The sequence below is a fragment of the Camellia sinensis genome, chromosome 9 (genome assembly GCF_055761805.1).
Source record: "Camellia sinensis isolate YWXY chromosome 9, ASM5576180v1, whole genome shotgun sequence".
NCBI lineage: Eukaryota > Viridiplantae > Streptophyta > Magnoliopsida > Ericales > Theaceae > Camellia > Camellia sinensis.
Genome location: NC_138969.1, coordinates 127,026,636 through 127,098,724, shown reverse-complemented (window position 1 = coordinate 127,098,724; position 72,089 = coordinate 127,026,636). Strand labels below are relative to the sequence as shown.

The window sequence follows — 72,089 nt, the reverse complement described above, 5'->3', positions numbered from 1 at the left end:
AAAAATACATATTTCAGTACACAGTTACAATGTCAATTTCTATTTAGGGCCAAAAGGAGTTATCAAAGTTCATCAATATGCTTCCACACATCGGTATATTAATAGACACCATCCATATAAAGAGAGAAAGAGAAAGATTTACTAACCAAGAAAAAAGCTATCTCTTTGATAACCTTTGAATTGGCTATTACATAGATATCTTTAGCTTCACAATGTGAGAAGCTACAATCTAAAAAATCAGCTATCTCTTTGATAACCTTCCACCAACAAACAACAATTTATCCAACTAAAATTAAAAATATAAAACTTGAAGCATATTTCAGTACACAGTTACAATGTCAATTTCTATTTAGGGCCAAAAGGAGTTATCAAAGTTCATCAATGTGGCTTCCACCCAAGAAACTATGATATATCACAAAAATATTAACAAACACATGCATATAAAGAGAGAAAGAGAAAGATTTACTAATCAAGAAAATAGCTATCTCTTTGATAACCTTTGAATTGGCTATAACATGGACATCTTCAGCTTCACAATGTGAGGAGCTGCAATTTAAAAAATCAACTATCTCTTTGATAACCTTCTACCAGCAAACAACAATTTATCCAACTAAAATTAAAAATAAAAAACTTGAAGCATATTTCAGTACACAGTTACAATGCCAATTTATATTTAGTGCCAAAAAGAGTTATCAAAGTTCATCAATGTGGCTTCCATCTAAGAAACTATGATATATCACAAAAATATTAACTGACACATCCATATAAAGAGAGAAAGAGAAAGATTTACTAACCAAGAAAAAAGCTATCTCTTTGATAACCTTTGAACTGGCTATAACATGGATATCTTCAACTTTACAATGTGAGGAGCTGCAATTTAAAAAATCAGCTATCTCTTTGATAACCTTCCACCAACAATCAACAATTTATCCAACTAAAGTTAAAAAAAAAAAAAAACTTGAAATAGACGGTGGCGTCGATGTAGTGGTGGTGGTGAAGTTGGTGGTAAGGAACAGAAGAACCAACTCGGTGAGTTCGACAGTTGCTTCTTCTCTTTTGCTCAATCGGAAACCCTAGCCAACTCCAAGATTGATCACCCCTGCGATTTCGTTGCTTCTTCTCTCTTGCTCTCCCTCTCTCTTGCTCTCCCATGCGATTGTTCTCTATTGCTTCTTCTTCTTCGACCCAGATCAGATTTTAACTGATCAAGAAGAAGAACAGAGAGGGAGAGAGAGATAAAGAGAGAAGATGTAGAGGAGACGTGGGTAGGTGGGAAGGTGAGGAGAATTGTTTGGGCGGGAATCATCTATTAATTTGAACCATTTATGTTTATTAGAATTGATCTAAACCTTTGAAATTAAATATATCTCTAATACATTTTATACATTTTCAAAAACCTTTCTGCCTTATTATATAGATTAGTTTCAACCAAACTAATAAAATTGTTGAAAATGACTTCTTGACCTCCACCTTCTCTTGAATATTCTTTTTTAATTTATTAACGAAATTTATTTGTTGCCGAACAAAAAAAAAATAATCAAAAAAATAAATATTGCAAATGAAAGATAGAAAAAAGGTAAGTGTGTGCAGAATACCTCAAACTCCGAGCCTAACAATCGATTAAAGGGTTTTTTTGGGCAAAAGAGATTACCCAGAAGCACCACATAAATCAAACCCATCAATATAAAATGAAAAGAAATCATTTACCCCAATCAATTAGATATAGAGATATAAATCAAACCCAACAGTATAAAATGAAAAGAAATCATCTATCCCAATCAATCAAATACAGAGATAGAAAAAAGTTCACAGAAGATGTTTGATTAGCAAGCCAAAAAATTAGATGTATAAACAATCAAACCTAAATAAACCCAGATAAACAGTCAAACCTAACCTCAGGTTACAAAGACGACAGGAAGATCAAAAATGCTAGGGAAACAGAAAGAGAAGGGGAGTAAGCGAAGAAAAAAATTAGACGTATAGACACAAATAATATGCAAAAAAACTGATTGCCTGACAAAATCAATTTGTGTACAATCAAATCCATTTTAAACATAGTTAAACAATCAAACCCAGATAAATAGGTTATGAACCCAGATAAACCCAGATAAGGAAGATAAAAAATGCTAGGGAAACAGAGAGAGAAGGGGAGCGAGCGAAGATGGAGGGTAGGAAAGAAGAATAGAGATGGAGAGATAGTAAAAATCTTACCTTGCGAGCCGAGACTGGAGAGCAGCGTCGAGAGGGACTGAGGAAGGAGGGTATGGAAGAAGAAAAAGAGAGTGGGAGAGAGAGAGAGAGAGAGATAAAGAGGGAATGAGGAGGAAACGTGGGTGAGAACACACACACACACACACACACACACAGATAAAGATAGAATGGAGAGGAGACGTGGGTAGGTGGAAGCCTAAATATTTTGGCGGGAACTACATAGATTCGAGCCATTGATATATATACTCAGAATTGATATAGACCATTGATTTAAAATGTATCTCTGATACATTTTGTACATTTTCAAAAACCCTTCTATCTTATTATATAGATATATATAACTTCTCAATATCAATAATCATATGATATAAAAGATTAAGTAAAATTCCAACAATAATCAAATAAAATTCCTTTTTTTTGTCAAATACAAGTTTTACCTCACTCAATCTTTGAATCAAATCTTATATTTACAATCATACTATATAAACATCTTCAAACCAAAGAGACACTAAGTTAAAAGTAATCCTACCTTAAGCAAAGAGAAAGTAAGCCAAGCTTCTAGGAGAATTCTTCACAAAGACAAAATCTAATCAGTAAGAAGGATGATCTTCACGTGTACTTCACTCCTTGCAAGTGATTTGGGCTTACGTCTTAGAGAAATGAGAGATATTTGGGGTAAGAAATCTAGGATTTTCAGAAGGGGAGAGAAAAGAAAAGAAGAGAAAAAGAAAAGGGTGAAGAAATGATCTGAAATGTGCCGTTTTAAAATGCTAATTTCACACAAACCGCTCAAGCGGTCTTTTTATCGCTCGAGCGGTCCACTCCCACCTACAAAACTACTGGATGTTCTCCATCTTCGCTCGAGTGGTACTTTCACCGCACGAGCGGTCACCTGGAACAAAATGTCAGATGTTGGACCTATTTACTACCTGTGCTCTTCGGCTTTGTTCATAGAATCTTGGAGTTGGATACAGTTTGGTTGTGTAATCATATTTTAACACACAAAATATATATACTAGAGAGTGTGTGCCTACCCAATAGAAGTATTTAAATATGTACAATATGCATCTTAATTTTGAGTTAAAAACATGAAGTGAGTGTTACCCAAATGATAACGTTGTTGATTATCAAACCAATAGTTTTAAGTTCAAGTCTTGTTCATCTCATTATATAATTTATTTATTTTTTTCAATAAAAAAAAAATCACTTGACAAAATGAGTGAAAAAGTTTCAAAATATCAAGTGAGTTGTTCACTTTACAGATAGATAGATATAATATTTCTACAATCTAATGGGTTAAGTTGGGAAAAGTAGACTCATTGATATGATTTGTGAAAGCAAATTAATGCAGTTAACTTTGATATGATTTTGGTTTATCCAGGTTAACTTGTAGACAATCTAAGCCAATTCATATTTGTTGTACAACTATTCTCAATTTAAGAAGTATTTGTGTGAAATTTGACTACTCATTTAGTTGTCTTCGTAAGCATTGTGAGGAAGCAATGAAGTTGGACTTATAACCGATTGTCAAATGAACATAGTAAACACATATAACACTTTCAATGAAAAAAGAAAAGAAAAGAAAAAAAAAAGAAAAGAAAAAAAAAGGGGTTGAATTATAGCTGTAGTCTCTAAAGCTTGACTCATGTTTTATTTTAGTCTTTATAGTTTTAATTGTATCCATTAAGTCTTTCAAAATTCAATTCTAAATTAATTTAGTCCTTGAAGGAAATATAGAAATAAACTATAAACTCAAAACTTCTATTAATTACTATAAGGTCAAAAAAAAAAAAAAAAAAATTCAAAATCAATTTTGTGATCTAATTTTAAGCCTATTTATATATGGAGAAAATGATTTTTCTGTAAAGTGAATTTTTTTATTTTTATTTTTAAAAACATATGGCTTAATATATTACACATTTGACAATAGGTTGTCTAACAAAGTACATTGGAGTACAAAATATACTTCAAAAGGGATAAAGAGAATCTCAACGCAATGAGGATATCAGTCTCCACATAGGGAGAAAGATAAACCTCTACGTAGGGAAGAGAAAATCTCCATGAAAGGAGGAAACCTCTGTATAGAGAGCTATTACTGTAATACAAAAACAAAACAAAACGATCACCACTAAGCAAACAATATCAATCACCATCATGGTTGTTCATCGTCACAATAGGTAGCTCTAGTACCTTAATACCTGCATCTACATTACAAAATGAAATATTATGGATTTGAGGTGGTCACCTAGTGTATAGCAATTTGTTTAACGGTATTGGATCTTGGTTATGAATCAAATCTGATATTAGATCTGAAAGCTTTCTAGGTGGCAAACCAATAACGGAAAAAAGACAAGTAGTAGTGGCTATTATGGTGATCGAAATAGTAGGAGAAGAAATGGAAGGGAGAGGAAGGTTAAAAACATTGTCCTCTCCCTCCTAAGGAGAAGAGAAAGAGAGAGTGACTAGGGTTTCTTAGAGAGAGGTAAAATGAGGAAGTTAACAATTTTTTTTGTGTCTATTGGAGGATAATATGTCATGACCCGCTCCCCGTACCCAAGGGTTAAGCATCGTGATGGCCAGTAACTGAGGTTACCTACGGCCAATTCTTAAACAAATCAATAAATGCGAGCGGAAGTAATATTTAAATGAGGGTACCAAAATAATCATTGGAATTTCTATTTTTATTACAAAATTGTTTTGACCAAAAAGGTCGATATTTACAAAGAAAAATATCATAAAAATGCTGTGTGTGTGTCTATTCCGCAGCCCCGCATCTAAGACTTTGTAAAAGCTATTTCTGAATTGCATGTTTCTTGAAAATTGGTAAATAACTATCAGCACATGGCAGAGTGAGAAATATTATACCAATAGTATAAGGGACACGAAATAACCATGGATAATTATGTAGCCAAAACATTTGCACAACTCAGTTTGGTACATAAATCATTAGTAACCAAATCATTTAAGTAGCAGAACTGAAATACAGAAATTATGTAAGTAAATAACCATAACCACGGTACTGAACAGAAGAGAGGTCACAAGAGTGACAATCAGAACAGAGGTACGGATTCAAGCGGTGGCTCGTACGGATTCAAGAGGTGGCTCGTACGGATTCTAGAGGTGGCTCCCACAATAGTGTAACACTTACCTTCGCACAGCACTTTGGTCCGCACAGAACAGAGATACAAATTCAAGATGTGGCTCGTACGGATTCTAGAGGTGGCTCCCACAATAGTGTAGCACTTAGCTCCGCACAGTACTTTGGTCCGCACAGAATAGAGGTCAATGGATCTATGACAGACAGAGAGTCGCAAAGTAACCAAACAGAGACCAATAATTATTTAAGTCCCCCAAGGCGTGTGACTCCCGTGGCGGTACTTACAAAACATAATTGTCTATAAGGTCATAGCCAAATGTTCTTTAAAAGTAAAACAAACATATTCATGAGTTTCCTTTTAAGCAAATAGGGTTAAGAAATAAAACCATGTAACTGAAATATTTATAAAACAGAACTTTTATTAATATACTAATAAAACATAACTTGTATAAAACAAATTTTGGTAAGTCAAAACATACGTAAAATGTATTTTGATGACTCAAGATATAATATAACTAACCTTAACTATAATACCTTACTCTTTCTTTCTACTACCAAAGATCCATTCAGCTTCTACTATTTTTTCCTTTCTTTCCTTTCTTTCTATCCGTTCCTTTCTTCTTTCTTTCCTTTTCTTTCTTCATTCTTTCTTTTCTTTCCTTTCTTTTTCTTTCTTCAGGATAAACGCCTTCTCCCTTTTATAGGGAGGAGAGACGCGTACATGGCCTCCACGTGGTTAGACGTGGCTTTCGCTCAGATTTAATTTATAATTATATAGATTCATTCTTATTTTTAATAGATATTTAAGATAATTACTCTTTGACTCAATATTTTAATATAATTATATAAATTAATTAATTTTTAATTAAATTACATTTTATCATATATCAATAGAAAATTAATTATTTATTTTAATACCACACCCATTATTATTATTATTTATATTTTGACCCCTAAACTTTTAATAATTATATTATTTTACAAAATTAGACATAATAATATATAATAAATTATATATTTTCCGAATTGAGATTAAATAATATTAGTATAAATTTTACATAATAATTAAAAATCTGAATTGTTACATAATAGAGATCTTATAAGATAAAATATATATCACAAACGAACCCATTGTTTTGATATATACATGCTCGATAATTTTACATGATTTAATTACGTTTATGTAAATTCAGGGCTAGGTTTCTCTCCAAGAGGAGAGAACCAACTAAACCATCTAGTTTGCTTAATGGGGTCGATTATGGGCCTCACTTCGATAATCTAAATGGTTTATTTTGTAGAGTTTTATGAGTAGATCATTTGTGTCAAAAATTAGATAGATTAGACATTTATAGCCATTTGATTAGACGTTATTGGTTAGGGGGCAAAAAATAGACTGTTTACTTTTAAATTCATATTCTTTATTAATTATTTTTCAAACAAATTTGATCCAATCAAGTTGATTCTGAAATTTGATAAATTTCATTTTTTTAAATAAATAATTCACTTAATAAATCTTATAAAATGAACGACTTATATTATTAAACTGAGCCCGAAATGAATCTACTATGAATGAGACTAATAAACCATTCAATTGTGATAATCAATTAGAAGGTGTCCACTCTTGGAGTGCTCGCAGATCGGTTTTTTACAGTTTGGTTTGCGGTTTGGATCCACTCGCATGTCTGCGGTTTGAGAAAAATTGAATCCGCAATCATCCGCAGTGTGGTTTGCGGTTTGTGTAGATAGGGTTCGCGAATGTGCAGGCGATTTGCAGATTGAGTTTTTTTCTTTAAAAATTTATTTTTGGGCTTGTTTTTCTCTATTTTTTAAATATTCATGATTGTGGGATATTCAGCACTATCCTCCAGTAAAATTGGATTACAAAAAATTAGAATGAAAATTAAATAAAAACTAACATATAAAAAAAATCACATAACTAGATTTGCAAAGAATTGGAGAAATTCCAATTGAATAATAAGTATTTTAAACAAAGCGTGTGTGATATTATTGTAATGTTATAATGTTATTATAATGATGTGAAAAAAAGTGGTTGACTAGTGGTGAAGCAAAACTTACATGAAAATTTGATGGTCCAGATTTTAAAAAAAGAAAAAAAAAAATGTATACAGATGCGAACGGGTGAATGCGAGTGTAGGTAAAACTCGTGACCCGCCCGTAACTCGCAAAACAGAAAAATCCTAACCTGTATCTAACTCTAATAATTCTACAAAACTGTCCAAATAAATGTAAACAATTCGAATTAAATGATATTCGAAGGTCAGATAGATAATGCTCATTTCTAGTCCACTCCCATAAATTTAATCATCTAAAAAACTATGGATCAATAACTAGTTATTCAACTCATCTAGGTTGTCCTTTGACCAGTGGCCTTAAAAGTAGGTGGTATTATTGTTTCGTCAATTTTGTATCAAAGGGCACATATTCTTTACTTACTTCAATGGTTGAATACATTATTAGAAATCAAGTGGTTTGCTTATTTTATTGAGTTATTTTATTATACTACTAATTTAGAATGGTCAACTTTTCAAGGGCACTATTTATATTCGAACTTGCATCAGGGCCTTTGGAAAGAGAGTAAAAAATCAATTTTTAATTTTTTTTTATCTATTTTTGATCACAATATTTTTTATATTTTTTACTCAAAAAAAATTAAAAAAATTAAAAAGCGAACTTTTTCAAACACTCCGCAACAATTTTGAAATGATCAGTTTTGGTTGTCCAACTTGCTGGTTGTCATATCACAAAATAGCAAGTTCCCACTCAAAATAGACCATGGTAGTGAATGAAAGATACAATTAACTCGATTTGGTTTTAATTTTTTCAATTTAATTTTTTAAAATTCAAATTTTCAATTTTTTTTATTTTTATTAAATATTTTTAAAATTTTAAGTATTTTTTTTTACTTTTTTAAATGTACTTTACATAGAGATATATCTAAAAATTAAAATATTTGTAAAAAATATTTTAAAAATTAATAAATACACAAGAATATGAAAATGTACTGAATTCTTGTATTTTTTTGTTATATTTTTAGTATTTAGTAAATTTTTTAAATATGTTTTTCACAAATATTATATCTTTTTTAAGTGTATTTATGTTAAGTGTATCTAAAAATTAATAAAATTACTTAAAATATCAAAAAAATTCAGTGAAAATAAAAAAAAAAAAATACAAGGAACCAAAAATTTCAATTTTCTAAAAAGTGAATCCTGCAAAGTGAAATTATACAATTGTTTGGTTTGTTTCACTTTTCAAGATTCACTTAAAATTTAAAATTTAAATGAACATAATTAAAAATTTTAAATAAATAAAAAATTTAAAATTTAAATTAACATAATTAAAAATATAATATTTATTTTATACCAAAATCAAACTATTGAGTTTTTTTATTTTTTATTTTTAATTGTCCAACATTCTACCTGCAATGTTTCAAAATTCGGCTATTTTAATTGACATTTTAGCTATTTGGATATTTTAACTTGAGTAAAAAGTTACATTTAGAATGATAGCTGATTTTTTTGTAATTGATTTGATAATTATAAGAGAAAAAATTAAATAATTATAATTTAAATGTAATATTTATCTTATTATCTATTTTAATCTATTTTATTTTTATTATTTATTTCACCAGGAAAAAAAAAAGAACAAAATTCAATTCCCGAACATGGCCGGTAAATGTAGCCGGCCAACTTCACTTATTGAAATGACATTCTCGTAATTAACAGGACCTTTAGGGGCCTCTGTATATTCTCCGATATGAGAGAGAGTAGAGAGAGAGAGAGAGAGAGAGAGAGAGAAGAACAAAAAGGAGCTGTAATCACATGGAGTTTGTTTGGCTGATGGGTCCTCCCTCGTTCCGCCCGACAATTATGAGCTGAAACTCTTTTTGTCCAAAAAGAAAATATTCTTCTTCCTTTCCTCTTCTTCCTTCATCTCCATCTTTCGCCTGAAAAATTATGGCCGACGACAAGGTAAGATCTCTACATTTTCCCGGAAAATTTACCATGACTCTCATATCTGAATTGCTGTGTGTGCGCTTTCCGTTTGTTTCCCTGGAAAATTTGCTAAACTGGCCCCTATTTTACATACCCTTTTGCTTAAATAGTAGAATTCCATGTGGGTTTTTGTTTCTTCTTGTTCTGTTTTCTGGGCAACTAAACTGAGGGTTGCTTAGGGTTTATTTGATGAGCTGGGTTGTTTCCTTCACTTGCATTTCTGGTGATTGCTTTGATGGTAGGGTTTGAAGTTGGGAATCTTTTTGTCCTGTCTCCCTTCTATGTTGATTTTTGACTGATTTGGGTCCTTTTTTTTTTTTTTGACATATGGTCTGAATCTTAGCTGAACTATCTTTTAGATCATAGTGATTTTGTGTAATTTTGGTTTTATTTTATGTTTCTGTGATTTTCATTTGCTCATTGTCATTTTAAATATTTCTCTGGTTTAGTTTAGTATAATTGCTCAGTGGAATGCCATTAGTATTGTTCTTGATCAGGGTATTTGCTTCATGTGATTGGTGGGTCATATTCTACTATCTCGTTTCGTCAGTGATTTGTTGATCTATGAGATTTCTAATTTCTGATTTGTCCAAGCTCATGTATATTTTCTAAATACCAGTTGTTTGTCATAGGTAAATGATCTGTGAATTGTTTGTGTGCCATCTTGATCTGATATGTCTTGCAGGAGATCTCTGCCCCAGTTGTCGACTCAAACGATACAGTCACTGGTCACATTATTTCCACGACCATAGGTGGCAAAAATGGAGAACCCAAACAGGTAATACTACCTTCTTGAATACCCTTTTGACTTGCTCTGAACAAGTTGTGTTATTGATTCATGCATACATACATATAATTTTGTGCACGGTGCACACATTTAATAAAATTAAAATTTTCACTAGAATGACACAAAAGCATGGCTTCTCATTTGATCGGGTCTTCAAATCAACTGGAATTCAGTCCATACATATTTGCATTTCTTTTTTCTTTTCTATATATATAAATTTTGTGACATGTATATGTGAATTGTTAATCATAACACAATCATTAACTATTCAATAAGATGTAAATGTTTTAAATGCTTACCTGTTAATGTCCCTCATGTTTTGGGTTGAGGGTAGGGGTATTTGCATTTTGGTTGCAGATTTTATTTCTTTATTTTTAAATTTTTTTTAACACACTATTATTGTTATTGCAGACGATCAGTTACATGGCAGAGCGTGTTGTTGGGACTGGATCGTTTGGAATTGTTTTTCAGGTGTGCAGACGATTATTGATGCTCTTTTGATGTAGAAGAATTTTTTTTTTTTTTTTTTTTTTTTTTCCCTCATTTGATGCACTAATGCTGCTCTTCTCATAGGCCAAATGCTTGGAAACTGGAGAGACAGTAGCAATAAAGAAGGTTTTACAAGACAGAAGATACAAGAACCGTGAATTGCAATTAATGCGCACAATGGATCATCCAAATGTGGTTTCTCTGAAACATTGCTTCTTTTCCACTACGAGTAAAGATGAGCTTTTTCTCAACTTAGTGATGGAGTATGTCCCAGAGACCATATATCGGGTTTTGAAGCATTACAGCAATTTGAACCAGAGAATGCCTCTCATCTATGTGAAACTTTACACTTACCAAGTATGCATGGTGCTTCCCAAGGTTCCATTATTTTCTTATCTCTTCCAATGGTATTAATTAGGGTCGTATTTACCAGATTTTCAGGGGGCTGGCATATATGCACAATGTTCCTGGAGTTTGTCACAGGGATTTGAAGCCTCAAAATGTTCTGGTATGAATTTCTTTGATTGTTAATTTGAGATAACTCTGCATGGCTGTTTTCTGAGCTCGTTGTTGGCTTTATACAGGTTGATCCTCTTTCTCACCAGGTCAAGATTTGTGATTTTGGAAGTGCAAAAATGCTAGTATGTGCATCTATTTGTTTCAGCTTTCCTAATCTCTCTCTCTCTCTCTCTCTCTCTCTCTCTCATCTGATGGCTATCTAGTATCTTTTTAGATGACGAGTAGAATTTTTTCGAAGTTTCTATTGACCCTTATGCCAATGCGGTGTGAAATGATCATCATTAGGCATAATACTTGAAAGATTGTGATCAACTCTGGTGTTCACTTATCACATGCTCAAGAGACAAGTCACATCTACGCATATTATACTTTTTGGGCATTAGCCACTTCATGAGCTTCAAACTTTAAGAGAATTGCCCCAAATTTTGGTCTGTCGCTGCAGCTATGTTCTATATTAAATGTAAACTCACCTTTGCATATTGTTAATGGAATTCCACATTCCATTTTTCCTCAATACTTTCTAGTTTGTGTGGCGATATTGATTCTTATAGGATGTATATAAGAATCATCCCAATCGTGTGTCAAATCTGATGAAATAATCCCTTAGCTTCTCATAGCGAGTCCCCTAGGAAATGATCCCTAGTAAGGATCCAAGCTGGAGTGTAATTGACCAATTGTCTCCATTCATGTGGATATCATGATACTAAAATTACATTTATATGTATATTTCATGATTGAAGCTGCTGCCTCTTGGTAACACATTCATGCTGGTGAATATCATTGAACTTCATGTTTGTGGGGCTTTTTACTTCATGTTTTCACTGTGATTCCAATTGTCATTAGGTGAAGGGTGAAGCAAACATAGCATACATATGCTCACGTTTCTATCGGGCTCCAGAACTCATATTTGGTGCCACGGAATATACAACTTCAATTGATATCTGGTCAGCTGGTTGTGTCCTCGCTGAGCTTCTTTTAGGCCAGGTGAGCAGCGTTTTCGTGTTCTACACCTTATGCTTATGGAAATGTCCTCGTACTTTTGATTTTGGTCATACCATGTTTAGCTGACTTTTCATTATGTTTGCTTTTGTAGCCATTGTTCCCTGGAGAAAATGCAGTAGAACAGCTTGTGGAGATTATCAAGGTGCAGTTCATAATTTGTATCAGAAGTCATGCAATTCATTACCAATGTGATAGTTTCTTACATTCTTTATTCCAGGTTCTTGGTACACCGACTCGGGAAGAAATTCGTTGTATGAACCCAGGTTATACTGATTTTAGATTTCCACAAATAAAGGCACACCCTTGGCACAAGGTATGCTTTTCATTCTACCATGAAGTTGTGCTGAATCATTTTGCTTTTTATAACAGCCTTTATCACTCTGATTTTGAGTTTGTGGTTTCAGGTTTTCCACCAAAGGATGCCTCCTGAAGCAATTGATCTTGCCTCAAGGCTACTACAATACTCCCCAAGTCTTCGCTGCACTGCAGTAAGTTTGGTTCTGCTTGCATTTGTATGAACATTTCATTGTTGTCTAGTTATGTAAATAGTGATAGTCATTGATTCTCCATTCTGGAATGAAAGTGGAATGGAATGGAATGGAATGACCAATCCTTTCTAATGGTGAATTCCATTTGCAATACATTTTTCATCGTTTTTCTTTTTTTAATGAACCAAATATAAGAATTGACATTTTAAGTGAATGAGCATTCCATTACACCTTCATTCCATTGATCCAAACAATACCTATGAGTTATTATGGTTTAGGCTCTCCCTCTTGCATATCCATTCTCCCCTGATTGAGTGGATTTGATTCTTGATATTGCAGCTAGAGGCATGTGCACATCCATTTTTTGATGAGCTTCGAGAACCCAATGTCCGCCTACCAAATGGTCGCCCATTGCCTCCTCTGTTCAACTTCAAGCAAGAGGTAGATCCCATAACCAACTTTTTCTTTTCTCTCTTTTTATTAATTTATTTTGGTTGGTGGAAAAGACATGCAAAGTATTTTTTCTATTTTCGTTTCGTTCATCCGTTGGGTGGCTACAATGTTTAATTGATAATATCAAATAGAAGAATTTGTTGAAGAACTCTTGCTTGCTAAATGAAAAAAGGCAAAACTTTACTCAGTGCTTTTGCAAGTTAAAATCATATTTTCATGTAATAAATAAGACATGAACACCCTGTTTGTTAGAGATTATTTGAAGCTAAAAGCTGATAATCAGAAAGCAAAAGCTAAAATCACCTCTCCCCCAGCATCCAGATAATTTGCCTTTTTCAGATTCTTTTTGCCTAATAAGTTATAAGCATAAATTGCACCAAATAATCTGACACAAACTCCCAAATTCAAATAAAGTTACAATCACCTATTGTAACAAACACCCCCAAAGACTTTTTTACTTTTTCATTAATAATAATAATAACAACAACAGAGATTATGGTAAAAAATGATGAAAAATCACTAAGTAAGAAAAAGTTTCATTGTATATGATTGAACTCTATTAAGTGCCGAATATTCACTTCCTAGAACATTCACACTATTTTACATCTTTGCATATATACAAATATATATACATATGTGGGGATGGGGAACTTTGTCGCAGTTGTTTATTAACTCCGCCGGTCCCAAGCCTAGGTAAAAGAGGACGGTTGTGTGTTAGGTAGTCGACAGCTAACACGTAAAAAAAGCCGCTTGGATCCCTTATGAACATGAATCATACTTTGAATCGATTAAATGCTAGGTCGTTTCCCTTAAGTGATGTGTTGCGCCTGTCTTTGGGTGTTTCAAAAAATGAGCAACGGCCATTGGCGCCTGGGTGCGGTGAAAAATTGTAGCCCGTGATAGAGCCGAATGGAGAAGAATGATTCATGTAGTTGACCCCATTTGATGGGACTTGAGGGTTGACTTGGTTTGGTTTGGTACATGCAGAGATGAGGAGTCCCTTAACAACATTCCTCAAAAGTGTAAAATTGTAGAAGTGGAAAAAATTTAGCTTGTTTAGTTTCACTTTTTAGAAAATTGAAGTTTTTTATTCTTCGTATTTTTTTGTTTAAAAGTATAATATTTGTGATTTTTTTTAAAAAAAAATTCACTAAATATCCAAAAAAAAAGAGAAGTATATTTTCATATTCTTGTATATTTATTGATTTTTTAAAATATTTTTTTACAATATTTTATTTTTTTGAAGACATCTAAGTAAAGTGCATCTAAAAAAGAAAAAATTACTTAAAATTTTAAAAATATTCACTAAAAACAAAAAAATACGAAAAACAAAATATTTAATTTTCAGAAAATTGAAACCAAATACAGCGATTGATATTTTCAAATCCAAAAATAGTGTGAAATTTTTACTTTTTCCTTTTGCATAATTTTATATTCAATTGAGATTTTGTTTGATATATCTCGTTGAGTAAGTTTCTAAATTTTATCAAAAATTGATGTGTATTTTGAATGTCATAAATTTTTAAAGATCCGAAATATATTTTTAAAAAAAAATGTTGCCATATAGGCATGTTGACCAAAATAATGGTAATATTGTCATGAAAAAACATCTAATTTAAAGAAAGTACCTCCTAGAATACAATTCCAAACAAATATAGGATTTATTGGATCACAAGTATTTTTGTAGGATCTATGACTACAAGTTTCCAGAAAGAGATTTTTCCACTAATTTTCCCAACTATTTTAGGAAAGATTTTTTGGAAGCACCCCATTTTAGAAAGTGTTTTCGTACGAAAATGAGAACAATAAGAAGGGATGTTGTCGAAGTTCTCATTTGTTTCTGGAAAACAAAAACAAAAATGAAATTTCTTTAGACAATACCAAACTGAATTGAGGTGAAAAGTATTGTGGGTTGGGGGAAATAATAAGTGATTCTTTGTTTTATGGATTCATTACCTTCAAATGAAATTGTTTTGTTACGTACTGGAATGAATGATGATAGTACTATTAGCCTATCAGTTAATAAAATAACAGATGTATGCTTACTTATAATTTATTGACACCAGTAGTGGAGAACAAATGTATAAATGGAGTCATGGCGTTATCAACTTGTCGGTTTTTCTTTTCGTTTTTTCTTTCTTTCTTTCTTTTTTTTTATTTATTCATTTTTTAAATCTCAAGTGCTTGTGTGCATGACTTTGTTTTCTGATACCTGGAATTTTGTTATGATTGATAAGATTTTGTGAAATCGTTGTAGATATCTATGGATAATGCTTATAAACAAAAATGATAATTACAGTCCGCACAATGCTTTCTTGAGTTGATTGAATTAGAAAAATTGCTACGAGGTTAATCAATCAGTGACTGCTTAGAAAGTTCCCATTTGAAGTTATCCCTAATGATTGAAACAACTGATTGTTTTCGTCATAGTTGGCTGGAGCTTCTCTGGAGCTTGTTGGCAAGTTGATACCAGAGCACGTGAGACGACAAATGGGTCTTAATTTCTTTCCTTCAATCACATAACATGGAGTGATGTTGAATTGGTTTCTAGTAATTGATGAACGAGACGAACAGGGGCTTTGAATAACCCTGTGGTGACCTACCTGATCAGCAGCTTCTCTTGCTCTACAATGATGCAAAATATTTAGGATGTTCAATGGCTGCACTCAATTCCCCTCCCAATTCCCCCATCACCCCCGAAAAAACTATTATGGAGGGGGAATCTGTAGTCTGTTTGTATATGTTTTATTGTAATTTCTATAATCATAAAGTTTTTTGCAGAAAGAAAAAGCTTGAAAAGAAAAAAAAAAGAAAAAAGAAAGAATTACACGTATTGGTAGCAAGGAAGGCTCTTGAAAGAACCGCAGGGATACGAGGGGAGGGATTTGTCGTTGGTCGTTTGATTTTCTACGGACATGGTGTTTGTTGTGCCTGACTATGAATCAGAGAATATTATTGCTCTCCTTTGTACCTATATGTATACTATGCTTACATCATTTTGCCAATATATTTCATTTGCTGTTTTTCACTTCCCTGATATGATGGAATTGGAAAATGATATACCTGTCTAAACTGGCACATGATGTTGCCCAGATTTCAGTCTGCAATATCCTATGTTGTTGGAAGTTTGTTGAAAAATTGTGATGAAATCACAGGAATGTTGTCGTTCCGGTAGCAGTTTTGCAGTGTGCTCTATTAACATCAACTCAATCTGATTTGCATTTTGTATGGCATGGTATTATTACAAACCCTGTGTATTATATAAGTTAGTGAGATCAATTCTTAATTATATTTTAATTTATTTTAATTAGCATATTAATCTAATTTTAGATTTGAAAAAATGGGGGTAAAATTATATTTTTGTTATATTAATTTCAATTTGATTTTTCAAAAAGCCAAACTCACTCTAAAAATTAGTGTCATACACCTTTCATTAGTTTGGATGAAAAAAAATTATCGGTAGCATTTTAATTCAATAGGGACTTTTTGACTATATTTAAATCGGACTTGGACTGTCTCCAGTCCAATTTGGGATTGGATAGTTCAGTCCAGCCCATTAGGTTTCCGTTTTGATGATCTGTACCGTTTATATTTTAATATTCGTCGAGTATATCGTCTCTGTAAAAAATTAAGTGGATCGGATGATATAAATTATGTGCTCATATCAATTTTGTATGAATCGTTTTTTTTTTCGCTGTTCATTTTTTTTTTCATTGTCGTTATCCAATCGACTTGATTTTTTGTTATAATGATATACTCGACGAATTTTAAAATGTGAATAGTTTGAATTATCAAAACGAAATTAAAACTGATCCAAATACGTGGTTGCCGTTATTCAATCGGTTTGATTTTTTGTTGGAATGATATACTTGACGAATCTTAAAATGTGAATGGTTTGAATTATCGAAACGGAATCTAAAAATAAGCCCAACGGACTGGACAACACCTCTCCAAAAGCGTTGAACTCCTTGAGCATCGAAATGGAATCCAAAAGCGTTGAACTCCTTGAACATAACTCTTTTTAGTATTTGAGTGCGTATACTATTATTTTAGGTAAGGTATAATTAGAATAATTGTGTGTAAATTGAGAGAGATAAAATATTTTAAATTCATTAAGTGTGTTAAGAGATGATATGCACAGAAAAGAAATGGTGTGTAAAAATAGAATTACTCTTCAGTGTTTCAGTCCCAAATCACAAGAGAGTAAAATGAATTTAACTCTTAATTTTTTTCTGTTGAATAGAGAAATGGACGCTTCGCATAAGAAGAGAAGAAGGCTTCTGGACACCAACAAAGATGTTCATTAAGCTGTGTTTGGATCATATATTTGGGCAGAAATTTGGAAAATGTGAGTGAAATATAAAACTATATTTCATTAACATTTTACTTACTTTTTCCCTATTCTCTTTTCAATTTCTTACCAAAATCCATCATCCAAATACCACCTTCAATTCATGAAATTTTTGTTCCCCCTTACAAACTGAGTTTCCAGGAAAGTGAATTTGGCCTAGCAAAAGAGAAATTTCCTAGAAACAATGATCCTGCCTCATCCAATGGGCATTAGTTATTGTAATTTGGTTGCCTTAGTTCGACTGGACCAAGGCAAAATTTGTTTGCGGCGATGCAATTAACATAGTAAACTTGTTTGCAGCTATGCAATTATTATTATTATTTAAATTTTGTTTTTTCCTGTTTTTATCCCACACTCCAATCCATCTCTATTGGAACCACCGTGACAGTTGATTACATATATGTGTGATTGATTGTTGTATTCAATCGATTCAAGTGTTCGATCCAGAGACAGTTATTATGGACGATGAATTGAGTGATGGAAAAGGAACTAGTGAGGCATTGAATTCAGTCGATGAGAGTGTGTCTGAGACTGTAATCGTGATAAGATCGGAAGAGCAAAGGGCTGAGAATGGGAATCCAAATGAGAATTCAAATGACTCCAAACAAGATAAAGACTATTGCGCCATTGATGTCAAGTGTGGTAGTGATGATCGGAACGGTAAATTTGAGGAGAATATGGGTGGAGAAAGGGTTTGCAGGATTTGCCATTTGAGTTCTGATCCATCATCATCACCATCATCATCCAAAACACCAACAAGAACAAAAGCAACAAGAACAAGAACAACAGCAACTGATAGTACTATGATTGCTACAAGCTCCTCAGCAGCAGCAGCAAGGGATGGTTTGAATTTGATAGAGTTGGGTTGCGGATGTAAAGATGAGCTTGGGATTGCGCATGGCGATTGTGCCAAGGCCTGGTTTACGTTCAAGGGAAATAGGTAAATTATTTTGGAGAAATTGCAAATAAATTGGATAATCTTAAAATAATTGCAATTGAATATTTTTTTGTGCAAGCCTGGTATATGATTAATGTGAAAATTGAAAATTGAATGTTGAATTTTTTAAATTAAAAAATTATTTGATAAAGTGCTGAACTAAAAATAAGTTGTTTAATAGGAATAAGATCAAATTTAAAATTTATCATTTTTAAATTATATATTTTAATTTTTATATTGTGATGGTGATAGTGGTAGGGGTAGCAATGCTAGTAGTAGCAAAATGATAGTGGTTCTTATAATAACAATCACAATGGTGATGAAGATAGTGACAATTATAGTGGTGGTGGTGATGGTGGCATGATGGTGGCAGTGGTGGTGGTTGTAGCGGTAGCAATAGTGGTGGTAGTAGCAGTAGCGATTTTGGTGGTGGTGGCATGATAGTGATGGTTGTGGTGGTGACAGGTAACGGTGGCGGTGGTGATGGTGGTGATAGTAAGTTTATAATAATGTGTATCGATACTTATGTTTAGTATTTATAAATTCAATTAGAATTAAGTAAGTTTCATATAAATTAAAATTTTCTTAGGTTTTAACCTAAGTTTTAAAATGCACTTAAATTTTTAAATGATATCAATTGTAATTATCAAATAGATTTAATTGATTATCACTTAATACATTTGGTTTTAAATGCTGAATCGAGTTATCAACCAACCACAAGAAAAATTGAAGAACTATGAAAAATGGAATTATCTTCCCACAGCCTAAAATGCAATTTCTCCATTATCTACCAACCTAAATTCCGTTTGAGTAGAAATAAAAAAGGTAAATTATACTAGTAAGTTCTCATAATTGAATTTAATTTTCATCAAATCCTACTAAAAATAAGTCCTAATAAAATTGTCGCTAAAAATAATTTTTTGTGATGATTTTTTACACGTTGCTAAAATTGACAATTAACGACTTTTTTTTTTTTGGTCACAATTTTTATAAATTGTCATGAAAACTTACAATTAGTGACGTTTTTCTATGATAATTTTTCAAACTGTCGCTAATTAGTGATTTTTTTGTGACAATTTTTAAACTGTCATTGAAAATTAACAATTTGTGACATTTTCTTACAGAGTTTGATGAAAAACACCATTAATTGTCACATGACTTATTGGATAATAACTCTACCTGTTAGGACTTATACGTAATTCCCCAAATAAAAACTTATGCAAAGCAAAACTAGTGGAAAGTGAAAGAAGACAGAGAAATTTAAAATTAAGAGAGATAAATTTAAAATTTTAAGGTAAACCTTTGCATTGATAAATTTAAGTTTGTGTAGTCCTACTTACATCACAAAATTAACTCTTTACACCTTTTTATTTTCTATTTTTTACACCCTACAAATTTGAAATTTTAATTTCTTCTCAATACATTTACAATATCAAACCTACTCTTATTTTCCCAAACACAAACCTTAGCCCCCACTCGCAAGTAGCACCTTTGACACCATTGTCGTTGCCCTGACAACCATCCCCCAAACCTTTCCCTACTAGTGACCAGTGTTTTTGCCATGTCCGATCAACGCAACCCTTTTTCCCCATTCTTTTCTTTTTATTTTTCCAAATCTGTCAACCTCTTAAGATCTCTCTAGTTCTCTTTTTTGCTTCACGATGGTAGAAGGAAGTGGAGCTGGTTCGTGATGGGAATGAGTTAAGAAGTCCGACGGGAGAGGGGGTGGAAAGCATCACTAGGTTGCGATGTAGTAGGGGACGATGGCAAGAGATGATGGAAGAAAAGAGGAAAGAGGGAGCAATAATGGGCGATAGTGGGGTTTGGCACTGAATGCGGTAGAAATGGCAAAGGTGCTTGCTAGGGATAGAAATGAGGGTCGCTAGTGGTAGTTGTAGTAGTTGTGGCCAATAGAGATGGCGGTAAAAAGTAAAGAGAAACAAGAATATGAATTGTATTGAATGAAATCAATCACCAGTAATACAGTGATGACAGTATTTATAAACATATCTAGCACTCTAAACTTTACCTAACCGTAACTACCTAACCTAACTGTAACTATCTAACTAAGGCCTCGTTTGCGAAGTAATAGTTTTAGCCTAAAAGCCAAAAAATTATAAATAAATTAAAAAAAAAACCAAAAAGCCTATAATCCAAACCAAAAAGTCAAAGATTTCCTTTTCTCTCTACTTTTTGTACATCTTTTCGTAAAAAATCAAAAAGTCATTCTAAGCATATAATTTTTTTTTACCTCATATTTGACCCAAAAAGCCAAAAAGTTACTAAAATAGCATGTTCTCAAACGAGGCCTAAACCATAGTTAATCTGTAACAAGCTAACAGCTTATTTGCAACTTGCTTTGTAATTCACACATGCTTGAGAGAGAGAGAGAGAGAGAGAGAGAGAGAGAGAGCTGCAGTTGATGCTGTAGCCACTGTAGCTTTAACTACTTTGTCTATTCTAAGCTGGAGCCTTGGCTGTGGTTGCTGGCTGCTAAGGTATGGCCTTGGCTACTGGACTGTGGCCTTTGCCGCAGTTGTTAGTCATTGTGTTGTGGCCTTGGTTGCAGCTGGTTGTTGTGACTGCTCTGCCTTATCATTCCCTCTCAAACTCAGAGGACTAGGAAGGTCTAAGAGTTTGCTCTGAAGGTACTGAAATCTAGCCACAAACAAGGGTTTGGTGAAAATGTTTACTATTTGATTATTAGTAGGAATATAACAAATGTGAAGCTTCTTGGCTGCAACCCTTTCTCTGACAAAATAATAATCCACTTCAATATGCTTAGTCCTAGCATGAAACACAGGATTATGGGTCATAGCAATAACAGATAAGTTGTCACACCAAAGAGTTAGAACAGGCACATGAATGTGAAGCTCTACTAACAACATACAAAGCTAACTAAGTTCTGTTGATGTCTGAACTAAGGCTCTATACTTTGCCTATGAGGAAGACCGAGACACAATTAGTTGCTTCTTTGCAGACCAGGAAATTAAATTGCGGCCATTGTAAACACAATAGCTAGTAGTTGACCTCCTATCAATTACATTGCCTGTCTAATATGAGTTTGAGTAGGCATTAAGAAGAAGATGATCACTAGAGAAATGAAGACCATAAGCCAAGGTACCTTTAAGATATCTGAGCAACCTTTTGACAAAAGCAAAATGGCTATTTAAGGGTGTTTGCATGAATTGAAGGCGTGATTGACTACAAAGGCAAGATTTGGCCTAGTCATAGTGAGGTATTGAAAAGCACCAACTAAACTTCTGTAAAGAGATGGTTTAGAAAAGGATAAGTTAGCATATGAAGAAAGCATAGGAGACTTAATAGCCATGGAAGAAGAATATGGCTTGAAATCACTCATGCCTACTTTGACTACAATCTCTGAAGCATACTTTTGTTGAAAAAGAACATGGCCAAAAAAAGTCTTGGTGACAGAAATACCAAGAAAATAGTTAATAAATCCTAGTTCTTTTATAGAAAAAGTGGCATGCATTTGTTGAATTAGAGAAGTAATGTAAAGAGGGTCACTGTCTCTGAAAAGAATATCATCTCTATATATGAGAAGAATGGTGATAGAAGTAGAAGTCTTTTGGACAACAGAACTTTGTTTAACTTGCAAACAAGATGAGACTGAGTAGCATGAACAAAACCTTGTGGTTGGACCACGTACACTTCTTCTTCAAGAACACCATGTAAGAAAGCATTTGAAATGTCAAGCTATTTGATTAGCCAATCAAAATAAAAAGCAAGACACAAAAGAAGTCTGATAGTCGGTTATTTAGCCACAAGACTAAAAGTCTCATGATAATCCACTCCCTCAGGTTAAAGAAAACCCTTAGTAACTAGTCTAGCTTTATGTTTAGCTATTGTGTCATCTGAATTCTTTTTCAACCTATAAACCCATTTACATCCTATGGCCTGTTTTCCAGGTGGTAAAGACACTAAGAACCAAGTACCTTGCCTTTGAAGGGCTTCATATTCGTCAAGCATAGTAGCTTGCCAAGCAAAGGAGGAAGCTGCTTCATGATAAGTCTAAGGTTCAAAGCGATTAGTGGAAGCAATAAGACAGACATAAGTGGAAGAGAAATGAAGAAATTTGGATTTAGATCTGGTGATCATGGGATGAGCATTAGATGAAACACATGGAAGATTAATAGAAATAGAAGAGTTAGGAATTTGAGAAGGAGGATCAGTCGAACGCTAAGAAACAATAGTAGAAAGATAAGGAACAGCAACAGAAGAGGGAGCTGGTGATGAAGAGATGATAGAAGCTGGTGATGAAGAGATAATAAGAGCTGGTGGTGAGGAGATAATAGGAGTTGGTTGTGAGGAGATGATAAGAGAATCTATATGAGGTGATGCAATAGAAATGTGGGCATGTGTAGAAGAGGAGTGAGACTTAGATGAATTTGCAGAAGAAGATGGCTAGAAAAAATTAATTAAATAGGAAACTGAAGAAGAAGAAGAAGAAGAAGAAGAAGAAAAAGAAGAAGAAAAAGACTTAAAGGGAAAACAAGACTCATCAAAGACTACATGTCTTAAGATGTAAACTTTTCCTGATTGAGGATCAAGACTCCTATACCCTCTAATAGAAGGATAATAGCCAATGAAAACACAGGGATGGATTTTGGTTGAAGCTTATGAGTAGTATATGACTTGATCCAAGGATAACACTTACAACCAAAAGACCTTAAGACCTGGTAATTAGGTTTGTGTTTGAATAGAACCTCATAAGGAGTAAGATTGTTGAGCTTGAAAGCATGATGCCTATTGATCAAGAAAACAATAGTGGCAAGAGCATCAAACTAATGGATCAAAGGAAGAAAAGAATGATGTATGAGAGTAATGGTAGTTTCTATTAGGGCTGCAAATGAACCGAATTGTTCATGAATAAGCTTGGCTCGGCTCGGCTCATTTAGTAAACGAGCCGAGCTCGAGCTCGCATAAGCTCGGCTCGTTTATCTTTATTTAAATTATATAATAAATATATTATTTATATATTAAATAATATAAATAATATTAAAAAAATTTTATCGAGCCGAGCTCGAGTTTCATTAAAATTAACAAGCCGAGCCGAGCTCGAGCACAGTTCCTTATCGAGCCAAGCTCGAGCTCAATAAACGAGCTTGATAAGTAAACGAGCTGAGCTCGGCTCGGCTTGGTTCGTTTGCAGCCCTAGTTTCAATGAGATGCCTATGTTTCTTATCAGCTACAATATTTTGAGAGAGTGTATGAGGACATGTCAACTGATGTTCAATCCTTTTTTTTTGTTTGAGAAACACTTGAAACTAAGTACTGAGATATTCACCCCCATTATCACACCTTAAAATCTGAAGCTTAGTAGAGAACTGTGTTTCAACAAAAGCTTTAAATTCTAGAAATTTAGAGAAAACTTCACTCTTATAATGAAGAGGAAAAAATCAAATAAATTTGCTAAAATCATCAATGAACAACAAATAGTATTTAAAGCCTGAAATAAAAGTAGAAAATGGGCCCTAAGCATCAGTGTGAATGAGAGCTAGAGACTTATTTACTGAAGAGTTTGACAAACTAAAAGGCAACCTATGGCTCTTGCTTACACAACAATGTTCATACAAACTAGAGCCTTTATTAGACAAAAGTAATTTTGGACCTAGGTGATGATGAGATATGATGTGATGAAACTTCTTAGTTAAAGGATGGCCAAGTCGAAAATGCCAATTTGAAGTAGCTGAAGTAGTGAAGCAGGAGAGACAATCTTCTGAAGGTAATGCAATAGCGGAAGATGATGAACTGAAGGAATAGAGTCCATTGGAATAACAGCCTTTATATAAGACTGTAACGCCCTCAAAATAATACATAATCCCAACGTCCAACAGTTCTATATACACGATAGGTAAATCACATTTCCATGCTTACATCAGAGTTAATATTAAAAAAGAGTATTTCATACAACTTACAAATGTTTACAAAAATGCTAGAATGCCCTATGAGCTTACATCTTTCCAAATTGTTACTTAGTTACAAAAAAGAAGAGTTCTCACTCTTTTACAAGTGAAGCCCTCGACTTGTATTTACATGTAATCAACAAAACAAATAACAAAGCAGAATCTTCAACTCCTAAAACCTCCCAAGTAAAGATCTTGAACTTGACACGTCTCCTGTACCTGAAAATGGTGTCCCAAGTAGGGTGAGCCAAAGCCTAGTAGAGATATGCTAAACCCAATATGAGAAATAACTAAAACATTATCATTCGACAAATGATTAACACATGTAAACCAACTCACACCCTTCTCATAACCCAACAACAATTACATCCATGTTTCAATCCACTTCCCCTTTATTTAACAAATTCAATTCCTAAATATGGTTCATTCTCTAACCAAACAATTTAAATGAGACTGCAACTCGACTTTTTAACACTTTCGTCATCCACAATTCCAAATGAGACTACAACTCATGTAATTAATCCTTCAATTATCAACTTCATTCATGCACTTCAATTTATAAGGTTTCGGGACTTCCACCCTGGACACTCTGGCCAACTTAATTATCTATGGAGTACATCCCCCATCTCCTCCCAAACAAAGATACATATACAATGTATTAAAGCGTTTAATCACATATGGAGTACATCCCCTATCTCCTCCCAAACAAAGATACATATACAATGTATTAAAGCATTTAATCACATATGGAGTACATCCCAGATCTCCTCCCAAACAAAGATACAATGTATTAAAGTATCTAATCAAATATGGAGTACATCTCCTATCTCCTCCCAAACAAAGATACATATACAATGTATTAAACTCTTTATCTTATGCCAGGATCAATTAAGGCACATATTCAATGTGTTCTTCCCACTATCATATTCAATGACATATTTCAATTGATTAGTTTCAATTTACTTAATCATCATGCAGTTCTACAACAATCAAGACTATCCTCCACTGATAGCCCCAAGCAGTTTTTTCTAAACAGATAGATGAATTTACCAACACAGATAAATTATTACATTTTCCATAGGTGAGTGATTTATCAAACCAACTACACCAATTAGTCCCAATTCCATCCAATTTCATGATGTGCAAATCAATTTCATATTCCCCACAATTACCAAATTAATTATTTAAATTCAATTAGGGCATTTTCCCCACTTTCTCAAACACTGATCCTAAGACCAAATCTCACCTATCAAACCCACAAAACCTCATTTTTAAGACCTCATATACATATGGAGTTTAAAACACAAAACCCCTCTCTTATGTACCACTAATCTCAAACCCTAACTTCCCAAATCACCAAATCTCAACATTTATACTAAATGACTAATATTTATGTTACAACTCATAAGAAGGAATAGACCGTCCCTACCTCGAAGTTAAGATCCCAAATGAGAAGATGAAGAAATTCAAAAGTGCTCCAAAGCACAACTTTTTCGAATCAAAGTGTAGCCTGCACCAAGCTCCACCTTTCTTACAAAAAGATTAGGGTAGACACACCCAAGAACCAAGGGTATTTGTAGAGAGAAGGTGCATGTAGAGAGAGAGAGAGAGAGTCAGATCTAGGGTTTGGAAGTAAAAAGAGATGAAAAAGTGAAGAAGAAATACGCTGCTACAACTGATATACTCGAGGCTCGCTCGAGCGAAGGATTGGTCGCTTGAGTGACTAGACACAAAAATACCTCGCTCGAGCGCAAGAAGCGTCGCTCGAGTGAACAATGCAAAGCTTCAGGCCTGCAACCCAGAAGCATGCACGAGCGAAGGACCACTTGCTCGGGCGAAGAAACTCAAAACATAGGGCTCGCTCGCTCGAGCTAAGGAAAGCTCGCTCAAGCCAAGAATGACTACCTTCAGGTCCAAACTGGACGCAGACGCACGCTCGAGCGCAAGAGATCTCGCTCGAGCGAAGAGACACAAAACCAAGGCTCGCTCGAGCGACAAAAGTCTCGCTCGAGCGAAGGAACAAAAATCTGGAAAGCAACCATATGTTTCAACATCCAACCAACCTGTTCCAATCTTACCTAACACATCCCAAAACCCAAAATACAAGGAATTAAAGGATGGAAACAAGAATAAGACAACAACAACAACCACAAGACCTGAGTCAGGAACACAATACTTGGCGGGGAAAACCGGGATCACTATAACCTCCCCCCCTTAAAGAATTTTGTCCCCGAAATTTCATACGAGTTTCAAAAAAATTATTTTTGTTCAATTTTCAACATGATTAAAGTACCGCATTCACCAACATGATCCACTACTGATCATTCTATCTCTTTTCAAGGGAACAACTTCACAAATATAGCTTGATATGCATTATCAGCATATATTCTTTTGAATTTCAACTGATTTCAACATATATAATTCATGTGTTCCAAAACATTTTCAATGCTTATAACATACTTACATTTCCGAAATACATGCAACATATACCATGCTTCAAAATTTCAAACATATATAATGTTTCTACATTTGATACAACGCATACAATATTCCATATTCTCAAGTCATACATAGTGTTCAACTGAAATCAAGTTCCTGAAGCATCTATAACATATACAAGGTTCATAACCACATTTGCACCTCTAAAACATATTCAACATATACAATGTTAAGGTAAACCCTCATTCCCATATTGTAGTCAACAATTACAACGTTTCCATAGTCCAATACATATACAATGTTGTTTTTTTTCTTTTTCTTTTTTTGAATTTATCAATAAAACAAAATTTCCAATACATGGTCAAACATTAACAGACAAGTCTGGGTATTTTTGTCTTGGACCTCTATTCACGCTCCCAAGTTTCTTTCTCAACACCGTGATGTTTCCACAATACTTTAATTAATGGAAGTGTCCTGTTTCACAAGACTTGATAACAGTAATAACAGTACGACAACTTTAACCACTACAATGTTCTGAAACATTCACCACGTCTCGACTACTGACAATACCAACCCAGTGTTGAGCGCTTAACACTCCAACATAGGAAACACGAAATTACTCGTACACAAGGCTTTCGACAAACTTTCACAAAACGAGCACGTAAAATAAAGCGCGGATAATCAATGACATTTTGGCACATCAATGCCCGACAACTCCTAATCCTTGCCAAAGACACACAACATGCAACCAGCAACTCAGGCTAGGTCAAATCTAACTCCTCATGAGATACTCTGTCTAGGTTAAGGAAATTACTTTATTTATTCCCCCAATAAGGTGTTCAGACTTACATCGCCATAATTTAAACACCACATTAACAACTGGCCACCACCGAACCAAAAGATTTTCAAATTATTTTCCTTAAAATAAGGGTCGCAAATTTACGTTCCAGCCCAAAACCGTTTTAGTTTATGAAGAGTACCCAATTTGTGGTCTTCCTCCAAATTTTCATCAACATAGTTATTCCACAAAACCCGTCACACTCACGGTGATGACGCAACGCCCAAAACAAAATTTCCATGGTGAGAATCCCTCTAAATTTTGAAATGCCAACCATACAACATTACCAGGGAGGAAATTGCACGCCCCCTAATCACAAAATAACGTAAGCGCTTACAAGGTCGAAGTCCTCAACCGAAATTCAAAACCGACTACTATAGCTTAAAATAACCTTCTAACTGCCCATGTGGAAGTTAGTCTCCACATCAAGACACTTTGATTTTCCCATTCACCCCTCACACGTATGCCTACATGGCACGCACCTCCTCGTCCTAAAAATGTACTCACACCCACGTTGACTAGCAAGGCTTACTATGCCACAACATCTATCGTTACCACGTAACTGCTCGAACCGAACACATGTCAACATAGTACCTTCATCCCTCAATGACCTACAAGGTCAACTCTTTATTCCACATTTTATTTGTCACTCGTCCCGAGAGCACAATCAAAATATTAAGCCTCCATGTCAAACTACTATCCATCGTCACTACTGAACAATCACCTGGAAGCAAGCCTCGGCACCATCGCATGTCGCCGATAAGGCCTTCCAAGACTTACCATCCTAACTCTCTAGAAGAGTAAAAGTCCTCACCCTCCTTGCTATTAACCCAAACTTTCATCTGCAAGCACCATACCTCTGTGACCCTACTCACGGGTCACACCCTGATCACGGGTTGTACATTCGACCAACCCTACCGATAGCATCTCCTGACTTAAACAGTATTAAGGCACATACCTAACACATTCGAACATAGTTAAAAGAATTTTGAAACTTAGAAAATAACCACTATACTACTGCCCGAAACATAACACCAACTGCTCACAACACACCACCTACCGATGCCAACAACCACGATTTTGATAAGGGACTAACACACCCTCTGATAAAACGGCCAATCAAAAAGTATGAAGCTTTGACAACATTACCCACCATGAAGGTACAAGTCTATACCAAAGGAAACTATACGCTATTCCTCCTTAAAATCATCGTGTTAAATGTGCAAAACCTATTGTTAATCGCACACCTCACATCCTCTCGAGGAGTTCTCACAACAGTAGACCAAAATCTCTACCACGCACATAAGATCAAATAGGTAACACTCATGAAATTCCGCACACCCGGCAAGTATAACTGTTCTCGCCCCATAGTAATCCTGACCAGGATACACATCCCTCAATAATTCTTTTAAATTTCAAAATATGGCTCCCCAGCCCTCACTTTTCCAAACCAAATCACACGCATACAAATGCATTATTACAAAAATTTTCTGGTTTCACAACAACTTATTACATTAACAAAACCTTAGAGGCGTTATAGGCTCCAATCTGCCCATTCCATGAAAATAATTAAACACAGGCACATATATATATAAACAAGAAACTTTGATGTTCCAACATTCCCAAAACACATTGCTTACACAATAAAACCCAATAATTACAAAACGATAATTCACCTATTACAAAACAGATTAGCCAAAAAAAAACCATCCCATCGGTATTACCACCGTTACCGTCCCTCGTTGGACCACTAAAGTTGGTCATTCTCAAACTCGAGATATCCTACGAGCTTACAAGCCACGGACAAGAACTACTGATATGCCCCAACTGGCCACACCTGGAACAACTGCAAATTTCCCCAATTGGGGCTTGGGAACTCGACTCTCTTGAGGCCCTCGAAATCTGACTTGTTTGTTTCTCATAACGGTATTACCCCTGCCCAGTCGAATAAAGCCGAACCCGACTAGGTTGCAAAACTCCCAAAGAAGCCCCTGGCTGGGTACAGAAATGTTTGATATGACCTAGCTGATTACACACCCAACAAGTAAGTGGCTCCCAAGTACGTGACTGGTTCAAAGTTTGAACTGATGGGGACCCCAACGACTGCTTCCCCAATGAGCATTCGATCGATCCAAAACCTGGTTAGCTAGATGATTCTGGTGGTGCAACTACTGGTCGAACTGCCAAGCCTGCCCTCTTCCTCCGTAGGCAAGCTGGAGACTTGTGGCCCAACTGACCACATTTGAAACAAGCGACAACCCTCCGCTTACCCTTTCCCGGACCTAGACTCGGCACTGGAAAGGTAGAGCTAGACTGAGCTCTCTGAAATTGTTGTGGGTTAAAACCCTTCTGTCTCTTAAAAAGCCTATCAACACTCTGAGTTACAGGAGTCGCCGAAATGGCCTTCTCCCTATTTTGTCCCATAGCCAGCACCGCTGCCTCTACATGAGTTGTCGCCTTAACAAGCACACTATAACTCCTATGCCAAGACCTAGCAATCCTTTCTTGGATGTCGTCACACAGCCTACTCTCAAACTTTGCACAACGCATTTCTTCTGTCTTTACTAACTCTGGGGCAAATCTCGACAGATTAGCAAACCATGCTTCAAACTGTACCAAAGGTGTAGTACCTTGGCGTAACTCCACAAACTGTTTCCGCAACTCTTCCCGTGTGGAATGAGGGAAATCACTACTTCCTCGTCTAGGCATCCTAGTAAAGGTAACAAAGATATTAACACATTATCAAAGGTGCCGAAGCTATTTCACTCGCTTGCTAACACGATAGACAACTGTAATTCGCTCCACATAAGCACATAATCATATAAGCACTTACGAATCGCATTTCCGGATAATGACCGTCCCGTGGCGTTGCTAGAGTTCCAGTTAGAAACGGCAGTGATCAAGTGCCTTTCCAACAGGACTCCCAGAAACCCAAGGATACAATCAACATCCTAGAAAATAAATCACATACCCATATAGTCAAATAAACATGTTATCACATAAGCACATAACATCATACTTAAGTCTATAACAAGCGAGACAAACCCATTGTGGTACTAACCACTTCCCACGTACCCAAAGTATTCAAACCCGGTACGCTCTGATACCAAGTTGTAATGCCCTCAAAATAATACATAATCCCAACATCCAACAGTTCTATATACATGATAGGTAAATCACATTTCAATGCTTACGTCAGTGTTAATATTACAAAAGAGTATTTCATACAACTTACAAATGTCTACAAAAATGCTAGAATGCCCTACGGGCTTACATCTTTCCAAGTTGTTACTTGGTTACACAAAAGAAGAGTTCTAACTCTTTTACAAGTGAAGCCCTCGGCTTGCATTTACATGTAATCAAAAAAAGAAATAACAAAGCAAAATCTTCAACTCCTAAAACCTCCCAAGTAAAGATCTTGAACTTGACACGTCTTCTGTACCTGAAAATGGTGTCCCAAGTAGAGTGAGCCAAAGCCCAGTAGAGATATGCTAAACCCAATATGAGAAATAACTAAAACATTATCATTCGACAAATGATTAACACATGTAAACCAACTCACACCCTTCTCATAGCCCAACAACAATTACATCCATGTTTCAATCCACTTCTCCTTTATTTAACAAATTCAATTCCTAAATATGGTTCATTGTGTAACCAAACAATTTAAATGAGACTGCAACTCGACTTTTTAACACTTCTGTCATCCAAAATTCCAAATGAGACTACAACTCATGTAATTAACCTTTCAATTATCAACTTCATTCATGCACTTCAATTTATAGGGTTTCGGGACTTACACCCTGGACACTCCGGCCAACTTAATTATCTATGGTGTACATCCCCCATCTCCTCCCAAACAAAGATACATATACAATGTATTAAAGCGTTTAATCACGTATGGAGTACATCCCCTATCTCCTCCCAAACAAAGATGCATATACAATGTATTAAAGTATCTAATCAAATATGGAGTACATCCCCTATCTCCTTCCAAACAAAGATACATATATAATGTATTAAAGCATTTAATCACATATGGAGTACATCCCATATCTCCTCCCAAATAAAGATACATATACAATGTATTAAACTCTTTATCTTATGCCAGGATCAATTAAGGCACATATTTAATGTGTTCTTCCCACTATCATATTCAATGACATATTTCAATTGATTAGTTTCAATTTACCTAATCATCATGCAGTTCTACAACAATCAAGACTATCCTCTACCGATAGCCCCAAGCAGTTTTTTCTAAACAGATAGATGAATTTACCAAACAGATAAATTATTACATTTTTCATAGGTGAGTGATTTATCAAACCGACTACACCAACTAGTCCCAATTCCATCCAATTTCATGATGTGCAAATCAATTTCATATTCCCCACAATTACCAAATTAATTATACAAATTAATTATTTAAATTCAATTAGGGCATTTTCCCCATTTTTTCAAACACTGATCCTAAGACCAAATCTCACCTATCAAACCCACAAAACCTCATTTTTAAGACCTCATGTACATATGGAGTTTAAAACACAAAACCCCTCTCTTATGTACCACTAATCTCAAACCCTAACTTCCCAAATCACCAAATATCAACATTTATACTAAATGACTAATATTTATGTTACAACTCATAAGAAGGAATAGATCGTCCCTACCTCGAAGTTAAGATCCCAAATGAGAAGATGAAGAAATTCGAAAGTGCTCCAATGCACAACTTTTTCGGATCAAAGTGTAGCCCGCACCATGCTCCACCTTTCTTATAAAGAGATTAGGGTAGACACACCCAAGAACCAAGGGTATTTGTAGAGAGAAGGTGTATGTAGAGAGAGAGAGAGAGAGAGAGAGTCGGATCTAGGGTTTGGAAGTAAAAAGAGATGAAAAAGTGAAGAAGAAACACGCTGCTGCAACTGATGTACTCGAGGCTCGCTCGAGCAAAGGATTGGTCGCTCGAGCGACCCGACACAAAAATACCTCGCTCGAGCGCAAGAAGCGTCGCTCGAGCGAACAATGCAAAGCTTCAGGTCTGCAACCCAGAAGCACGCTTGAGCGAAGGACCGCTTGCTCGAGCGAAGAAACTCAAAACATAGGGCTCGCTCGCTCGAGCTAAGGAAAGCTCGCTCGAGCCAAGAATGACTACCTTCAGGTCCAAATTGGACGCAAACGCACGCTCGAGCGCAAGAGATCTCGCTCGAGCGAAGAGACACAAGACCAAGGCTCGCTCGAGCGACAAAAGTCTCGCTTGAGCGAAAGAACAAAAATCTGGACAGCAACCATATGTTCCAACACCCAACCAACCTGTTCCAATCTTACCTAACACATCCCAAAACCCAAAATACAAGGAATTAAAGGATGAAAACAAGAATAAGACAACAACAACAACCACAAGACCCGAGTCAGGAACACAATACTTGGTGGGGAAAACCAGGATTGCTATAAAGACTTTCTGAGTACTCTTGTCCTGAATAATAAAAGAATATTCACCAAATGTAATGGTACAATGGTTATCCATAGCCAATTGATGAACTGAAAGTAAATTTGAAGAAAGAGTAGGAACATGAAGTAGTTTAGTAAGTTGGAATGGAAATGAGAGAGTTGGAAGGAGTCCTTTACCAGTTTGAGCAATAGGGAGAGTGATACCATCACCTTCTGCAACCTGATTTGAACCATGATATGGTTGATAAAGGGAGAGATTATTCAGATCATGTGTCATGTGAGTAGTAGCTCTAGAATCAAGAAACCAGCTGGCTTCAAATTGTTAAGTTGTATTAGATACAACATATGCCTTAGGCTGGCCTATAGAGGATGAAAGAGAAGAGAAATGGTTGTAAGATGATGTCTGAAAGGTATCTAGTCTAGACCAACAGTCTAAAGCAATATGGTTTCCTTTCCCACAAATTTGATAGATCACATTAGAACCATTTATATTGACATTGTATCCTGCTCTTCCATTCTGAGATTGAGTGTTTCCTCCTCTCTGAATTTGAAAACGATTATTCTAACCTTGAAATTCGCCCCCTTCTCTGCCTTGGAAAGCACCTTTGCCCCTATAGGAACCTCTATGTCCTTCTCTATTAGAGTAGCTACCTCTGTGTGCAATGTAGGCAAATGAACCTGGAATTTCTGAAGTATGTGTGTGCTTGAGAGAAAATTCCACGTGGATAGATTCTGAACAAAGTAAAGAACCCAGTTGATCCATTGAAATAGGACTTGACCTAGCACATATAGTGGTTTTTAAAGCATTGTATTATTCAGGTAGTCCATTCAAGATCAAGAGGACTAAATCTTTATCATTAACAGGTGATGAAGCCAAAGCAAGTTGATCTGATATTGCTTTGAACTAGTTCAGATATTCTTCCATTGTGGATCCTTTCTTAACCATTTGATTCAATTTATTCTTCAATTGATATATGTGAGATCTAGAGAGAGAGAGGTAAATCTTTTGGCAAGAACATTCCAAACTTCATGACTAGTTTGATAATGAATCATAGTTGTAAAAATGAAAGGAGAAAGTGTTACAGTTATGCAACTCAAGAGGTGAGCATCAATGGTGCTCCATAAAGTATAACTTGGATTCAAAACTTCAAGATTGTTTGAATCTAACACAACTAATGGAGGACATACCTCAAATCCATCCACATAGCCAAGAAGCTTTGTTGCTTGCAAGATATTTTGCAACTGATTTTTCCAGACTATGTAATTTGATTAGTCTAGCTTTGTAGTGACAAAGGCACTAAGATTCGAGATTAATATTGTGAGATTTGAAGGTAGTGTGGTAGATGAAGGAATTGAAGGAGAAGAAGAGGATGTTATTGCAACTATGGTGGTTGGAGAAGCCATTGATGAACTTCTCTGAAGAATCGGATCTCACAAGAGCCTAGTGCTCTGATACCATAAAGAGAAACAAGAAAATAAATTGTATTGAATGAAATCAAGCACTAGCAATACAGTGAGGCCATCTCTAACGTTTAACCAAATCCATTACAAAATTTGAATTTGGTAAAAAAGTACACTTTTTTTTTTCTTTCTCTCCAATGATTTTATCAAAGCTATATCAAATTGAGAACATCCCAAATCTTTCACCAAACTGAGGATGTTGTGTGCCTTTCATCAAAACACTAGTCATTACCGTTGTATTTCCACTCCCAGATGTTCTCCCGGATGTCTCCTCATATGTCCTTTCAGATGACCGCCTTAAGGCAAAATTTTGTGAAATTTTACACTAGGAGGTTAACCCCTGGTCGACCCCCCGAATGACCCCTCAAGCAAACTTTTAATTGAAAATGTGAGGAAAGAGTAATAAGAGAGGATTGTTTTGCTGATGCATTCAACTACAAATATAGTTATCAAAATTTTCAATGACTACATTATTGTTGATCCCACTTGACTATACTTACGTTTTTGGCAAAAAAATCTAAAAATAATCAACCTTTAAAGAACTTTTTGAAACATAAAATTGCTTAGCTGTGTTTTCATTTTTTTGAAAAACACAAAAAACATGTTTATCTAAAATTTGTTCTGAATTTTTTTTTTAGAAAAAAACCAACTTTTTACGAAATACAACCAAATATTCATTATTTCCAAAACTGTTTCGCACAAAAATGAAAAGGCTGGGTGTTTTTCACACATGCAATTGCTGTTGTTTCCAAAAATATGAAAACAAAAAACAAGAAAACAAAAACAATATTATGTATCTATGCTAAAAAGGCTGGCCTCTCTCTCTCTCTCTCTCTCTCAAACCCAGAAACATGGTTGGACTGGCCTTTGTCTCTACTGCATCTATGCTGACTTCAATGTGCCCTATCATTGTCCATATATACGTATCTATCTACAACTACACACTTCAGTCCTACTTATTACCATTCCCACTTTGAAGCAGAGCTCTCTCTCTCTCTCTCTGAGTGCTTCACACTACACAATGGTGAACCCCTGTTCCATTTCCATACCCATTATCAAAACCCCTCTTCTGTTCTCTCTCTTGTTTACATCATTCATCGCATTCGCTTTTGCAACCAACAATGTTACGTACGATTATTGTATTCACTTCTGCAACCAACAATGTTACGTACGGTCATCGCTCTCTCATCATTGATGGCTAGCAAAAGCTCCTCATCTCTGCTTCCATTCACTACCCTCGCAGTGTCCCTGCGGTGAGACTCGTGTTTTTCTCCTCTTCATTCAATCATTTTCCATCTAGGTTTCCACGAAAATGTGGGAAAATAGATAGGAAAAAAAAAATTAAGTTTCCTTTTTCTGGTCGACCGGCTGGTCGTTCCATTGGACGTCCAATGCGTTTTGATGAAAACTACAGTACTCATTGTGGGAGTGACTGATATTAGATTGAGGAATTCGTCTTTTTTTTTTACTCGGATTTAATGAAATTTTTAGTGAACCGTTAGAGATGCCTTGGTGACAGTATTTATATACATATCTAGTACTCTTTACTTAACCTGACTGTAACTATCTAAGTAAACCATAGTTAATCTCTAACAAACTAACAGCTTATTTGCAACTTGCTTTGCAATTCACATATGCTTGAAATGAGAGAGAGAGAGAGAGAGAGAGAGAGAGAGAGAGAGAGAGTTGCAGTAGATGAGAGAGAGCTGCAGCTGCTGCAGCTTTAATTGCTTTGTCTGTTCGGAGCTGCAGCCTCGGCTGTGGCTACTGGCTGCTGAGTTGTGGCCTTGGCTGCTGGACTGTTGTGACAGCTGTTGGTTGCTGTGTTGTGACCTTGGCTGTAACTGGCTGCTGTGACTGCTTTGCCTTATCAAAAAGGTGATTGTGGTGAGAAATTAGGGTTAAGGTTTGGAGAGTTTTTTTTGGTAATTTTAGAAGGGGTAAAAGTGTAATAATATTTTTGAAAAATTAGGGTGTAATGAGCTCTTTTTGTTGTGCAAAAAGAATTATCAATTAAGTTTTCTTGTATTAATTATTTATTTTGCAATAAATTAAAAACTTAGTTATTCATGTTGATATAAATTGAAGTTTTCGCTACTTTCATCCTAATAAAACTGAACTTAAAAAGAAATATAAAGTGTTGTTAATTTTTCGTTGAAGGATAAATATTCTTGGTATCTTGCTTGCTTTAATACCCTCTAAATTTAGTTGACAGATTACGTAAAGGGATATTCCAAAAATATGTTTGCAACTCTTAAAACATTCATCCAACTAAAACCCAACTTAACCCTTGTAACGTGACTATGAATAAATTTAGAAGTTGATAGTTTCGTTGTAGTGATAATAGGATCTGTTTAAGTGCAAGAACATTTCATTTTAGAGAAAATTATGCTTTTTTGCTTTTAGTATTATCAATGGTTAAATAGGAATTTTTACTCATAAATCCTCTTTTATGCATTTGTATTTCATTAGGTCCTAAGAGCAATTACAACCATGCTCTTCATTTTCTACTAACTTAAATATAAAAAAGATATATATATATTTTTTCCTTATTATTATGTGTACTCCAATGCTATTCTTTATTTTATCTATTTATACACACAAATTGTTTAAAGAGCATTGAGAGGCTCTTCAAATGTAGCTAACCCTTAAGAATTTGTCAAAATAGCTATTATAATAATTAACCTATTAGATGACTAAAATATGATAATATTAGTTATAATAACTAATAAATTTCATTTAAATAGTGTATGTAGATGCTCTAACACATTTTTCTTAATTACTAAAGTCCTATTATATAAGTTGTTTGGAAGACTAAATCATTTTTTCAAAATTTTAGACATTTTTATCCTTATATGTGCAAGTACAAATCTAGGAAAGTAGTCAATATACTTATATTACTACTATATCTGTTTATATGTCAAATTTTAATTTTTCATAATGTAAGTTGTACACATCTATTTTTGATAAAATTTACATTTTTAAAAAGTACTTGATGAGATATATTAGATAAGAATTGAATATAAAATTATGTAAAATGAAAAAATATATATAAAACTTCAAATTTTTTTGGATTTGATAGTACGAAACTTTTCACTTTTGAAATTTCACATTTTTTTATAAATGTTTTAAAATTTTACTTAGTTTTTGATTGAAAATTTTTAAATTTTAAATTTATAATATAGTGTGAAATTTCACATATTTGAAATATAAATAAAATAAAATTCACAATACCATATTAAGTTCAAAAGATAACTTATAAAGTTGATAATTTTTTGCTTAATGAATTTTGTTCATAGAATAAATTATGTGAATGTTCATAATTGTTGTGAGTAGGAATAATATGAATGAATAAGAAAATGTGAATATTTTTTTTGAAAAATGTGAGTATTCACACCATTTTTTAAACTTTTTACAAATTCACAATATTTTATTTATTGAAAGTATGGATATTCACATTTATAATTATCTCATTTCTTAGAAAATTCACACTAAAGAAATTCACATTATTATCTAACCATGGGGTTTTTTTTGTTTTAATCTGAAAATATAGATTTTTCCGAAAATTAATATTATAATAACAAAATAATATCACTTAGATTAGATAGTTTCACAAAAATAATTCCTACAATCAAGCTACAAATTGAATTGGGATTTATATTGCCAAGTTTGGAGACACATCAAAAAAGGGGTTTTTTGGTCTTTTAGAAAGTTATAGGACTAAATGGAATTGCAAATTCTGAATGGGTCTAAATAGAATGAAAGTTTTAGTTATCGAATTTATGGGTAAAAATCCCTTGAATTTTCTCCTTATACGAATCTGACGGTTGGGATTTGTTTTGGTGTATGATGCATCAAAACACCATAGATGCAACCATTGAAAAATGGAAAATATTAGAGATTCTACATTTTTTACTAAATACTCACATAGATGGGTCTCACATATAAATATTTGATAGAATTTATTTTATTTTATTTTTTTAATTATTTTTTTTTCTTTAATCCTTAGCATTTGCATTACTCTTGAAAAATACTATTTTTGAGGTCCAAGTCAAAAGCTATAGTTTGGCAATGACTTTTACTGCAACTTTCTAAAAACAAATGGTGTATTCTACTTGGGGTGAAAATTTAGCATGTAATCCGTTAATATGATTTGAATCGTATAGGTAATTAGATAATTAGAATTAATCATTTTTTGACTTGAACCCGAATATGATAGGATTCGATATAATTTGTTGTGTTTGGGAAGAACACGCGAAATCTAAAATGAACATGTTGGACCAGTGTAAATATTCGTATCAACACGTTGACATGAATCTACTATTGACTCACATGCAACCTGAATACAACATGAATTTAGTAATCATAAAATCTTGAGTAATTTATTATCCTTTAGATTTAAATTTCAATCTATATATAATATATATACCTAATGAAGTGCAACCCTAAATTAATGACAAATTAGAAGAAGTCAAAATTGATAGACATGAGAGTTTTCGAATGTGTGACAGGAGTGTTTTTGTGGCACAAGTCGATGTGAAAGAATCACAATAATATTTTTGGATGTGGCATAGGTACAAAATTATTATTATTATTATTATTATTATTATTATTATTATTATTATTATTAGTTTGGTATTGGACGAAAACTCATTTTGCTTTTAAAAATTTATTGAATATTTAAATATTAATGAGTGACAATAGTTTAGATTGGATATGTAATGAATTAGTGATGAATATTTTTAATTATTTTCATAGATATTGGTACATATATTATCATTGTGCTTCAATGTTTAAACAAGTTATTCTTATGCATATGATGTGAAACAAGTTTTTGTTTTATTTTATTTTAAGTGCAGTACAATCTGCTTATAATATGAAATATGAACTTTTGCCAATTGTTTTAAGCATGTCGTGTTAGGATTAACACAATCACAAGTAGATCATGTCAGCGTTAAGATAATTGACACGTTTAATAAAATAGGCCATGCTAGTGTTGGCTTGTTTTGAATACGAACTCGATATGACACGAGACGACACAAAAACGATATGACACAGCACAATTCCCACCCTACTGGAATAACTTTGTAGGTTAACAAGTTAGTGATTTATTTATTGGTTACCTCTCCAAAGGTTTAAAGAAAATATAGTTGACCTAATTCACTCCCCCCCCTCCAAAAAAAAAAAAAAAAAAGAAAAAAAAGTTGACCTTATACTTTTGACATAATTATACTGACATCTCTCAAAGTTTTAGCTCATATAACACTTAAGTCTTTTCATACTTTTGTCATCTCTTTTACAGTTGCATGAATATTTCTTCCTATTTATAATTGTGTTTTCATACTATTTGTATTAAGTTCGGCCTCTATAATCTTATTGAAAGAAGGTTGGTGTAATTATACCAAAACTGTAGAGTTAATTGTAATTTTTTTTTTTTAAAATCACAAGAGCTGTTAATATTATTTATACTCTTACCATGTGTGCAGACAATGTGAAATTTGTGGTGAGACTGCAAAAAATGTAACAGGAACTGTGGATGACAGATTCATGGAGAAGTGGAGTGAGTTGAGACCTACTGACGATAATGGTGTTACAAACTCGGCGGATAGGGTTGGACAAAGAGGACGACGATGTTGTAATTTCTTGATTATTTGCACGTTATGTGGTGTTTTGTTGTTCTGGTCTTTCCATTATAAGGAAAAATTACAGTAAAATGGGTTGATGAAAAAAAAAAAAAAAATTATTGCAATTCAATAGGCTTTTTCTTTTTTATGTTTTTAATTACAATAGAAATGAATTGTACAAAATAAATTGGACATTGATAGAATTTTTAATTTAAAAGATAAATATACCATTTCTTCTTCGCTTCTCTCTTTCTTTCTCTCTCCTCTTTCTGCTCCCCTTTCCTCTACAACTCCAACACCTACACCTTCTGGCGCTACCCCTAGCCCTCTCTCACCCTCCTTGTACACCGCTGGCCAACCCAGGCCCTTCAACAACCCTTTTCCCATCTTGTCCACCACATACTGCCCCTCCTACCCTCTTTGTCTTCCGGCCCTCTAACCATCTCTTCACCATCAAAACCCCTTTTCACGTTTTCTCCATCATTCCTTGTCCATTTCTACTCTTCTACCACAAATTGAAAAACCCTCTTTCCTGATCATAAAACTAGTTCATGAAGACCAATCGTGAAACTAGATTGAAAAAAACCCTCAATGCATCTCCTTCTCTATCACTGAAACATTCTTTTCAATTGTTAAACAACCACAAAGCATGAAAGAAAGAGATAGGAAGCGAGTGAGTGAGAGAGAGAGAGAGAGATGCGAGGGATGTTGCCTATCTGATCCAGAGAAAAATAGGATAAGAGGGAGGGCCGATTCATAGTTGCTATCATATGGAGAGTAAATAGGGTTGCGAGGGAAGTGATGAGGCATCAGAGTGAGGAGGGGTGGCGTGATTGGGTTGCATAAGTTAGGGCATGGGGAAAAAAGTGAGTGGCAATGATGTTGGGTATGGTAGATGAGGCGTTGCGATTGTAGGAGTGAAAGAAAGGTTGCAAGTAGCAGAGAGGTGAGGAAGCACTGGCAAAGACGACTAGGGTTTCGACGAGAATGAAGAAAGAAAAAGCAAGAAAAGATGAGACAATATTTTTGTGATTATATATATATATATATATTTCATGTTTCTATAATTTATTTTGAAATTTCCGTGTATATTGTAATATTTTTAGATTTTCCCTATCTACAACAACCAAATAGAGTCATGCCCCTTTTGTGTGCGAGGCAATCCTGAAACAAAATTCATGGTGATATGCTCTTATTTCCATTCAAGTATAAATAGGTTGAAGTAAATCGGCTAGGCATTGATGCTCTATTTTAACCTACTCACATACCAAACACCTTGACACGAATTTTGCTATCTCTCTCTTTTCATAGTTGACTACCAATAACTTTCTTTTAAATTTTGATACATCTTTGCACTCCCCATATGCATTGCATAAAGTGAATTATGGGCCTCCTAATATGTCCCTTTTGATCTTGTGCTCATTAGGGACACAATTGATTTTTAAACATCAACACACCATCATCTTTAATAATAAAGTTTGACAGCGCACCATCTCTTACTCGAGCTCGAGTCTTCTCCAAAATCGAGTCTTTCTCTTGGGCTTCTCGAATGCGATCCACCAACAAAGGTCTCACTTTAATTGTAGCTAACAAGGATCCTGACTTCCTATCACATCCTAGATTTACAAGGTCTGGCCCACGTGAATAAACCCAACACTAGACAATAATAATATAAAGAAAAGTAACAACTCTAATGCATAAGGATATAATAAAGTCACACAATACATGTGTTTATCCAATTTGATACACCCTACATTCACATCTAAGTAGAATCGATGATCTTTAATGAAAACATACAAGGATATTATATACAAAATTGAAATGTTCAAAGGCTTACATCATAAACAAGGGTATAACCCTTACACAAATGACACTTGGCCTATCAAATAAATAGAAATGACCCAAGGCCTATAGATAGGGAAGCACTCATACTCAGCTCCAACATATACCCAGCAGCTAATATCCATATCCACAAACAACACCTATACTTGAAAAACATTTTCAGCTACATAAGGTGAGAATAAAGCCAGTAGAGAATATTTTAAAAACTAAATATGCACCACTAGCACAAATGATCATGATGCAGTACATATATACAATATGCCCAAATGTGTTTTCAAAATCCCTCTGATTCTGAACACCAAAATCATTTCTTTCTAATCACTAAAACCCTTTTTTGTTTATTCAAAATGTTTTTTGAAGTCAAAACATTTGTTTGATAACATCCATTTCCAAAACAAGTTCGATATATCACAATACTAACCAGCAAATACATCGCTAAACCAAAGACGAATATATCGTTGAACAACAGCGAATACATTGCTAAACAGTTTTCAAAACATCTTTTCTTTCAAATCTAAAAGATAATAAAGAAAATGGATAAATCTCCAGGGCTAGTATTCATAATAGTAATTATACAAGTCACTAGGCTATTTTACTGGGATTATCCGGATGGAATCAGCACCTACTGAATAGGTTTTAGGTCTTTCACCATGGACACACACATAGGCCAACTTAATTCTGCTCTAATACCCCTTACAACTTTACCACTTTATTCACCATTTTCAATTACACAATAAATGTGTTTCAAAAATAACATTTTCAAAAAATACAAAATGTTTTCAAAACATAATATGAAAATTCAAAAAAGAAAATTTCCAAAACTTACAGTTTTTGAGTTCCAAAACCCATGACATGCATCATGATATGTATGATTTCACAAATATTCTAGTCTGCATAATCTACATGCAATTTCTAACACACGACAATGCTATCACTACTACAAAATTATAAGATTATGCAATTTCTAACACACGACAATGCTATCACTACTACAAAATTATAAATAGATCACACTTTTTATGTGTGATGTATATTATTTAATCACACGTTTTAAGTTTTGTCAAAGTGCGATATTTGGGAGTTTGATAAAAAAAAAATCCATTTTTAATCACATGTTTTGAATGTCATTAAAAGATGATTCCATCACACGTTTTGCGTGTGATAATAAATATTTAGATCATATCTTTTAAGTGTGATTCATAACATTTAGATCACATTTTTTAAGTGTGATTAATAATTAATAAAACCTGTGATAGTAAACATTTAGATCACATATTTTAAGTGTGATTAATATCTAATAAAACCTATGATTAATAGTGAGATAAAATCACACGTTATATGCATTTCTCATCATAGTTAATGCGTGTGATAAAAACAAGGTTCGACATATTTGAAGAATAATCAATATTATTTTTGTACGCGCATTTGAAGAATGTAAAACACACTATATACTATCCTTTGAATCACAACCACATATTGAATAAAATAACGTCATATATTTCATAAATGAAAGTTGAATGTTGAAAAGTATGTACAAAGGAATTAATAAAAAGTTTTTTAACTGTGATTACATATATTAAAAAAGAAAAAAACTTGAAGCACAAAGTTCTTGAATTCTTTGACTATATTTTGCATCTCTCCAAACAATTTATGACCTGAAAAATGAAAACACAAATTAATTCAGAGACCGCTAGAAGCATATGAATAAACTTATTATTTGTAAAGACTGTTTTAGTCATAGAAAAGATAAAGTCAGACATTTTCTCATCACACTGACTCTTGATCTCCAGCGTCAACAAAAAGGGAAGAACCACTTTGACTGCTACTAGTATAAAGCTAAAAAATAGCAATAATAGAGATAAAACTTTGTTGCTATTTCAATATATTGACTAAATTTAGGCAAACATTACATGTTTTTTGTAAACCAAAACCAAGAAACAAACGCAACCAAAAAATGAAAGGAAAAAATATTTTATCATAATTTGTTATTTGATTTGCAATTGATGCTTATTCATTTTAATTGGGTTCAGAGTTCCTATTTGTGAGATATTATGATCTCATAATTTGTGCATTTTTTTGTCTTAAATAAACTGTATGTGAATTTGTGAGGTGGTGTTCCTTCTTGCCTTGAAATAGATGCTGTCTAGTTGTGGGGAATGTGTATAGATACTGTTTCACAAGGAATATGTTCTGCATCCACTAATTGCAAAAAAACAGAATGAGCACTGCAATCAAACTACCTCAATTGGATTTAACATATCATGTTATTGGGTTTCCCCTAATGCTTTCTAGCCCATTAATTCACATCCAAATATTTGACACAAATCAGATACCACAAATGAACAACTTCATATACATGCAGCTAATAATTAGAACCAAAATAGGTGAAAATATCAAATCCCATTCCAAAAATTGAATCTTTTATAATTTATCTTCTATTTTTTTACAGTAGCATTTACTAAAGGTGTGAGCTTTAACAAGATACCAGATGATGACAACTAACACATTCTTATTATCTTATACCAATTTAGAGAAAATGCTAGCACAAGATGATCACCTAAAGTTTGCTTCTTAACTTTATACAATCAACAAAAGCAATCAAAAACAGACTTTCAAAATAAGACAATGTAAATATCAATGTATTGAGTAAGAGATTGAAAACATAAATAAAAATAAAATTATTTGAGAATCGATTGAGGAGCACTTGTTCATACCATCAAAGGTAACAACAGCTGTGCTGTAAGAAAACAGACAAAGGGCAATAAAAAAAAATTAATGTAAAACCAAACTAAATCAAACCCATTTATGGTAAATTCATCATCAAAGAAGAGGCAGATCCTGCCTACAAGACCACAATACAAGAACGATTATATCCAAATAACTGAAGAATCGATAGAGAAACAGAGATTTTGCCTTCAAAAGTCGCATTGAAGCCAAAGAATGCAAGGCTGAATCATAGTGTTAGATTAGAAATTCCACAAAACTAAAGTTAAAAGAGGAAAGCAAACACAACAACTATACAAGAGAGGATTTATAGATAGAAATCACAAAGCATTAATAGATCAACCCTAAGAAATTAAATCATGACGAATAGAACGAAATATTGGACCAGCTCACAATGGGAACTTTAAGGTTATAGAACAAATAGAACAAAAGTATATAAGCAAGAATTAAAAATAAAAAAAAATCCATGGTGTGTATTTGCAAAACTTCAATGAGGTTATGAAATTTGATTTTTTCTAATTGTAATCTATGAAGTCATATTTTGAACAAATGAATTGATTTTTTCAATAAAAAACAGAACCACCAACCATAATAATGAAAAAACAAACTCAAGAAGCCTAGGTAGAAAAAGAGAAGAAATTGAGTTCTAAATTTTATCTTATTAAAATTGAGCAAAATCTAGAAAGAACATATCATAAAACTAATTGATTAACACATGAAAAAATTGTGGCATAGAAAATGAATTTAATTTATTAAGAAAAAAAATGCAACGTCAAAACTGAAAAGGTATGAAAAAAAATATGTGCATACAATAATAAATATTAGCATTCTTCCCCACCACACATCTAAATGCATCAATGCTTGCAAAAAAATATAACTGATTAACTTAAAAAAAGAAAAAAAAATCTCACACAAATAAAATTAGAAGAAGAAGTGGAAGCCAAAAACAGTGTAATTATCACCAAAGTTTAAAAAAAATAAATAATAATAATAATAATAATAATAATAATAATAATAATAATAATAATAATAAAAAGACTCATCTTGAAAAGAACTCTATCAAGAAACCATTTTAAAAAAAATAAATTAAATCTGGAAGCATAATTTACCAATTCCTCCATCTCATCGGGGATTGTTCCTCCTAATAATGCATTAGAATTCCCTTTAACTACATTGTGCACTATGAAAATCAATTATCAAAGCAGCTCCAAATATATTGAATTTAATGTTCTATCTGGTTCATTAGAATGAGATAGAGGCGAGCAGCGGATATATCGATCCGCCAAAACTGACCGAATCGAACCGAACCGATTTGCCACATTTTGGACGGATGCGTGATGACAAGTGGACGGTTGCGGATTGATTTTCTCCAATCCGCCAATTTAGCGAACAGATGGCAGATTTGAGATTCCTTTGGCCGCAACCGAACTGCCAAACCACAAGCACCCCTAATAATTTATAAAATTTTATGTTTTCAATTTGTTTAAATATTTTGTTTGTATTTTTAATTGAAAAAGAGTTTACATATTCTGCTGAAAAAAAGTTTTCAACTTGAATATATTTTTTGAATTGAAAAAAATAAATATATTATTTATCTATATTTTTTGGTTTTTAAATTTAACTCTAAAAATAATAAATAGAAAATATGACATATGCTGGTTCGTTTTTGTTTTCAAAAGCATATATAGATGTAACAATATAGAGACAAACAATCTCTACTACTGCCTTATTCATGGTTTTGGTGGTTTGAATTGTTATTATAGTTTAAAAATCACATATTGTAATACTGTATGTGGATGAATCATGCTGTGATTGTAATATGTAGATGAACCATGCAGTGATTGTGATATTCTAAAGTTTCAAACTTTCTTATTTTTTATGAGACATACAGTGATTGTAATAGTTTTTAAGTCATTGACTGTAATACTTTTTTTTTTTTTTTTTTTTGAGGAAGTGTACAAGTTGAATTATGTTGAAAATTTATAAAATTTTAAACCGCCAAACCGATTCGCATCCATCCGCCAAACCGCCAATCTGCTCAATCCACATCCGCCGGATTGGGGGATGGATGCGGATTGATTTTTTCCAATCTGTCAATCTGACGGATGGATGGCGGATTGGAGATTCAGTGGCCGCAATCGACCCGCGCACACCCCTAGAATGAGATGGAATGGAATGATCATTCCTAAAGCTCTACAATGGAATGTTGATGATTCTCATTACAATGTATTTTATTATTATTTTTTGGTAGTCAACCAAATATGGGAATGTATATTATGATAGAATGATCATTTCATTCCAATAAGCCAAACACTACCTAAAAGTTTAGCTAGCAAGAAAAGAAAGAAAATAGAACAGATATCAAAAGCTTAATGTTTAGCACAAAGGAAAATCAAATATTAGTATAATTTTTTAATGAAGAAAATTTAGTAATACAACACATATTCAATCGGCAAGCTAAACCATAAACCCAAAATAGAAACAATGGGTATGTTTGGTTTGTGTTTGAGAGATGTGTTTTAGAAATAAAAAATACGAAAAGTTGTTTAGTTTGGTTTTTTTCAAAAGATGTTTTGGAAAATTATTTTGAGAGAGAGTTTTGGAAAAAGTGATTGATTTGATGTGTGTGTGTGAGAGAGAGATTTGTTTGGAAAACTTGTTTGGTTTATAAGTTTTGAGAATTTTTTTTGAGAAAATTTGTTTGGTTTGATTACTTTTAAAAACTTATTTGTAGAGAAAATTTCCCAAATTTTTTTCAGAAATACAAACCAAACGAACCCAATGTATTTCGCTGGAGTTAGAAATCCAGTGTAAAAGCTCACAACAAATATATGCTTCCCCGGTAACATGAACAAAAATGCTTCCGACCCCCAATTTGTTCCGACCCCCAGTGACCCCCAGTTACGTGGCAAACTCACGTGATGTTCACGTGATTATCAACGGTCTCACATTTGAAAATAATCTCCCCTCAAAACACTTATCTCTCTCTTCGTTCCTTCTTGATGGTTGAGACAGCTGGACTAGCAGGTAGTTCCCTTCACTCCCGACGCCGGCGACAACTCCTTCCCTTCACTCCGACGCCGGATTCACGACTCTCTCTGTCTCTCTTTCCCTGTCATCCGACGATTAAGAGGTAAATTTCCCTTCACTCCGAAGCCCCCCACTCTCTTTGTTTCTCTTTCCCTCTCATCCCTATCATCCGATAAATATATATATATATATATACATCTATCTGTATATATATATGTATCTGCATTTATATCTGTGTATAATTGGGTTGAATGTTTGGATTTACTGTTTTTGACAATCTGATAAACGAATTGAAAGATTAAAGTTTGGCATTTTGATTTGGGAGTTGAATTTAGCCTTTTGATTTGGGAATTGTGGCCTTTTGAATTTGACCTTTTCATTTGCAGTTTTAGCTTGCAATAAACCTGCTCGATGAAATGCCTCAATGAAATGTTTACATTCTGAAGACCTGAAAAAGCTTCTTATCCAATTTTTGGGGCTGCAAAAAATAAACTTTGCCAGCCTCTAAGTAGTAAGCAAGTGATTTTCCTTCTTATCCAATTGAAGAATGGTTCCTGCAAAATTCTTCAATGGTTCCTGTTTGTTCCTGTTTTTTCCTCTAAGTAGTAGTAAGCAAGTGACTCTAATTATATACAATGTTTCATAATGATTTTCAGTCCAATTTTCATAATGATTTTTAGTCTAATTATATACAATGTGTCCCATTCATAATGATTTTCAGTCCATTTCAGTCCATTTTGGGAATTGCTTGTATGTGCTTATATGTGCTTATATGTGAATTTCTATTTTGGGATTTGCTTATATGTGTTTGATGTAATAATTATTTGTTGAAGAATTTACTTCATAACAAGTTTTTCTAGTCTTGTGAATTTTGAAATGACTGTTGTAAAAAAATGAAAGCAGATAGAACTCCCTTTCTCAAGTAGTAGAACTCTCTTTCTCAACTAATGTTCCACCAGTAATTTGAAATGATTTATGGAAACAAGTGATAAGTAGTAGAACTCCTATATAGGAAACTACTGCCTCCCATGACAATGAAAACCCATCTCTTCTTCTAGTTTCCAATACACCCAAATCAAATAGAAAGTTAAATGCAACCCATAGTGTGCCTTCAAATCCAAGTTCTCAAAATGACCGAACTGTGATTTATAAACCAGCTTTATGACAATGATTTATATCTGTGATTTACGCAGGTTACCTGTTCATAAGCTGAATTTGGATTACAAAATACATTAATAATAAGTGGTTTAGATAATTGGGATTTATAGATCCCAATAAGCTTAATAAATCATGTTCAGAATTAGTTCAGCTTATTCAGAATTTATTACTAATGCATTTTTAGAATAAATCAAAAGCTGTTTTAGTAAGTTGAACTTATTACTAATGTATGGGATTTATAAGCTGAACTTATTACTAAAAGCCTGTTCATAATTTGGAATAAATCCCAATAAGCTGAACTTGATTTTGGAATAAGCTTGTTCATAATTTATGAAACCTGTTCATAATGTATGAAACCTGTATCTATGAAACATAACCTTGGAAACCTGTCTATCCAAGATTATGACAGGATTATGACAGGACTATGAAACATAGACATAATTTTGGAACATAAACATAGACATAATTTCAGAATTAGTTCAGCTTATTCAATCCCAATAACCTGTATCTATGAAACATAATCTTGGAAACCTGTCTATCCAAGATTATGACAGGATAGACATAATTTCATAAACTTGTCTATCCCAATCTTGGACACTTGTTCATAATTTCATAAACCTGTTCAGAATTTCATAAACCTGTATCTATGAAACATAACAGGATGGATCCAAGATTATGAAACATAATCTTGGTTTTCATAATCTTGGATAGACAGGTTTATGAAATTATGAACAGGTTTGAAGACTAATGTTTATGAAACAGGTTTATGAAACATAATTTAGTCTTCAAACCTGTCCAGATTTTTTATGAACACCCTGTCCCTGTCCCTTGTCCAGATTTTTTATGAAACAGGTTTCACAGGTCCAGATTTTACTTGAAACTTGTCCATATTTTTTATGAAACAGGTTTTACAGGTCCAGATTTTACTTAAAACCTGTCCAGATTTTTTATGAAACAGGTTTTACAGGTTTTACTTGATCATTTTTATGAACACCCTGTCTAAAAAATGGCTGAAATCCCCATCCTCAACTAAGTCACTGCTTGAGGGGCTAGTGTCATGACAGTTGGTCAATGTAGACTGAGAAATAACACTTCTATCTGAATGAGTGCTAGTAGCATCCAATGATTGAATGAAGTTCAAAAATAACAGCTTTGTTACAGAATCTAACTGTTTGTTACAGCTTTATGACACCAACTACAACTTATAACAGCTTTTTTGGAGGGTAAATAAGCTGATTTACAGAATCACCTCCAAGGGCTGTCATAAAGCTTATAACAGCTTTTTTGTAGACTGAGAAACTTGTATTTTTAATGTGCTTCATAATGAATATATGCAAGTGCTGTCATGTTAATATTTGTCGGTTTTTGCAGATGTCAAGTTCAAGTGTAAGTGGCAATAGCTCAGATTGGTTAACATACGTCAACATAAATTGTCGTACATGCAATAAAAAGGCCACCATTTTAATATCACAAACCGATCGAAACAAAAACAAGTTATTCTACTCCTGTAATAATTGTGGTTTTATCGGATGGTGTTTACCTACGAATCCAGAATATAGAGGTCATCAAATTCCAAGAGACGAAGTGCCAATTGTCGGTGAACAAGTTATGACCAAACAACTTCGAGCTATGACCGAACAACAAATAGAGATGACGGAACAACTTCGAATTCAGAACGCAAAGATGTAAAAGTTGATATGTATATTGTCCGTGTTGTTTGTAATTGGTCTCTTTAAACTTATGAATATGTAATAGAAGTAGATGTCAATGTACAAGTTCAAGTAGACTGAATACTTTTGTGATGTTTTCGAGGAAGTTATGTTTTGTTGTGTATTGAAACCTAATTATTGTACCTCTTTTGTGGTGAATGGAATGAAAAATGACTTGTTCAAACTTATATACTTTCTTCAATACTCATTGAATCGACTTTGTTAAATACAGGAAACTGTTGAATGCAAGGTAACTATTGTTGAATACAGGTAAACCATTGAATATACATGATTAAATATAGCGAAACTATTTAATATACATTGTTCATCACAGGAAAACTCTTGAATACACATGGTTGAATACATGAAAACTATTCAATAAACATTGTTCAATACAAAGAACTGCTAAATAAACATTGTTCATTACTAAATATTGGAACATCTTCATTGCATAACAAATAATAATAATCACATAACTTCATTACTAATTAGTACACCACATGTTTTACAAATCCACATGTAACATAAACTACAATCTCAAAAACAAAGTTTGAAACTCAGATTAATAGACTACATACTTTCCAACCTCAAAAACAAACAGTTCGAATACATAGAAACTAGTCAAACAAGTCTGTAATATCCAAGCTTCCTGGTGTGCATGCATGAGAAGCTGATGGGGTTGGAGATGCAGAACCACAAATCTGAGTTGGAGCACTCATCAAACTTCCCTGTGTGCCACTTATGAAGTCCGATGGAGTAAGAGACGTGCCTCCAATACCATGGGCCACCTGTGACAATTCATTGCAAAAAATACATGTTAGAATAATACACTTTGTAAAAGTACATGAAGTCAATGACTCGTATCCCCCCGCTTCAACAACCATTGAATGAAAGTTCCTAGACACCCCAATCCCTGCTTCATCATTAATTTCTAATCTTCTCTTCACAGGAGTAAGAATTTTCTTATTCATTGCAAAATGACGTGAGTCGGTGGGAATCAAATCATGATTATGCTCAAGGTTAACTGTGGTTAGTTTATATCTCCCATCCTTTTGTACACTACCTCGTACCCTTGCTGTGCAACCAATCTTTGTGGACAAACATGGCTTCAGAGGGTTGACTTCTGATTTCTTTTTTCTCTGCCCCGCTCGAGAACATTCAATTGCAAAGTTTAGCAATTGCCCATCATCTCCAAAATGTTGTGCTCTATGAGCTATAGAAAATCCAACATGCTTAGCATATTTGCCATAAAATGTGTACACCTCTTCCCTTGAGCTAAAACACATACCCTTTTTAGGTTCTTCAACATCTTCGCCCTCATGTGTTAAAGGATTCTCACCAACATTTGAATCAACCTCCATTCTTCCACTTTACGTACTGAAACAACAATTAAACAAATACAGCTATTAGAACAATTAACTTACAGCACAGAGAAAACAAAGTGCATATTTGAAGGATTCCACTCTCCTAGGAATTTCACACTCTGATCATGTCAAAGCTGATTCCAGCTCTTGTTCATTGAGAATCAAGGCACTTGTCATGCTCTAACTACATTTATTTCATTTATTTTTTCATAAAAACACTGGAAGTGTTTTCAATAATGATTCCTGCTAAAGCATTAGTGATAACATATTGGTAAATTGCTTTTAGTACTTCGAATTCTGTTTTGGTTTTCATATTTATTTTATTTTATTTTTAAATTAGAAACAAAAACTTATTTGATTTATTGATTTTGTTTCCATAAAAGTGGAATTGATTATAAAAAAAAAAATGTTTTCTTTTATTTCCAAAACAAATTTTCACTCTCTAGTCACCACCATTAGGCGATTGCTCTGGCCACTCCCACTTCCAGTCACCACATTTGACCACCCTCTACTAGCAATCAGTACCTCTAGCAATTCACTGAGCATTTTTTTAGTTTTTTTTTCAAAATATTTGTGTACACTCAAGTGTTTTTTTTCTTTTTTTTTTAAATAAAATTTATTTTCTATTTTATGCAAACCAAAAAAAAAAAAAAAAAATGCAATGTTATCAAACTACCTCAACCAAAGAAACCTTGCAATTCAAGCAGTGGCTACAACTCTAGCAATCAACGTATCTACCCTAGAGGCCAAAAAAAACCAACACTTGTTTTCCCCTGTTTACACCCAACACTTGTTTTCCCCTGTTTGTTTCAACTGAAAGTACTTCCTGAAAATTGTGAACAGCAACAATTAATTATCTTCATTCAGTTTACTACCTACAGGGGCACAGAACTATAAATTTTCCTTTAATGAGAAAATGGGTGAAAACTTTGTTTGATGAGAGGTACGAAGATTGAGAGAAACCTTCAACCCATTTTCTGAGGAGGAACCTTAAACCATTTCCTGAGAGGAACCGTAAATGTATAGTTCTGTGCCCTTGTAAGTTCCTCTCAATCTTCCTCTCAATCTTTGTTTGATGAGAGGAACCTTAAACCCATTTAGGAACCTTAAACCCATTCAGTTTGAAACTCAGTTTGATGAGAGGTACAAAGATTGAGGATAGATGAGAGCGAGCTACGGAGATATTACCAGATTGATGAGAGAGACGAAGATTGCAGAAATTCCAGCAAGCTATGGCCGTCGTCGGTGGAGGAGGAGGATGGCGGTGAGAGGTGAGGACAGACGAGTTCCCGCTTTTTTCAGATTTTTTTTTTTTTTTTTTTTAAATTTTCCAGCTGTGTTTACACATCAACTGCCATGTCACTGGGGGTCACTGGGGGTCGCAAGGCACTGGGGGTCTGTAGCAGGACTGGTGAAATCCTCATTTCAGTACTTATAAAAAAAAAAAAGTTATGGAAATGGTAGTTGGCTATAAACCTAAAGATATATATATATATATATATATATATAGAGAGAGAGAGAGAGAGAGAGAGCGAGCTTAGAACAGATATACATATATATATATATATATATAAACCTAGAGATAGAGATATATAAAGCTTAAAAATTACACCAAAAAAAAAAAAAACTTTCATAGACTAACTGTTGTTCTTCTTTTCCGTTGTGGTCCAAATTCGAACCTTCTAGACCTGCAAATGAAAATGATTTTTGAAAATTATTAGTATCATGCACTTAATTGCAGCCTTAGAAAAGGGGGGGTGTGGAAGGGGAAAGATAATTGAAAATATAATATATAGCTCCAAAAACAGGGTACATATTAGCAACAAACTAAACCCTTCAGCCAAAAATAAAAAATAAAAAACCGAGAAATCCTTTGTAGAAACTCATTATAAACACGACTGTATCAAAACACAAGAAAAGAAACATTGAACAAAATAGAGAGAAGAATAAGAGAGAAAGAGAATAATCGTAAAGTAGGATGTACCAATGAGAAGGGACAAAAACCTTTGGATCTAGTTTTCTGCAAATCCTCAATCTCGACCTCTCTTGAGAAAACCCTATCTTTCTTATTTTGTATCTTCATTTCCTTTGAGAGACAGAACTTCGAAATCGAGAGAGAATTTCGAAATCAAAATCAAAATTGCTCTGAGATGAATCTCTCACCCCCTCTTTGAGGTGAATCGAAATCACTGAGATGAATCATTGTTGATTCGATCGGTTGAGAGAGATTAGGGTTTAGAGAGAGAGAGAGAGAGAGAGAGAGAGAGAGAGAGAGAGAGAGAGAGAGAGGAGGCTATAGACATTTATGCTTCATGTTTATGATGTGGGAATATCATATATGAAAATAAAATTTAGAAAATATATATAATTAGAAAGGGTGATTAAAAAAAATATAATCACATTTAATTAAAAAATAATATAAAAAATAAATATTATTATACTTAATTAAATTAGGTGTGATTAAAATAAAAATTTGATTTTTTTAATCACACTTTCATTAAAAGTGTCATGTTTTAATTTTCTTAAATGTAATCTTTAAGCATTTTTGTAGTAGTGTATCATCCATTGATAGTCAAAACAGTTATCTATAATATAATAATTAAAAGATAACAATATATATATAATCCAAAAATCGCAAAATCACATAACCAAAACTCTTGTGATTTTCTCAACAATCCATGATTTCCAAAAGAGTATTTAATACTTTTTATTTCCAAAATCGCACAATCATTTCCTTCTAATCAAATCTTTTTTTCGAAAATCCATCTAACTCCCCAAAACAATATCATTTAGGGTTTTTCACAAATTCGGATTTTTTCACTTTTAGAAACCTATATGCACATTTATATACTGAAAATAGATTTTAACAACAAATCATAGTTAAACAATCTCCTAATTTAAACATACCCTCAACGCTCAAAACAAATTTTTCAAAATCAATCTAACAGCAACATGATCTTTATAAAAAAATATACCGCAAATATACTAACGAACTCATATTGAGTTAAGGAGATAAACCCTACCTCTTGAAACAAAGAGGAGACAAATCGGAAAGACCGTCGACAACGAAAAAATGATCCACTCAAATTAAATAGAAGCCCTCGGCAAGTTCTACATTTTGGTATATGGAACTAGGAGTAGAAAATGGGTAGAAATAGATGAAACCTCAGCTTAAAAAGCTTTGTGCATGAAAAATGGCGAGAGAGGGGGAGAAGAAAGAGACAAGATCTAAAAATGTGATATTTTCAATGTACAAACAAGTTATATAGACTTACCATCGCGGCACACCGCAAGCAACGCACTTCCTCTCCAGCCAACAGACTTGAAGCTCATGTTTGGTCGCGACCCTATGCTGGCGCGACCTGTAATGACCCAATTTTTTTTTTTTTAAAATAGTCGGCGCATAATTTAATTGAGCAAATTTTCAAATTTGATTGCCGTGTAAATTCTGTACGAAAACAGTTCGGTTTTGTATTTTTTTAAAATAGTTCTCGATCTCAGAAAATTATGAAATTTTTATATGTTGTTTCCATATGAGTCTAGCACATCGGATAAAAATTTCAGAATTTTATGATGAGTATTTATTTTATGAAAATTCACGGACTGATTGGTGTTCAGTTTAATTTATAGCAGAATTTAAAATTGAGTTTTGGGTGTTCAGACCATGATTTGAGATAAATTTGTTAGGTCTATTTTGGTATATAATTGGACCATATTTGATTTATGGGTGAGACCCATGACTTAGATTTAATTTAAATTGAGTTTGTTTAATGACCCACGTTTAACTGTTTGGTCATTTTAAAATGTGATTGGTAATAACCACCTTGGGAGTTGTTATTATTTATTATATAAGATTATAATAAATATTTAATAGTTGATTTTATGGTGTGTATCATATGGTGAAAAATTATATATTTTTGTAGTAAATAAAATGAGCGTATATTTCGTAGTTAGCAAAATATTATATTTTGTGATGTTTACAAGCAAACATAATATATTTTGTAGTGAGAAAATATTATATCTTTTTATCATTAATAATGTTGAAATATACTTTTAATTGATATATATATAGATATATATGTACAGATAGATAATTGTATTGATTTGAAAAGAAAAAAAAACATTATTTAATTAAAACAAGGAGGTAGGCCCACGTGGGTGCTGCTCTCCCATTTCTTTTTTTTCCCTTCTTTCTTCTTCTTTACTTCTTTCATTCTTCTTTTCAATTGCACAGCGAACACCCTCTCTCTCTCTCGGCTCTTGGCTCTTTCTCTCTCTGAATTTTTTTTTTTTTTTTGTTATTTCTATCATATAAAATCTATTAAGTTTTAGACCATAGTTCTTAAGATCAAAGTGAAGAGCTTGGTGAGAGCAATGTTTTGACTGGTGGAGATCGAAATTCGACAAAATCAAAAATTTGAATTTTTGCTTGTTTCTCCTTCTAGTTTGAGGTAGTGATTTTTTCTACACTTCTTTATGCACTTTTACTTGATTATATGGAGTTTAGAGTTGTATATAATTTAATTAGAATTTTTAGAAAATTTGTGATTTATTTGCTTAAAAGAGAAATTTTGAGAAAAATAAAAAGTTGATGCCCAAATTGCGAAAGTGTAAACTTGGAATATGTTTGTAAGGTTATGTTATGTTTTAAATTTGAACAAAAACGGACTTCGATTCGATTGGTTTTGAAATTTTTAACGATTTGTGGTCAAAAGAGCATTTTAAAGAAAATAAAGGAATTACGTTTAACTTTTGGGGTTTTTAATCAAAATAGGATGTCATAGTTGAATAATGCTTGGAGAATGAGTTTGGAAAGAAAATGATGTTTTCTTGGGCATTAACGAAATATAATATTTGGAACAAAACCGACACGGTTATAAATTGACCTTGAGAGGTTACCGGATGTGATTGTGATATGAGAACTAGTGTAGTTGTTCATATTTGATGAGATGTGGAATAGGTTGTATTTATCAAAAAAAATTTGGAATTTAATTGTTTAAATATCATTTTAGAAATATCTGTTTTGGCCTATCGGTGGAGGATAACCATGATTGTTGTAGAAATGCATGAGACTTAGGTAAATTGAACCACATTCCTCATTTGTTGCATTGAACATTGCATTACATTCATTTTATTAGAAATGTATCTGCTTTTGAGAAATGTTTGGAAATGTACCTGTTTGCGAAAAGATGAATACTTGGTGAATCTGGGTAGGGGGTGTAGAACCGCGCGGTTAGGTGTCGAGCCTTCCACTTTACTAGTAAAAATGACAGTGGTAGTGCATTTGAGCCTACTTATAGACACTCACCTAGAGATTCACAGAGTCTGTATTCATGTAACAGATATGGTTTAAAATGGAAATGATTTTATATCTGTTGTTGCATCTCAGCATTGCATGCTTTATAAAAAGCGAGATAAATTCTTTTATCATGAGCATGGCATGAACACTCCTCTTTAGTCTTGTCATGGTTCATATGTTGTGTAATATATCTCTACTAGGATGTGGCTCACCCTATAAGAGAAATCATTTTAGGTACATGTGCTATGTCTTCGCTAAGGCATTGACTTGGAAGGACTCGGAGTTGAGGATTCATTTTTGTTTTATTGTTATTTGTTGAATGTAAGCCCAATGTTGTATTTGCGTTGAGTTGAAACTCTATTTTGTGTAACCAAGAATGTTCTTGGATAAATTTGTAAGCCTGTAGGACACTCATTATCTGTTTGACTTCCATTTCATACTTGTTGTAAAATGCATGCATGGGATTGGAATTGGGGCATTGGGATGTGAACATCATGTATTTGGTATTTGGAATTAAATAGAAATGGATGTATGGAATAGTTAGCTAGATATATGTGTTTGTCTATCAGGTGGGTTTGTTGTATAAATAGATATACCCTGCTCAATTTTCAAGGCGTTACATCTTGGTATCAGAGCTACCGGGTTTGAATACTTGGGGCTGGTGGGAAGTGGTTTTTACCACAATGGGTTCATTTCGCTAATGAGAAATATTGCATATCTTATGTGCCATGAGATAATATATTTATGTGACTATGTGGGTATAGAGTTAAACTTCTGAGATGTAATTTGCATCCATGAAATTCTTTGAGGTCCTTTTTGAAAAGCACCTGATCAATGCTATTTCTATTTGGAAGTCTTTGAATGTCTGTGGAACGAGTCAATATCTTGGAGGGGTAACTCATATGTGCTCTATGTGACTATGTGCTTATATGATTTGCCTTATGGGATATAGATACGTGTGTAGGTTTATGTTTAATCCGTATGCAGCGTGTTAGAACTAGTGTGGAGTACCTACTTCTGAGCTAAATTTTGTCTCTTATATAAGATGTCATAAAGCGGGAGAGGCCATAATAGAGGCACTTGAGGTGCCCGGGATATTCTCATGTATGAGGATACCTTTTCCCCAGGAAGAAGGTGTAAGCTAGGTAATATGGCCGGGGTGATTGGTCAAGATGTTGTGGAATTAGGATTAAAGCGAAGGTTAACCGATTTGTATGATTGTGGGTGTAAATGTGACCTTAAAATAGTAGAGTTTGTGTTGTGTAGCGATTGGTTTGTTGTTATGAGGAGTTAATTATTTTTCAATTTTATATCAAGTTTGTAGAAGTGGACTGGATGAAAAAAATAATAATAAATAAAATAAAAAAATTTCTTAGAAGTAGAATGAGTTAGAGATTAACCTTATTGTAATGGTATGGTTTGGTTGTGACTTTAATGATGATTAAAGTAATCTAAGATAATATGCTTTGGATTGTTGACATTGGAACACGTAAAACTAGTTCTAAATTTCCTTGGGATAGACGAAGTTAGTTATGGTTGGGTTGATTCACATGCTAAATTAACTACTTGTGAGGTTAGTGATAGGCCTTGGACCAATCATTTTGTATTTGTTTGGGAATAAACGTAGTGTTAGCATGATAGAAATTATAGTGTAGTACGAGATGTGTTTCTTAGAGAGTCTGTTTTAGTCATAATCATGTTGCAAATCCTAAAGGGCAAACGAGATAAATAATTTTGAGATAGATTGGAATGAGTGTAAATTTGATTAGGGTTGCGCTTTTTGATTGAATTTTTAGTAGTAAAATATATATATAGTGACTTGTGAGATGACATTTTGGGATATGTAGCCAAGTGGTGTATGCTTTTGAGTTTGATAGAGCTAATTGTCTTAGAGTTGATTGTTGATGTACCCAAGTGCAATAAGTGTTTAAGGATATGATGTAATTGATGTCTCGGGAGTTGTATTAACAAACCAATGTCTTTAAAGAAATTTTTGAAATGATCATGTGAGGATGTTGTAATTCTACGGAGATTATGATCAGGTGCCTTGAGATGGTTGATGTGACTATGATTTGAGTATTTTCATGAAAATTAGTGCTTGATCCATCGCAAGTGATTGATGTTAATTTTTATAGTTAATCGTACATATGGATTAGAAATTGTGAATATGAGAAGTATACGTGATCATTTTGGGTTAAGTTCGGCATGTGTAGTGATGGTGATTTTCATGCAATTGAAATGATGGTTATTTTGTATCCTTTATCCTTTAGCTATAAGATTGTTTTGTATCATCGAGGTAAGAGTTGTTGTAGACACCTCATTTTTGACCGACCTTAAGACTCAGACGTCATCGATTGAGCGCTCAGTGATTGTGCATGTTGTGCTCGTTCTGAGGTTTCAGAGTTTCGGCTCAGGTCCTTACCACTAGATCTTGGGACCCTTTTATGCTTTGCCTCGGTTTGTGGACCAGGTATTGCTTTCTCTTCCCGGAGGGAGGGAAAGGTCTTGTAGGCCATCACTCAGTGGCCGTAGGCTACTTTTCGTGGTCACAAGCCATTGTTTCCGTTTGGAGACCAGTTTCCGATTTTCGCAACCGTCGGCTGCGCGCTTCAATCCGAGACCGCTTAACATTCTTCGTTTGGCACGGTTTTTGGCACACGCCTTGTTTCCTCTATCTAGAGGGACACTGCGGCCCGGGAGACCACCTTTGTGGTCGCACGCCACTTTTAGTGCTTAACAACCTGTTTTCGGGGCACCCGGCCGCGCATTTTGCCCCCCGAACCCTCGTTTTGCATCGGTGTTGGTTCATTTTTGGCATGAGCCTTGTTTTCGTTGTTTGGAAGGTGGTACAAGGGTGGGAGACCACCTTTTCTCTCCGCCAGCCAGTTTTCTTGTCGGGAAACTGGTCTCCTTGATTTTTGAGCCACATTTGCTGGTCTCCCACCATACCACTAGCTTGCATTCAATTGAGAGACCATCAAATAGGCTGGCCAATTACTTTTCCTTGAGGGAGACCACTCACCCCGGTCGGCCGACCAAGGGAAGTAGTCGGCTGACCACCTTAACTGGTCGGCCTGCTCCCTCCAGTTTTGTCTCTCTGTGTGGATGCCAGCTGTGTCAGCTGGAAGGCACAGACTGTATCCTCCATACACGTGTATGGAGGATTTGCACCCTTGCTTTAGCTTCTTGAGGAAGCTTGAACCTTTGCTCCTCTATAAGGGAGAGCCTCCCTCTCCTTATACCAGGTTGCAAAATTTTGCTAAGGCAAGATATATATCTCTCTCTATATCTCTTCATTTTGGGTTCAAAAAGGGCATTGTTCTTGACCTATTGCACACAACCTAATAGCCTAACACCCTCACCTTGTTACCAAGCTGCTGGAGGGTCTTGAGAGAGCTCAAGGGTTGGGTTTTTGGTCCAGAAACTTGCTGGTTTTTGCTGAGATTCAAGGGTAATCACTTTTCCCTCTTTTAAGCATTATTTTGATCCTTCTCTTAGCCTCATTTGCATGCTTATTTGAGCTTTGTTGTCAATTGAAAAAAGGTTCATATTTAAGTGATTTTCATGTTTGTTTAAGACTCTTTTGGTGTTGGGGGTTATTTACCCTCTTGCATGCTCTATTTAGCTTTGTTTTGTGTCATGCCATAAGGCATTCGAGCTAGTCTTTGCTTGGCCCTCCTACCATTGAAATCCAGTGGATTTTCAGTGGTGAGAATGTGGTTTTGAGGGCCAAAGTCAGAGAGGGGTGACCCTTTCTCTTGTTGTCATGTTTACTAGCATTTTTGGCCTACCAAAGGAGCATATGTTTATACCATTTGGAGGACTAGTTCAGGCACTTTTTTGGTGACTTCTAGGACCTACCTAGGCTCTGACCATGGCTATTTTGGTCCCCTTTTGCTTGCTTCTTGCATGTGTAGAGTAATCCCTTTCATGGCTTATCAAAGGAGCATGTCATTCTTGCATGTATTGGTCTTGTTTCAGTGGGTTTTTGGCCATCATTTGGCATGCCATGACTCTGTTTTTTCTTGGTTTGGTAGTCCTTCGCATGCTTCATATGTTCCCATGTTTTCCACTTTTTAAATGTGTTTGAGAGTTATGATTGTATACCTAATTTATGGGCCATTGCATGAGCTTCATTTTTGTGCATTTCAAGCCATCATCTTAGTCCATTTTGCCATTGTTTTGGGCCTGCATAGGGACTATTTGGGGTTGGTTTGTTCATTTGGGCATTGCTTTGCATACCTCTAGTGTAATGCACTTCACTAGTTTCGGTATGTGAGCCATTCAACATGCATAACATGAGTTGTTTGTATGATTCGGGACCATTTTGTATGTCATTTCAGAGCTGGAACATGTGTTGTTGTATGCCATATTTCATTCTTTCCATGCTTTCATACAGTTGTATCTTGTGCCCTAGGCTTTGGGCCCTTGCATCTTGCATGTTTGCATGTGTTTTGTTGCTTCATTTTCATCATGTATGGCCATTGATTTGGGTATGGCTGAGGCCCATTCATTTTGGTTTAAGTCCCTTTTTCATTGAGTATGCCATTGTAGCTCATAGCATTGAGTATGCCGTGTTGTCGCATGTTTGATCATTGCATTGCACACGCCTTGTTCACTTCATTGTGTATGATAGTTTTTACATGTGTATTGTGTATGACATATAGTATCATGTGCATTGAGTATGCCATTGTTAGTTCATAGCATTGTGTATGCTAGTTTGCATGTTTGCACGTCATCCTTTGCATGTTTGCATGACTTGGTTGCATCGCCTTAGGATTGCATGCTTGAGGTCGCATTGTGCATGCCATTCTACTTGTTGCATTGTGTTTAGAATAGGAGTTAGTCCAAACACGGGAAACGAGGGATGTTTCATACTCCAAGTGATGAAACGTCCCTCGATTCTCGGTCGCCGACACTCTTGACTAACACATGATGGAGTTTAGGAATTTATGTGTTTACATGTGCATTCATTTCACATTGAGTCGTGCAATCCGACTTTTCGGCCATCATGCATCAAGATGCATGATTGGTGGCCCAAGGACCAAGGACTACACTCCCTAGAGCTTATGCAATGATGGGGAGAGTGGTCGTGCACACATATGTTGAAAATATCTTGCCATGCCTCTCTCTTGCTCCTTATTGCAAAAAACCAGAAACCAGAGGCAGAAACTGGTCGGCCGACTAGCTTTCTGGCAGGTCAACCACCCTTTTTGGTTTCTCCCACAAAGGTGGTCGACAGGTGGTCTCCCATGCCCATAAGCTGGTCGGCAGCCTTCCCACAGATTCCCAGGGTGGAGTTTCAACCTTCTGGAGCTTTGTGCAAGTTTCTGAAATCAATTGCAAACAAAGGCGAGCTGTGGCATCGCGATGGACTTCCCAACAAGGCGACTCGAGCACGCATGCATCCTCTATCATTCAAAGCAGAGCTGAGGCAGCTCATTTTACATAGTTTGCATGCTAGTTTAGTTAATTTGTTAATTAGCTAGTGTTGTGTAATAATTAGTTAATTCTATTCTGTATTATTTATTCGGACCCTCCGAGAGAGGGCAATGTTGTAATAAGTGTACATATGTGTGATGCATGTCTTCTAACCCCACGTCTTTCTCCTTTTTATTTACCAACTTATGATGGTTAGTTTTAGGGCACGTTTCAATTAGCATCCTTATGCTCGTATGTTTGCATCCATTCATCTGTTTTGCATGCATCGGGCTCGGCGCATCATACTAACTGCATTGTATTTCAATTTCAAGTTGAATACATGTTACTTGTAGCATCTCATATGCCATCTTAGAATAGCCGAGTCTATCTTAGTTGCATTCTTGCATATGTTACATTAGGCATCTCAGCATAGTTAGAATTCATGCATGTTTTCTAATTAGCTTCTTTCTTTGGCTTGGAGTACTCTGTAAGTGTTTATGCTTTAGCATCCTTGCATGCGTGTGAGTGACTGCCATGATAGCATGCTTACCATGAGGTTATGTGCTTATGTGATATAACTGCCTGAATGCCTGTGGGCGAAGGTTGGGTTGCTTGAATTGGAATAATTCGTCGAAACCCGTGTTTTAGCCTACTTGCGAGTAGCAAACTTCAATTAATTTTCAAAACAAACGGATATGCGATGCTTTGTTCCAACTTAGGCAATCTAGTCTATACTTGTATGTTGTGCGCATCACATAGTAATTCTAGGTTAATAACTGGAATAAGAGCACATGTGTTTTCAAAAATAAGATATCACGCTTAGTAGTGGCCGATCTTTGATCGGGCGGGTAGGGGTACTCATGAAATGACCTTCCCCAATCGTACCCAAGTTCCCGAGCCGAAGCAACTTTAGTGATGACGGACACGTGGCTTTAGACACGAGTTAGGGTTTCCTAAATTACCCAAAATAAAATATTTAGGTGGCGACTCTGTATCTGGCAAAGCAGTCCATGTTTGGCACTTCTTTCTAAAATCAGTTTTTCAAAACGATTTGCCGGATTTGGACTCTTTGGTGATTTATCGATCTTGCATTGCACTTTGTGAGATTAGATTCAGAACCGTGACATTGAGTCCGAACTGTAGTAAGCCCAAATGAACAAAACGGGATTTTCTCGAGACGTTCCGGGACGTCTACAGTTTCTGGTGACTCTGCTAGGGATTTAGAGAACTTGACTCGAACTCATGATATCTTGTTTTGATTACACTTATGTGTTTCTTTGCATTGCATTTACATTGGTGCGCCTAGGACACTGTGTTTGCCATCTGCTATTCCTGAACGGTTTGCCGGAGGCTCGCTTTGAGAAGCGTGCCATTAGGCTGACCGGTTACGGGCTCTGCCACGATGGGAACACAAACCCCGGTTTTTACCGGGGCACCCTTTTTGACCATTCGACTTAGTGCATATTCGGAATCCATAGTGACCATCCCAAACTAGGACAGGCTGCTTACCCGATTATAGGTTGTTTGAAACCGCTGTGTGCACAGTGAAACCCTAGTTCTTGACGAAACTAGGACAGGGAAACCCTACCCCAACATAGGGGTGTTTTGGCTCTCCCTTGCTTGCTATGTGCTTTTAGAGTGTGTCTCTACAGGAACGCATGTATCAGTGTGTAAGTCTGGGTATTAGGCCTGCGGGCATCAGTATCAGTATTTGGGAATCAGTTTTACCTGTGGGTATCAGATTCAGATTTGGGGCAATAACTGGGAAACAATGATCAGTGTTTGAGAACAGTATATTCAGCTTACAAATGCCAACTGTGTGTTGTCAATGACCGAGTGTGTGTTGTGTTTATTTAAGTCGTTATGCTGTCCGTTTTTCTAGTTGTTTATTTCCTTATTATGCTTTATTTATCTTTTTGCTAGGTAGTTTAGCACAATTGCTTCCGACCAAGCAGATATTCCCCAAGCACTCTGGACTGGAGGTCGCAGACTCCATCGATCTGAGGATCTGATAGACGGACAACCAGTGTTCTACTCTTTACCCCCGGTTGCTAGACGGAGGTCAGTAAGGCACAGTGTATCGGTACCGCGGTTCCCTGATCAGTGGTCCTTGAGTAGTCAGGTTGAGATTTCCGAGTCTACTACAGAGGCAGATATACCGGCAGTTCAGTCAGAATAGGGCAGTATAGCAGGAATGGAGGAAATGATGCGTCAACTCCAAGAAAGTATGAAAACTATGCAGCAGGACGCTATTCATCAAACAGAATTTGCCAAACAACAGGCTGAGGTCATGGCCTAACAGGCAGAGTTAATTGCTAGACTACAACAGCAAACCGGAGCATCTACTTCACACCAAGCTCCTCCCCCACCAAGAGTCCCAATACCTGGGGAGACGGCGAATGTCCAGAATGTCCAGGAGGATACAGACATCCCAACAGGGCCGACTCTGCCCCCGATTCTACCTCAACTATCCAAGGCACCCACTCCTATCAATCAACCGGATTCTCCCTTTGAATTCGAGGTGGACCCCACAGCATTAAAAGTGAGCAAGCTTGAAAAGCTGTTCAAGAAATCTCAGGGTGTGAAGTCCATCCTGGACATCGAGGATGGGTATACCGACGCAGCCGTGACGCTTCTGAACAGATTTAAGATGCCACATATTGACTGCTTTGACGGGTCTGAGGATCCCATGGTGTATTTACGGCTGTTTTCAGACATATTAAGGCCGATGGGCCTCACCAAACTACAGAAGCTTTCTTTATTCGGCCGGACCCTATCAGGTGTGGCGGCCATCTAGTACGCAAAACTGGAAGACGATGTTAAGAGGAATTGGGATGAGATAGCCGAGGCTTTTGTCGCTCAGTACTCCTATAATACACAGATCGAGATCACAACCCGTGATCTCGAGATGACTAGGCAGGAGCCTAAGGAGAGTTTTTCTTACTTCGTAACCCGGTGGAGGGCCAAGGCCTCAATGATGACCACTAGGCCCATTGACAAAGATCAGATTCGGATGATTGTGCGCAATCTCCAGCCCAAGCTTATGCAGAAAATGATTGTTCTCCCCTTCTCCACCTTTTTAGATTTACATGAGATGGGGGTACAAATTGAGGATGCTATGAAACAGGGTCTGATTGACCAAGACAGAGAGCAACCTAGGAGAACCTTCAACCACAACATCAATACAGGCACAAGCAATGCCACAACTGCCAGAGCTTTAGAAGTAAGCCTGGTCACCACCACTCCTCCAAGAACCCTTGCGAATACACCATTCTCCGGTGCATCCGGAAGTAGCTCGGAAACAACCAAACACCAACCTCGAGGCCAAAGAACCTTCACTCCGTTATATATGCCCCTATCCAAAGCTCTGGGGGTTTTAATCAGGAAAAGGCACTTGAAGCCCCTAGAGCCGCGGCCATTGCCGAATCCACTTCCCCCCTCCCATTATCTAGCCAAATACCGTGCCTTTCACCAACAGAACGGTCATGACACCGACCAATGCTTCCGATTACGTCATGAGATTCAAGATCTCATTGATATTAGGGTGATTGTGCCTCCAGAGAAACCCAATGTCACAACCAACCCTCTCCTACCACACAACCAAGCTCCACCTCCCAAACGCATCAACTTTATCCAGATCGGGGTCATGTCATACGACCCCAGCATATATATCACCCCATCTCACCTACCCAAGCCGAAGGTGTTCCTTCCTGACAGCACTGACTTGTGCATGTTGGACATCTCTCGAACCCAACCCGAACCAATGGTGGTGGCTGTCGAAGACAGAATAGGGATGATTTCGGAGGAAAGTGGTACAGTGGATTCAGGGACTAAGGAATTGGGGAGCTTTGCTGAGGAGGTGTACAATCCGAGTGGCTACATTGCGTTAGCGGGTCAGATTAGGCCAAATGTGGAATTGTCGGTGGGGGAAAAAATTTTTGTACTGCCGGGGGATGGACTTGATCAGAGGATAGATGACTTAGCAGTTCTGGAAGGGGACATTGCTGACCTTCAGATTTTCAACGAACAAGATCCGGGGGACATGACAGTCAACTGGTTCGATTTTGAGGAGTCAGCAGAGGTCACAGGGTGGCTTGACGACCAACCAGATATTGTTGAAGAATCTCAGCTGGAAAAGGGCCCATCAGGGACAAGGACATCAATTGTGGCCGGAAGGGCCGGGGATCAGAATACACCGCCAGAGAGCGCCGGTGCCAAGAATTTTACTCAGGATTTGGGCATTTTGAATACAGGGAATGTTGAATAGCAAACTGTACTGACGCAGTTGGAACAAGAAGGAATTGAAGACTCTGAGAAAGCCAGAAAAGCCAAGGCCCCTGTGGGGACTGATCCTGCTATGTGCACAAAGATAGAGCGTGCTGCGAGCACCTGGACGGAAAGTACTGCGAATACAGGGATAGTTACAACGGAGCCAGACAGGTGTCTGTCAGCTGCCGATGGAATGTGGTGGGAGGACGATGATCTATGTCTTGCCCACACAGATGAGGATTGGGGGAGCAATCAACCGGACGATACCTGGTATATTGGCGAAGTTGACCATATGACTAGGAGTGGGCGGTATTTCAAGCCCCCATACCTAGATCAGCCAGAGGCGTCCGGGAAGGACAAGGAGGCGGAAATGCAGAAAGAGAAGCTACTTGAAGAAGAGGCCACGCTGAAACAGTTGAAAAAGATACAAGCAGACATCTCCATCTGGGGACTGCTTATGGCTTCACGTGTACATAGACAGGCTGTCTTATCGGCAATGGACAAGGCCAAACTCTCGATAGACACCACGCCTGAACAACTAGTGGGCTTGGTTTTTCCAGGAGAGGTTCCCCGGCGTTGACTTTTTCTGACAAGGAACTACCGCCTGAGGGCTCGGATCACAACAAACCTCTCTACATCTCTGTGGAGTGTAGAAACAAATGGATACCGGTGGTTCTTGCCGATACCAGATCCGCCATCAACGTGTGCCCAGCAAGGACATCGTATGCAATTGGGTTGAAGCCCGTAGACTTTGTGCCGACAGCTCAGGTGATAAGGGCATATGATAACACAAGCAGAGAAGTAATGGGGACGGTGAAAATTCAGACCCAGGTCGGTCCAAGACAACATGAGATTGACTTTCACGTCTTGGAAGTTCCTGCAACCTTCAATCTACTATTGGGGCGGTCGTGGCTGCACCAGGTGAAGGCAGTTTCGCCCACCTTGCACCAGATGTTGAAATACCCCCACGGGAAGGGGGTGGCCATTGTTTTTGGAAATTCATTGATTCATCCATCGCCAGAAGTATCTACGCCGGTTTTCGAAATCGAGCATGGTATGGAGGATGTGTTCTTGTCGGGTTTTACCTTAGCCGAGGCTCGGGTTGTACAGAACATCTTGGCTGTTGATGAGGGGTTGTATGTTAGCGCTCAATCAGTGTACCACTTGGACAAGCTCCAACACATCCCCGAGATGGGATTAAGGAAGAGTGACCGAAAGGGCATTGTAGTTTTGGCCAAAGTGCCGCACAACCCATATACCTTTGGCTTGGCCTATCTGCCCACCAAAGAGGATTGGGTGAGGAAAGGTAAGGAGATAGCTGGGAGAGCCAGAGCGAAGCTGTGAGGCCCCTGACTTTTTTTGTAAACCTTATTAGGTCCCTAAATTTTGAATTATTATAATAAAGCCCTTAGTTCGTCGATTAATCGCAAATTAAGCCCTAGGACTGAAAACGCATCACAGGCGAATCCGTACAAACCCTAATCGATCCTGGAAGCTTAGAAATCACTTCTAACACTCTAATACTAATTACTTAACTCTCAAATTTTAGATTAATCGCTCTAAACCTTAACTTTCGATTTTTACAGTCATCGTTCGGTTATTTACCTTTAAATTCAAAGCAAGATAATACAAACTGAATTATTTTACACTTGAAATAGATACTTTAATTGAACCCAAGCCCACACATTTTTATTAAATCACAAATTGACCCAAACAAGTACTATTATATATATTTATATATATACACTTTTACCCAAAAATCTTTTTTTTAATATATTTTACAATTTCCAAGATTTGTACAAAATATATATATATATATATATATATATATAACATGTCCATCAATTCACCATCACATGGCTAGCCATCATACCCCCCCCTAGACTATAATCATTGTACTTTAAAATCTCTTGAAATCTTGGAGCAATAATGACTTTGGTACCTATAAAGATTTGCTATATATATGTGTGTACTTCTAACTAGAAGATATTTACATTAGTCCTAGACCTAACTAGATCATAATTAAATACATCATTAAGGTTCTAATCCTCCTCAGTTCATTACATTTAATGTGAAGCCCCGGAAAAATGTATTTTCTTTAAAAAAATAATAATAATAATAATAAAAAAACCCTTACATTTGAATTATTTCCTTAAAGCCCCTCAGTTTCTTAAACTATTTCGAATCTTGCCAGATAGCATTTTTAATTTTTATCGGAACAGGAATTACACTAGCCGGATTAGGTTCCGTAAGCTAATTTAATTTAATTCTACATAAGTAAGGTTCCAATACATGAGTTTAATTCCAGGCCCTCACTTCTTTATTTAAATTCTAAATTTACCCCAAACTAGTACTTGTATCTTGTACCTTGAAGTACCATCAATCATGTAATATAAATATATGTATACATCTTGAAGAGTGTACCCTAGGACATAAAATAATAAAGAATTTGCCCTCCACACTTCCCTATGGCTGCCTTCCTTGGAGAATGTGAGAAATCAAATTCCAAGAAATACCATCATGAGATTCTAGGAAAGTATACAACCTAGTGACCTACCTAGGATACAAAATCCAAGAATTAGTTTTATTACAACTAGATGTGGCCTAAACCAATGGAACACACCTCCTAAGTCCCTTCCATTCCTTTAGAATTCAAGCAAAATCCTAACTTTCCATCCAATTCCAACTAAAGGGCTTTTATGTCCTTTTACCCCCTATTTGCCTATATATATATATATATATACACCACACCCCCTAGCTTACAAACTCACACAACGCACTCACTCACACACACATTTTGGTTAGAGAGACAGAGAGGAGAGCAAGGAAGAGGAGTCTAGAGGAGGAGAGGGAAGAAGAAGAGATTTTCTTGTGCAAAGCTAGAAGGTAAGCCACCAACATAACCTTCTCTTCATTTTCCTTTCTAATGCATGTCCTTTTAAAGATTTTAAGTGATGTTTCAGATCTGTTATTATCATGTTCTTATGTTAAAAATACCAAGATTTGAGTATTGTTTCCATCTCTCTTGTATTTTCCTCATTTTGGTACAAACCATCTTCTTTTTGTACAAATCTCTCAACTTTTCAAGGGTACTCTTTCAAACAAAATTTCTGAGTTAAACATGTGATAGTTAGCATGTTTTATTCACAAAATAAATGAAAACTTTCCCATGGTGGAACCCCTTTTTTTAAATCTCCTTGTTTTGGGCACTCTACCTTAAAACCTATTTTTTTCAGTCAACTTTCAAAAATTCCAGGAAAATGTAAAAAAATATTCTGAACCTCTATTTTATGTAAAAACCTTCCTTAAGGAGTTAGCTTTAAACTAAAATTTGTTTCATCAAAAAACATTGAGTGGTTTGCAAGAAAATCAAGTTTTCGTAACAGTCGACAGATTTGGGCAGATTCTGGACAGATTCTGGAACAGTGCTGGACTATTTCCTAAATAACTTAAAATCGGGAAAAGCAATCCCATTTCCGAAAAATGTTCTAGGAACTAGATCAAATTCTCTACGAACCATAGGAAAACCGAGTCCGGTGGATGAACCTAAGTAGTCCTTCCATATTAACCTTCATGTGATATTAAATCCGGAAATTTGTTATGTTTGGATGTTTTATACCCTTGTATTCGTGAAAATGTTTAATGGCTTATTATCATATCTTGGCATAATGTTGTATGGGTATGTTATGTTATTTATCTTCTTATCTTGAGGAGGCATGCTTATGTGAATTTTATTTTATCGTTTAGTTGAACTAACCTTGACTTAAAACACCTAATTCAACGGGAAACCTAATTGGGTGGGTATTGGGTTTTCGAACACTTGAGTAATGAAAAGATAAGAAAATGTGATATATGGACTGTTGGGATGCATTCCCTATTCGAAAGTTAAAGTCTTGCGCAAGTGGTTTTCGGAACCCTTGAACGGAGCGGTTGTATTCGGACCCTAGGTGGTTTGGTGTGAGGAGGGATTCAGGCAAGGCCCTATTTGACCGTCTCTTTTGAGGCCCTGCGGTTGGCGCAACACAGTATATAACCGTTGGTAGGCATCCGAGGTTAGTTCTGCAACAAAGCAGCAAAAGAGGGGGCATACCGAATAATCAGCGTCCGATTCTTGTGGTTGGGAGGACGAAATCTCTTTCGGGGATTTCTAGTTGCTAACACCTAACCTAACCCTTTATTTATTTATTGAAGTATCATGCTTTACTATTTGACGTTATAATTGTGATTGTGTATTGGACTAGGAAAAAGGGGTGGGGTGTGTGTGTGTGTTTATTGGGCATTCAAAGCTCACGGCGTATCATGCCAGGTGATGAAGCGGAATTTATAGTTGGAGACGACGAGCCCGAAACCTTCGAAAACTTTTGGCTATCTTAGGAAAGATAGAAATTTCCTTTTGTTATTTTGTAAGAACGCATGTGAAGTTTTAAACGTTCTTTTGGGATGTAATGTAATAGAACAAGCTTTTGAAATTAAGGATATTCGTGGTTGTTATGCACTTATACTTTAATATTTACATGTATGAACCTTATCGTTGCTTATGAGACCTTGTGTCAATACCTTTTAAGATCTGTCAAAAGGGTAGTGCGCTGCCTAAGAAAGCTGGACTTAGAAGGGAGGCTAATCTGACTCCTCCGGCGATCTGGGATCTTACTGGTTATTGACCATAGGACTCATTAGTGACTCTCCCTTGACTGCAACCAATGGTGTAGAACCGGGGCGTCACATAAGCAGGCGGGGAAGCCTTTTGAGTTGATGCACCGACCCATCCAGGGCACCCTAAACGGACGCTTCGTCCGAGAGGGGGAGGACTTTCCATTTTGTGGCTTCCCAGAGCCATGGTTGAATGCCGAGAGGGGGCGTCTGCCGAGGTTTGAGATCTTCTTTGACCTGCAGTTATCCAGGGATGATGTTGCCGAAGAGCAGACAGACCCATCAGCTGAGGTTGAGCAATGCAAGAAAGTGGATTCTGAGAACGCCAAAATCGAAATGGGAATAGCGCTGACTTGTCTACTCTCAGATCCTCCGATCGTACAGAAGTGCTTGGGGGATAACTTCTCGGTGTCCATGATTGGGAATGAAACGGCTGCGAGCCCACCGTCAAGCATTTTGGATGCATCCATCGCACCCTCTCTCATCTGGCAGTACGAGGAGGGATTTTTGTCAAGCAGCACTGGGTCAGGTAGTGA

At 35.4% G+C, this 72,089-nt stretch overlaps 1 protein-coding gene and 2 long non-coding RNA genes across 3 annotated transcripts; 2 read left to right on the top strand and 1 right to left on the bottom strand.

Moving 5' to 3' along the window:
• Nucleotides 1-9,006: 9,006 nt before the first annotated feature.
• LOC114288780 (shaggy-related protein kinase eta) lies at nucleotides 9,007-16,090 on the top strand. The gene is made up of 12 exons (XM_028232368.2): nucleotides 9,007-9,300; nucleotides 10,010-10,102; nucleotides 10,523-10,582; nucleotides 10,685-10,957; nucleotides 11,034-11,108; nucleotides 11,185-11,241; nucleotides 11,963-12,103; nucleotides 12,213-12,263; nucleotides 12,339-12,434; nucleotides 12,526-12,609; nucleotides 12,949-13,050; nucleotides 15,493-16,090. The coding sequence occupies exons 1-12, from the start codon at nucleotides 9,286-9,288 to the stop codon at nucleotides 15,583-15,585; spliced, it is 1,140 nt and encodes a 379-aa protein (XP_028088169.1). The 5' UTR covers nucleotides 9,007-9,285; the 3' UTR covers nucleotides 15,586-16,090.
• Nucleotides 16,091-43,405: 27,315 nt separating this feature from the next.
• LOC145798755 (uncharacterized) lies at nucleotides 43,406-54,181 on the bottom strand. The gene is made up of 3 exons (XR_014340261.1): nucleotides 53,899-54,181; nucleotides 53,557-53,602; nucleotides 43,406-43,584 (listed from the first exon to the last, which is right to left on the bottom strand). It is a non-coding gene; the product is annotated as an uncharacterized LOC145798755 (long non-coding RNA).
• On the top strand, nucleotides 47,554-50,738 carry LOC114277727 (uncharacterized). The gene is made up of 2 exons (XR_014340262.1): nucleotides 47,554-47,786; nucleotides 50,213-50,738. It is a non-coding gene; the product is annotated as an uncharacterized LOC114277727 (long non-coding RNA).
• Nucleotides 54,182-72,089: the final 17,908 nt, after the last annotated feature.

Excerpts from the sequence above, each read along its gene's own strand:
- LOC114288780 (XM_028232368.2), top strand. Across the intron at positions 12,264-12,338 it reads AGCTTGTGGAGATTATCAAG|GTTCTTGGTACACCGACTCG; the intron begins GTGCAGTTCATA and ends TCTTTATTCCAG. Across the intron at positions 13,051-15,492 it reads TGTTCAACTTCAAGCAAGAG|TTGGCTGGAGCTTCTCTGGA; the intron begins GTAGATCCCATA and ends TTTTCGTCATAG.